Consider the following 72,089-nt stretch of genomic DNA (forward strand, 5'->3'; position numbering starts at 1 on the left):
GCAGAGGAAAAAATCGGCATTACCGCGAAAGCCCTGGTCCGTATACTTTTGCTCGCGGGTGTACGCCATTCGGTACGGCGCAAGTCGCTCAACTCTTCCGTTTCTCCCACATCTCCGGCGCCGGAGAGATTGTCAAGAAAAACCAGAGATCAGCAGTGTTCTTGCGGGTAAACATAGGTCAGGAGCATGAGATAAGGGAGCGATAGTCGCCGTGCCAACGAGTAGACAATACGGAACGCACAGCCGTCTGCCTACAGCATCGCTCAGAAGGCACGCAGCGGTGCTATAAGCTGCAGTTCGGGGCGTCGGCTTCGTCCGCCACCATGCCTTACGAGAGGGACTCGTACAAGCTGTTCGGGTTTTCAGAGGAACTGGACTGGAAGCCCCTGCACTTGGTTCAGCCCATAGATGACGCAAGAGTGTGTAGCGCGTGCGGATTCGTGCCCAAGAGAAGCGGCTTCCTGCCCTGTCGCCACGTCCTGTGCGAGCCGTGCTACGAGCAATGCAAGAACAGGGGCCACATCTGCGTCATGGATGGCGAGGCGTGCCCGGAGACCGGAATCCACTGGAGGGAATTCCCTGTCGATAAGCTCTTCAACAGAGAAGTATATAATTGCCGCCATTAGCGCTTATAAGATGAAAGCCACTTTATTCAGATAGAAATTATCTTCGCTTTGTGACCGAGCAGTTAGAACGATATACCTTGGTGTTTGTTGTCGTCTTCATCGTTCTAGTAGTAGCAGATGTAGTAACTGTTGTCGTCGTAGTAGCATTAGTAGTAATAGTCGTAGTAGTAGTAGTAGTAGTAGTAGTAGTAGTAGAAGTAGTAGTAGTACTAGTAGTAGTAGTAGTAGTTGTAGTAGTAGTAGTTGTAGTAGTAGTAGTTGTAGTAGTAGTAGTAGTAGTAGTAGAAGTAGTAGTAGTACTAGTAGTAGTAGTAGTAGTAGTAGTAGTTGTAGTAGTAGTAGTAGTAGTAGTAGTAGTAGTAGTAGTAGTAGTAGTAGTAGTAGTAGTAGTAGTAGTAGTGGTTGTGGTTGGTATCACTGTCGTCGTCATCGTAGTAGTAGTAGTATAGTAGTCATGGTGTGATTGTTGTATTACTAGTAGTTGTCGTCATCGTCGTCCCTGTTTGTTGTAGCACTTGTCGTTGTTCCTGTTATTGTTGTCATCGCAGTCATCGTTTTAGAAGTAGTAGTACTATTTTCGTTATTGTTGCAGCCGTATTGGTAACAGTTGTTGCAGTTGTTGCAGTTATCGCTGTCATCACTGTTTGTAGTAGTACTTGTCGTTGTTCCTGATATTGTTGTTGTTGTAGTCATTGTTTTAGAAGTTTTTTTTTTGCGCCGAAGAACTTCGTTGTGTTATAGCGTCGCTTTGAACAGCACTGTAATAACGTATTTATGCTGCACTGTATAAAGCTAGGCCACTGTACCCCCTTTTTTTTAATGTGCATTTCCGTGAATCTAAATGGTTTAGATACGTTATCTGCGATATGACATCTTTTCCAATGTTACTATAGCGTTTTGTTTATATAACTAAGTGGGATTAATGCTGCTCTCCGATCTATATTTGAAACACCTTATGTCATGCATTATTCGGAGTGAAGAGTGTCGGTTAGGCTTTGCCCCTTCACACCTATCCCCTATTTCTAACGTTAAAAACACACACAACACGGCCGTTATCCGCAGGAAAGCATTTACCCTATACCGCTAGAGAACTGGGACGTTGCAGATATTAGCGGAGGCGGTCAGCCAATAGGAAACAGCACTTACGAACGAGAGCCTTTATGAATTCGGCGCCAGATTCAAACCTAAGAATAGAATACTGCGGTACCATCTGACATTCTATCGTCCGAACAATGTCCATTTTGTTTCATCGATCGAAATTTATGTAGCCGCATTGACGTCCCTCTATTACCACGCCAGCTTTTTTTTTTTTTTTTTTAACAGTGGAGCTGTTTAAGCCGAGCGTTAGTCCGTAAGGTGCGAACAGAAAATGTGGGCCGATCCTGGCGGTTGTGCAGAAAGGGTCCACGCGCAATGGCACGTACCCCTGTGACTAGCGAAGCTGAGCCTCGATAAGTCTAGCTAAGCATGGTTGGGACTACTTAAGCATAGTCATCGATAGCCAATCAATAGCCAATCGATAGCTAATCGATAATCAATCAATGATCAATAGATTCCGGAAAAAATGCTGTGGATGACTTGGTAGAGCTTAGCCTGGCTAAAGCCAGGACTAGCTAGATGCCCATCGGCTCCGCTGTCTCTTTAGCATTGCGCCTCCAGTGCAAGCTAGGCTAATCTGTTTTTTTTTTTTTTTCGGTGGTGATAGGAAAATTTCTGGTGATAAAGGCTTGCGATAGTAATATTTGTCGCATTTTCAGTCATTCGGTGTAGTCTTCAACGACTGCTATTTTCGTTCGACTACAATGATTCAGACGCAGTCTTATCACCAACTTTTACTACATACATATTTCCTTTACCCTACAGGTCAGCTGCTGGAACAAGGCATACGGCTGCGAAACCATCACTACAGTTTCAAACTTGGTCAACCACTTTCACGAAAAGTGCGCCCACCATTCCACGCGCTGTCACAAGTGCTCAGCGACGGTTCTTCAGAGAGACATGATCGCACACCTGGAGTCGAGTTGCTCGGCCCACGTCTTGAGCAGGAAGTCCTCGACGTCAAGTTCAGAAGGCATAGGGAGAAATGAGATACAAAACGTCCAAACTGTACTCCACGACATAAAGCAGTGCTTACAGAACGCTACCACTGAACATGAACACTTAAGTTCGAGAATCGGTAAAGTTCTCGGACAGCGCCTCGATGCGCAGAGTGAACTCGGGGACGTCATCAGGGAAATGGCGGAGCGAATCAATCTGACACTGCGGGTTATCGAAGAAAACGTCAAAAGAGACGAAGAGGTTCAGCGGGAGTTCGATGCCCTGAAAGCGACCTTGGAAGAACGAGTAGCCGATACGAAATTGACGATGGAAGCTTTCGTGCGGGCTCAAAATTCGCAGGCTGAGCTCAGAAGCAAGGCGCAGAGCGACGTGACGCAAACTGTCAGTGATATGCACCGAGAAGTGCAGCGCATCAAATCGGAGCTGGAAAACATCCAGCACGAGTTGTGCTGAGATTCCGTTCTTTCGAAGAGTGTCATCTAGGGGTCTCTACAGCCAGCCTCTGAGTCTGGTTATACTCAAGCTTTCAATTTATCAAAGGGTAGTTTTTTTTTATTAAATAGTTACCCCCTCTATGAGAGCAATACGCGGTCGAGAATGCGCGATGTTTTACACAGAAATACAGATAAATCACTGTACTATACATTAAATTTGTTTCTTCTGTGTCTGGATGCTCGTTTCACACACATTTGCAATAACCTTGCTTGCCTATTTGTTCCGCTGTTATGCGTTCGGTCCCAGCGTTTCACAGAAAATACCCTTCCTTCCAAAACAATTTCTGCTGTTGATAGAACAGGTCCGCAACGCATTCTGGGAACATATCTGCTCCAACACTCACTAAATTCCCTAAGCATTCTCTATTAATTCTCTATAATTGCATTGAGAGCCTTTCAGAGAAACTAAATGCGTCCTAATACAGCACTCAAACAAAGGCAAAAGGTGCCAAACCAGGGTCACTTCCACACTAATATTCTCGCCTCAACAAAGCTTCAACAAAGCGTGCCTTTGACTACTAAATCCGCGATAACATTAAAGATGTATTGGCACTAATTTCGCTATCTGTCTCTGAAAGTTTGCAAGAATCAGTCACCAAGTGTTGGGTCGGGTTATCGGTAACTTGGTGAAACTTGCACTACCTCTGGTGTTTCGCATTCCCGCATCAGAAACAGTCCGTCTAAAGTGGTGCACCATGACACCGAAAGATATGCGGCACATATAGCAACAGCCCCTGCCACTTCCTTTGGGGACGTCGGCTTAAATGGTAACACCCGATGTGAGTGCGCTTTATGTACGCATGGTGGTCGGCGACTCCAGCATCGAGGTGCACGCAAAGCGCCGCGTAGTGAATCTCAGAAGCCATACAAATGGCCAGTACTCTTCTGCGGCCCCTGCTTGATAATGCTTGTAAATCCTAGTCGTAAATCTCAGAGGACATCGAATCAATGCTCTTCTGCATGCTTCACGCGCTAGCGCACGCAGAAAAAAAAACGTAATGCATCTCGTACATCTAAAAGTGATTTTCAAGTTTGATTTCAATCACTGAAGAATGTATTTGATATTTCCTAATGCTACCTGTAATGAACTCGTTGAAACAATTCTGTCGACTAGTATAGATTAAGGTTTCAGCGCAATATTTCTTTTTTCAGAATGCAACGCAACGTAATTGTGAAGTAGATTTTACAGTGTCCGTGTTACAGGCGTCTGGTTCTTGGTTCGAATTTAACTTTCGACAAGCGTTTTTTTTTTATTTTTTATTTCACGTTGCCTAGGTGTTTGAGGTTGACGTTACGTAATGCCTCAAAGATAGCTAGATTAGGAGCTCATAACTGTTTAGCATGATAAAAGCCCGGCCGCGCAGGTATTGCGTCCACAAGCCGCGATTAGCACACCATTTCATAGATGGCCAAAATCCATGTGCAAAAGGAAGTGCGCAAGGGCATCGGATTGTATAAGGACACTCACGAGAAATTTGAGTTGCTCTTTGAAAGTATATTACGCAATTTATTAATCAAGTAGTAAAATCTCCGGAATTTCACTCTGTGCACACGTACATAAAGATTGCATTCAGATTTGCGCAAGCTCTCTTGAGAATTGTGGTTGACTTGCAATCTTTTTTTTTTTTACAGCGAAGACATTAGCTTCTAGTTGGCCGGAATTTTCTGCGGCACGTCACCTTTCACGAAGAACACGACCGCCGCCTAACAATCAACAAACTCCAAGGACATCCACATTTGAGCCTCTACCACGCTATACACCCTGCGCTGTATTCCTATAAATGTCCGCACTGCGATCAATGCGCAACGCTTTACCACATGGTATGGGCTTGCGCAAACACACCACAGCTCACACCCATAACACACCCCATCACACGGCAATGGGAGGCAGCGCTGTCTATATAGCTCCAACTCGACGGACCAGCTCAACCTGGTCAACCGAGCGAGAAGGGTGGCTAAGGCCGCTGGAGTCCTGGAGTGAGGGGACCAACAACTGTGGAGCGGAGGAGCTACCTACGCTCGTGTGCTCTTTTGCATAAAGTTTATTATCTCTCTCTCCTCACGGATTTAAAGAACCTTCAGCGATTGAAGCGTAAATATGCAGGCATTCTTTGCTATCACATGTACCATATATAGCAGAGCATTCGTTTAAACAAAAACAAGCACAAAAGAAGCATCCTGACCACATAATTGATAAGGTGCTTCTGATAACAATGCGAAGCACGCAGCCTGCTCGCATACGTTTCCCGGTCAAGATTACTGTTGCGCAAGCTACAGCGGTGACAACAGCTTGCGACGTGCGGAGTAACGTCACTAGCCTTTCATATATGAAAGAACAAACCTAGCAACTGATTTCAATGTTGTTGAAGCACCGTTATTGCCGGCGACGTGCTGTCAAAATGACCACTACTGTCATTACTACTATTACTCTATATTACCACAACTACCATCAGTCTAAAGCAACAAAGCATTGCATGCCCCCCTCAACAGTTGTAGTGGTGGTTTCCAACAGCTTCCCCGGACATCCCCTTCCACACGGCCGGGATGGCGAATAAGTTTTTCGCTGCCCCTGTGTAACTACGAACCTTTAAATTTATGCCTCACACACACTTCTCAAATCCTCCCGATTATGGGCCAGTACCCCTGAGTGGGTAGGTGCCACTGTCTTCACCATCACCATCATCAACCTGGGGGACAAAGCCTACATTTCTCGCCGCCTTATACGCGAATGACTGCGCTAATTGTATTTCAGACTATAAACATTGACGAGGGACACATGTGTCAGTATAAATACCGCCACTCGCATCAGTAATTCTGCATCATAAGTGCTTATTGCACTGCAAATTATGTAATCCTGTATCATACGTGTAAGAGTAATAAAGGCTCAACCATAAAATTCAGGAGCCGAAAGCAGAAAAAAACTGGCAACGCTAATTAGAAACGTGACGAGTAAATAAATTGTCTGCCTACACATTGCGCAGTATTAGAAGAATAGAAGTAGTCACATTCGCGTCATTCCAACTGCGAGAAAGCCATTCGGATCGCGAATAAGCACTATAGCCTCGAGGAAGCCATATGTAGTTGGAGTTGTAGTTTATTAGCAAGGAACTTGCACTATCGTAGCAAGCAGTAGCCCGAATTGTTCGATTGGTGTCGAAATCTTCCCCGGAAATTGTGAGAAAGCCATTTTCAACATCATCATCATCACATGTCGTGCGCCTCGAACGGGTACCGTCTCTTGGGCGCCCTTGCGGTGGGCTCCAGCACTACGGGCGCTGCTCCGAGTGTACCGTGGCCGAGTGGCACGGCCTGCTGCGGCCACGCCAGGAGATACTGTCCCCACACCTCCGGTGGGCACCTCTGGAGGGCGCCTCAGTTTGCTTCCCGGTCCCAATTGCCGCCACACGAGAGCGGGCAGGGCTCCGACGGCGATGAAGGCGACCGCTCCGCCGCAAAGGAGCAGCACAGTCTCGTGCGGAGGAGGCTCTTCTTCAGAAAAGGACAACATGGCGGAACCGCCCTCCCTGAGCGAAAGTATAGCCAGTAGTTATGCCAGAGGGACGAAATCACGCTAGATTTGGCGTAGTTTAGGTCCTTTGAATACCAACTGCAACGAACGTTTACTTCGGGTAAATTAAGTTATAGATGACTGTTTAAGAGCTAGGCAATCTTAACAGACTTGCATGGCTGCCAATTTCCTTTCTCTCTCTATTTTCTCTCTTTCTCTCTTCATTTTTGAGATTTTTGAGAGGAGAGGGGCAAAGTTTATGTAGCGCTAAGCAGACGGTGCCCAAGCCCGGTGCAACTCGACTGGTCAGTGGTGCAAGGTGACGCAGGTGCCAGCCCATGGCCTCCAAAATTTTCAGCGGTACTCGTATTTCAAACGGAAACTTCTTCTAGGAGGCACCTTCATATCTACAAAACATTAAGCTTGTATTTTTAATGGACGAAGGACGAAGATGTCCGTAAAGTTCAACTTTGTTCCCATGAGATTGCGCTGTTACACAGAAAGAAGCATCAAAACCAACGACCTGCGACATTGTTAGCTTTATCTACGTTTTATCTAAGATTAAGGTTCCTTTACCCGAATCAGTTTGAGAGATGGTTATAGAAGATGGTTATCGGTTTGAGGAGCTTATAAGAGAAATTGACGGTGGCGATGATGAATACTTAGATGCCAGCGGCGTTTGGAACACCCACCTGCACGTGACAGATTCGTTGCCATCTACGCACGCACACGCGTAGTCCACGCAATGCGCTCCCTCACCCCGACACATAAGGCCGTGGTGGCACTCGATGGGCGAGCACGTCTCGTATCCTCCAATAGCGCGGTACACGTAGCCGGGACTGCAGACGCACCTGCATTACGTATCAGCGTTATAGACTTGGTTGAGTGGAGGATGGTATAGGTAAGGCGACCGCGGCCATACTTTTCTCGCATTTTCGTCAGACAAATACGGCTATGGTCATGTCAGTTCTTTAGTGTTTTCGTGCGGGCAATGCTGTCAAATGTTGCCAGACTAAATGCTTTCTTACTTCTGGGTACAAAGGAAGCAATTTCTTAAACCAACTAGGTACCTAGCCCACATCATCAAAATCCTTGACTTAACGAAGGGATGCTGCGAAAATTTCGATGTGGCGCTTGCGCCTGGGTCTCTTTCTCGCTTCACACCCAGGTTGCCCAATGTGCGCTTACTTAAGACTGGTATTTTTGGTACTGCGCAGATTAACTGTCCTAATAACGCCTAATATACACCTTCTGTCTGTCTTTTAAAGATGGTTTCGCCCGTGACCATTTAAGCATGATGTCGAGTGATACGTTTTCGGCATGGAAGCCATGCGTCCCGTCAGCATACCAGAAGCGAGGATGGGCGGTACGTCTCGGAGGAAAAAAAAAGCCTCACTCATTGATCCTCATCATATTTGTGTACGCTGCAGGACGAAAACAAGCATTCTCTTTGTGAGTCACTAATCCTTACGCGGTGATCACGCTCCACCGAACGCGCCCACGTACGTAATGAACACCGGCCCACAGTGGACCATCACTCCTTCCGGCCTGCTATCAGGACTGGCTGATTTGACTGCGACAAGTATAAGCTACTACAGGATTGCACGTAGTTGGTCAGCCGGAGTATGGCCATAGCCTCTGGCAGGTCAAGAATGGAGCGGCCAGTGCTCCTCAGTGGGAGCTCTATACACGCCCTAGCAAATTTCCTTGTCCTGGTCTCGGTTACCTTCCTTATCTACTGTATCCTTGATTCCTACAGCGACTTCCTCAGGTTCTTTCTAGGAGTCAAACTTCAGATCCTGCAGTGGGACCTTTGAGTTCGAGTGATAGCAATGTGAACGGGTCAAAGGGGCCAGCCTTTTATAACTAGTCTTCTCGGCGGTGGCCTTCAATGACACACTGGAGTAAGAGGTTCTTAGCGAAAACCTGCTTCGTACAGAAGTGATTAACAGTGCCTAAACCAGGAAAGACTGCCTAGAGCCAACGTTTCAACCAGGCGACTTGTCTCGTCAGGGTCTTGCATGCCAGGTTCCTTAAGGCGGCGGTCCCACTACGGCGGCACGAGCCCCCCGTTTTTCAGTACTTTTAGAGCAACCGTGGCGGATCTTCTACTTAGGATATGAAGTTGTCGTATAAACCATAAAAAGCTTAATTCTTGTAGATTCCAACTATATATAATATAAAGAAATTTATTGGTGTGATGTAGAAATAAATGTTCAAGAACAGGCATGAGATACATGGTTTTTGCGAACTGTGTCTCAGTTGTGACCATATTTAGAAGAAACTACCGCACTTACTGCATTTCGGCTTGCTCTGTAGCTTTAGGGCATATTTATCTAGTTCCTAGACGTAGCAAATTAATTTTTAGTTTTTACTTTTTGGATAATTTGCTTTTGAAAATTGCCAAATATTGCAATCTTCTGTTGTAAACAGCCCAGCAACTACATGCTCAAGAAAGCAAAATTTTAGATAAAGTAGAGATCAAGGTATTTCCATTTAGGAGGAAAAATTTCATTTGTGTAACTTTATTAGATTTCCTAATAATGCGGCCGAAAATAAGCAGTATATAGAATTCTGGTTTTATTTTTGCCCAGTTTTGCGGTAAGATAATAAAGCTGCGAAGCTGCGCTTTAAAACTAATAAAGTTACATGAATGAAATTTTGTGTCCTAAATGGAAATTCCTTGAACTCTACTTTATCCAAAATTTAGCTTCCTTGAGCATGTTGTTGCCGGGCTGTTTACAACAGAAGATTGCAATAATTGGCAATTTTCAAAAGCAAATTATCCAAAAAGTAAAAATTAAAAATTAATTTGCTACGTCTAGGAACTAGATAAATATGTCCTAAAGCTACAGAGCAAGCCGAAATGCATTAAGTGCGGTAGTTTCTTCTAAATATGGTCACAACTGAGACACAGTTCGCAAAAACCATGTATCTCATGCTTGTTCTTGAGCATTTATTTCTAAATCACATTAATCAATTTCCTTATATTATATATAGTTGGAATCTACAAGAATCAAGCTTTTTATGGTATATACCACAACTTTATATCCTAAGTAAAAGAGCCGCCACGGTTACTCCAAAAGTACTGAAAACGGGGGGCTCGTGCCGCCGGAGTGGGACCACCGCCTTAATAGAAAAATTGGCCACTGATTAAGACTTGTCTTGTTCGGCGAGTGTTTACGCCTTCGTCTCCATCTCCCTGCAAACCTCCGTCTTGTTTTTGTTTGTGCAGGAAGTTAGGCCGTTCCTCTCCAAATTCATTTTGAGGCGACTTACATGTGCTGCAAACTGCCTGATTCGTCATCCGCAATCGTCGATTTCAGCTGTTTGTGCTTGTGGTGTGCTACCAATTTTAGTTGGTTGTGCTCAATTACAAGGGCTGCTCTTGTTTGTGTCCTTAGTGACTTTTAAAAAAATGGGCCCGAAATCAAAAAAAAATTCTTGCGCTAGAATTGCTCATAATAGAACATTGCAGCCAATTCTGACGCTGGACATATTAATTAGCGAAGGTGGCTGACCAATGGCAAACAGCCCGTACGAACGGAAGGCGTTCTGAATATGACCCCTCTGTTTTCTGAAGCGCGGAGTGATACCACAGTAAGGGAATTATGTCCTGAAGCTCGAAGTGGTATAAACTTAAAGGAACGATTTCTAGAAGCGGGGAGAGATGAAGGAGAGATGCATGTGGCGTTTTGTTTTGTTTTGTTTTTGTGTGCTTTTCGGTTGTTGTTGTTTTGCGGGGATACAGCGCAAACCAGAGCACCTACATGGCCCCGCCACCACACTGGCTGTTGAGGACCGACGTGCAGCCCAGGCTGCAGCTGCCGAAGTACTCTCGATCGCAGTCTCCCTCGATGATTCGGTAGCCCGGGAGACACACGCATCGACCTGGAACAAATAAAGAAATGTGGATATAACGGCATTTCCAAGCAGTAGTCGCAAGCTTCACAAAGGCGTGGTCATTCTGTAGAAAGCTAGAAAAGCCGCCCACTTCACGACAGCCTTCATCGTATGGTTATCATTTGCACCAATAATTTCTTCGTGCTCTACTATCTTAGGACCTATTTGCCTGTGAAGTCCACTTTCTAGGTGGTGTCCAAAGCACGCCTCACTAAAAATTAAATTATGGGGTTTTACGTGCCAAAACCAGTTCTGATTATGAGGCACGCCGTAGTGGGGGACTCCGCAAATTTGGGCCACCTGGGGTTCTTTAACGTGCACCTAAATCTAAGTACACGGGTGTTTTCGCATTTCGCCCCCGTCGAAATGCGGCCGCCGCGGCCGGGATTCGATCCCGCGACCTCGTGCTCTGCAGCCCAACACCATAGCCACTGAGCAACCACGGCTTTTTTTTTTTTTTTTTTTTTTTTTTTTTTTTTGTCTGAGCAACCACGGCGGGTCAAAGCACGCCTCAATGACGGCTGCCTTTGAGTAACGGAAACAGATTTCAAAGGTTTTGCTTTCCTGGGCTACAAGCGCCGGAAGAGATAGCGGAGCCGGAAACACGTCATAGCCTGCATGTTTTAGACATCATTATTTTTCTATATGAAACACTAGTAGGCCTTCGGGGGCAAAATCCACTGAAGACTTGACAACGACGCTAGCAAAGAAGCAAAGGCGAAGCGGATCTTGAAGGCCGTGCTTGTCCTGAGTTGTTGAAACCGGAAACAATCGCTGACGTCATGAACACTATTTCTTTCGACGTCACTTACAGCCGGTGCTAGCGAGCATTATGGCGGCCTCATAAATCGTGTAGTGGTTTAATGAGGTTTTTAAGACGCGGTGATACAGCTTGCGAAGCGCTGCAGAAATGAAATCCCCCACATACGAGTATACTCGCTGCTTTGTAGTTTACAAACGGTGCTAAATATATGTGTTATGAATTACCGACTACACCGAAACATTTTTCTCAGCTGTATTCTTGAGAGCACAGTAGTCTCAATACTTTCGGTTACCATAATAGCAATTGGCTAGTGAGGCTATTGTATAGTCGCGAACATGCCACGTGTTTACCGGTATGTATATTTGCCGCAGTTCTGTACAACGCAGCTGATACTGCTCCTGCTTTGCTGCAAGGCGCTCCACCTTCCACAGCACTGCCGGTTTTAGCGAGGTAACCGAAAATAAAGCCAAATAACCACGAACGGAGACAAGTTTGAAGTGCTAAAGAATAAGGACAACAAGAAATTACTAAAGTATTATTGTGTAACAAAAAGACACGGACGGGAGAGAAAAACACACACACACACCTTGGTGTGTGTGTTTTTCTCTCCCGTCCATGTCTTTTTGTTGCGCAATAATACTTTAGCAATGGATTACCAACTTGCCCAGAATGCTGCTCTCATTAACAACAAGAAAAGTCTAGACACGCAGCTTTCACTGAGGTGGGCATGGCTTTTCTCCATACTACCCGAGACACATAGAGCCTGCTGTGAGTGCATTGGCGTGATAAGCAATCTTTGACACTGCTAATCGGAGCTTTAAAAAATGCCTTTTATTTCTGACAGAACAATGGCGGATCATTCAATGGCGCTCGGCGTTGTCAGTTATCATCGAGATAACCTGGGACACCGAAGCAGTCCCGCAGAGGCGTGTAGGAATAAAAAATAAGTTACCGATCCATCGCGCATGTTGGAATCTAAGCGAAGCAGGCTTTCGTGAAGTGGGTAATTAAAAGCTACAAAACGAAAGACGATGCACATAACTGCGTTTATCGTCATCCTACGCAACGTAAATCTTACGCAACGTTCACGCACCGAGCGGTCACAACTTTAACGTCGTGGCGCTCTTTGGCCATCATGAGCCCTTGCGCCAGAAAACAGCATATATCATCATCATGACAACTTTATTATGATGTAATTTTCGTATTTCTGGACTATATCTTTCACAAGCTATGCCGCAATACTAGACAGCAGTGTATGGGCTCTGTGAGACGGCGACGGAGTGACGTCACGAGGACGTAGGCAATGGTTGATGTTTATTGAGGGAATAATGGTAAGAGAAAGTTGTGTGCAGAAAGAAGCACGACGCGAAGGACGTTGGGAAGGCTGCCTGCAGTTCGCATATTTCATTCTAGCGTCTGTGGCCAATAGGAAAGTGGCGCGCGAGCCTGTGCTATTACGCGAAAGTGCTCTCTCGCATGCACGTTTGCGTTACGTGACGTGGCACGGTAATGTCACGTCACACGGTAATGTGACATGACACGGTAATGTCACGTCACAGAGGTTGGCCTGACACGGTAATGTCACGCCATACGGTAATGTGACGTGATAGGGTAATGTTCCGAAAGATGTACTCGACGATCGCACGAGAGTACTATACGTGTGGTAGTGGCCTACTACTTATAGCATAGGGTTCTTGTGGGGAAGACAGAAGTTCCATCCCACCTTCAGGCACGTGTTTGCTTATTTTCCTTGCGGGACAAGACAGCAGCCGCCATTGTCAGAAAAGTCCGGGTGGCTAGTCCAGCAAGCTCCGCCTTAATAAAATGGGTGACTAGGAGCGCGATGCCGGAGAAGACGACGTCGGTGCAGGCAATTACGTCAGCGTCACGGGATAGCGTGGCTCCATCGCTCTTCACTAGCTCTGTTGCGCGGGACCCTGGTATTACTCTCGAAAGGAGGCGATCATGTCCGAAGTGGAGGCAGCAGCTGGTGCGGTGCAGTAACGCAGTCGCCTGGCCGGGAGTTTCAAGAACATTCAACGCGACCGTACGGTGAAAGGTGAACCATTCGTAGATTTTGTATTACGTCTCTCTAAAATTATGACGTTAAAGGCCCGTGGTGCAGATGTCGCACTTGCGCGGAGCTCGCCGAAAACCGCTTGAAAGCTGGCTTTGCCTTTTAAATAAACGTTCTGTGGGGAAGCCAGCTTTGCTGCCATACCTGGTTTTGCAGGTCAAACACCGGAAGTATTTCGTGACTGAGTAACATGCAATGCAACCCTCACAAGTAGAAACACTAGCCGAAAGGTTTATTGAGAGCAATACAACACTTTAATGGATGAATATGTGCCAAGACATCAAAGCGGCACCTATGCGTAACACCGTTAATGGCGAGGATATTCGGCGATCATCTGCTTGAGTCCAGCTGGCATACGATATGTATACGTCTGCCATCGTCAGTTCAGAGCGCTTGGTGATACGCGCGTCAGTCCGAGAACGTACTACAGCGTTTGCAACGTGCTTGCAGTTTGACTAGAAGGAGCAAATATCGTTACCCAAGTGATCACAACTTTCACGATCATCCGGGTACAGCAAGCTTGTCCTTTGCGAGACGGATACGTAGCCTAACTTGACAATAGCGATATTGCGGTGAAAGTGGTCACCCGTCAAAAGTAAAACATCGCAGGTGTAGTAACATCAAATAAACAAAAATAAATATATGTGTAATTAGACATTCCCAAGGACAAAATCTAGATAGTTTCGATTACCATGAAAACGTTCAACTCCTTGCAATAAAAGGAAGTCATAAACCTTGGTGTTCCTGGCGCTCTGCAGCATAGTGTAGTGACGTGTCGCGTGAGGCGCAGTGGACATGGCGAAAGCCTGCAGAGAGGGTAATTTGAGAGCGAAAGAAGTTCAGAAATGGACCTGGGCGAGCTGCCTCTAGCCTTCTATTCTACGCAGTGGAGGGGGTTTTGGGAAATGATAGAAAGTGAGTAGAAAGATGAAAACGTGGTGTATTGCGAAAGTGGTAATGAGAGCTGCATGGTCTATTGTCTCCGCGCAACGTGTACTTAAACAATCCACAACGCATCCCCTTGGTGGAGAGAAGTCAAGGCTACTGGAATGTTTCAAAACTGGCTTTCTATACCGTGCATGATTTGCATAACTATTCTTGTGGAATGCTTATTTCGGCGCGTACGCTGACATGAAGCATACCTTCCCGTTTGTCTGCAACTATTAATGAACAATGAACAGTAGCTTGCAGGGCAGTTGCCAGTAATATGTATGTGCATTTCGATTACGACAAATGAGATAGGATTATTATTATTATTATTATTATTATTATTATTATTATTATTATTATTATTATTATATTATTATTATTATTATTTATTATTATTATTACTATTATTATTATTGTTGTTGTTGTTTTGTTGTTGTTGTTGTTGTTGTTGTTGTTGTTGTTGTTGTTGTTGGTGTTGTGTTGTTGTTGTTGTTGTTGTTGTTGTTGTTGTTTAACTTGAAAATCTGTCGCGTTATGACGGCGAACCAGAATTGCGTGCGCTACTCCACTTCTCTTCTCATTTGTGTCATGTGTTTCACCGCCTCGCACCGTGGATCATTTCAAGATACAACGTTTGGGCACAAAAAAATTATCCACGATGTTAATCTGTCGCGTAGGTGAACACTTCGGCGTTTGTCGCAATACTTTCCTTGAATTAGTGATTTGACACAGTGATCGGCAGCATCGACTGCTTATAAGTTTGTGTTACTGGGGCTATCAAGCAAAGATTAATAAAGAAAACTGCTGTATCAAACTTCCTTGGATAAAATACACTTGAATTGTGTTTATTATTACTAAATTATAGAAGATAGGAAGGTCTGCCTCTTTGTACAGTCCTGCAATCTCAATTGATCTACTCAGGAAATAAAAAGAAAGGAAAAGCAAGAGAAAAATGACAAACATTAGACACTATCACTACAAGTGACAAGGATGAACGTAGTGCCACCACAAGCACCAGAGCCAGCTAGCAAAGTGTAGTTATTGGGGTTAGTGACTGCATCCAGCAAAGCCTAGTTATTGGAGATAGTCACCACATCATCACATAGCGATAGTGTCCTATACCCCTCTACTTAAATACATAAAGCACCCAAACTAGCACGTAAACATACTTGCACAAAGCTCAACACGCAAGTGACACTTATCATCTATCGTATATTAAATCGTTGTCTAATAATGAATTGTTCAACAGCGTTGACGACAGATGTCATGCTTATGAGGCTTGACCACGTTCGAAGTACTTTGCTCACTGGCAAAGTGCGTCTAAAAATTAAATTCAGGCGCGTTACGGGCTGAAACAACGATCTCATTTAGAGGCACGCCGTAGGTGGTGGACTTAGGAGTAATTTGACCACCTGTGATTTTTTTTAACAGTGCACCCAATGCAAGGCACAAGAGCGTTTCTGGATTCCGCCCCCATCGGAATGCCGCCATCGAAGCTGAAAGCCCTCGACCTCGACACCATAGCCACTGCGCTACCGTGGCAGGTCGAGCGCATCTCAACTAGTACACCGTTAGAAAAATTTGTCATTGGCGGGACATTTGGTAACCAGTGGCTGAATTTACAAAGGCTCTCGCTCACCAGTGTTCATCGCCATTGGCCGGGCCGCCTTCGCAGTCATGATTGGCAGTTATTTGCTCTTACGAACAATTTTAGCAGAGCTTATTCTGCATACGCATGGGCCTTAATTTTGTTTTCTGTCGGTCGTTTTAGTTTACCTTCATTCGCTGCTAAAGCATGAAAAACATACTCAAAGTTTTCCCTTCAGGCCCGCAAGAGAGAGAGAGCGAAATTTATTTCCAGAAAAGCAGAGAAGTTGGCCTGAGCTATAGCTTGCTCTGGCCTGCTACTCTACACTGGTGACAAAGGGACAAGGAGGAAAAGTGCTGACGAATGATGATGATTATATGAGGATGAGGTGCTTACATACAGGCTCACAAAGTCTGCCATGTCTGAAGCCGTCCGTCAAGCTCAGTAGCTTATAGAAAGACTTTATCGGCACTTGGATTCAAGGCTGCCATTGTTTGCCTTAGGCCTGCAAGAAATGAAAATGTTATGTATCGGCCTACCTGAAAAACACTCCGTGTTCTTCCAGATGCAGTCGGCGTCCGTGAAGCACTCGGCCTGGACGCACCGTCCGTTCTCCACCATGTAACCCGGCCGGCAGAAGCAGCGCCCGGAGACGCACGTCTCGTTCACCGAGCAGTAGACGTGCCGGCCGCATCGGTTCGGCACGCAGCTCCTGGACGATGATAGTGCGTCAATCGAGAACGGCTCAGATCAAAACTGCGCAAACTGGTTCTCGTGCCTGATGCACCCATAGCGTCTTTGTTGCAAGTGAGTGATCCTATTGCCAATCAGTGAATCGATTGCCAATGAGTGAATCAATTGCCTAATGCTTTGCTAAACGACTGGCAAACGATTGAAAAATGATTACCAAAGTAGTTGGTAAACAACCATCTGCCAATGAATCCCCATACGATTGTCAAAATTACTGCGTTGCTGCCAATGAATGTAGATGCGTTCTCCAATTATAAATCAGATGATTTAACTAGATCTTGCTGGAGCTGAACCAGTGACAGAGGCATGGGGAATACAATAGGATCTGAAACCCTAAAGCGATACGTCACCGCTGCATTGTATTACACTTTTGCGGCGTCTTTGACATTGTACGCGGATCAATCCAGTAAAAGATAGCCTTTCGTGCAGTTCGACCATTGCGTGTTGTTAGAAATTTATTACAGCGAAGCTGTTTCTGCGGACCCTGTACCATCGTCCGTTCGCTAAAATCCACGTGACCTAGCGGGAGAGGAGAGGAAAAGATCAACCCTGTGAGAATGCTGTGAGAGGCTGCAGATGAAAAGGAGAATGGTGAGGGGGGTGACGTAAGTTGCGCCGTCCAATACTCGCGTTGGAGGGGTAGAGCGTGAGGCGCGCCAACCAATGGCGGTGTACGATTGGGTGTGACAGTAGTTCGCGTTAGCGTTGGTTATATATACGGCGCTTTGGTCAAGGACTCTTGTCTGTGAACGTCGTCGAAAAGCATGAGGTAATGAAGAGGAATAGCTCAAAAGGCAAATCCTTCGGAAACAATCAGGCCCTCACACAACCAAACGAAACTATGTTATATAATATATCTGTCCGCTCTAAAGCATATGAGAACCTAATTTTGAAATGCAACATACAATATAATGAAAATCTTGAGGAAACATATGCCAATCTTGATACAAACAAACGTAGAAGAACCATCAGCAAAACAACCTACAAAGGTTTCAGAGAAAGGTGGAGACGAAGTTATCAGTACAGGCCGGATCTTTAGGCATTAGAAAAGCACGTTTTAGGCGCCAAAAATAGGCAGGCAAAGCAACGTTTTAGGCATCCAACGTTGTACATATAGGCACAATAAATTTTTACATAAATGCAAATAATTTCAAACGAAGACGTGCGCGACCTCTATCTACAACAAGAAAACATGAAATGTTATTATTTATGATGGCACAAAGGCGCCAACAGTTAAACATAGCCGTGCGATTGTCCCATGAAACTTCTGGACTAGTGACGATCATTTGGCGTAATTCAACAAGCACACTGCTCATATTCATGTTCGATGGCCACTGTACTCGAGCGTTGCATGAAGTGAAACAAGCATGAAAAAGAATACTTGAAAGCTGGCAATACTGATTTAAAAAAAGCGCTACTTTATGTCTCCTAACGCAATTAAATTAAGACACAACAGAAACAGACAAATAATAAATGCAAGAGAGACTCCAATTTATTAAGAAATTAACATGTTTTTAGATGAGGACTGTTAGGTACAACTCTGGCAACTTTCTCATATGCAATGACATTATCGGAATTGTACAGGCAAAACGCCCCAACACTGCCAAATACACTTCCGCCCATTTGAAGTGCACGTGTTTGAAGAAATCTGTTTGGAGAGCACGCGGAAAGTAGTCTAAGAATCACTGTGAAGATTGTGGAAACAGTAGCAAACTACCACCATCTCCAGATTTCTGGATTCGAAATTGTTCCTCTTGTCACTGAGAATGATCTTGTACGCTGAGAAGGAACGCTCGACGGCAGTGAACACCTTAAAAAGTAAATTACAAACAAAACAAAAGCCGCGTGCACATCACATTTTTCTTTTTTCTTTTGCTCTTTACTCTCCTTTCCCCTGCCGGCTCTCCGCGGTTTCGCATTCGCCAACCGCGGCGCGTCCCATTTCACGGCTCCTAACGGTTGTTTACCGAACGTTGGTTGAACGAGATGACCAGGTTGTACCCCATAGAGTTCCGAACAGTCAATGTTGCCCGGTAACATGAATAACGGTGTCTTACTGCACTCGAAAGCGAAACTTGAGGCTAAATAGTGTTCATATAGGAGCCGATTTTGAAAATAGGCATTTATAGGCATTTATAGGCATTTATAGGCATTTAGGCACGAACGCCAAAATAGGCATTTATAGGCACTATGAAAACACTTTAAAAGCCCTTCTTAAACTCAAATTCATGCTCATATATCAAAGTGGGGCGATAGGAGCGCAAGGAACAAAAAAAGGCATTTGCCTAAAATCCGGTCTCTAGTTATCAGCATCAATATTCCGCACATTTCAAATTTGTCGCCAGTGCTCTCAGATGCTATCATTTCGACAGACGACAGATGAAATGAAGCTATGTACACAGGTAGGGTTTATGGGTCCAGCGCTTTTCTTTATATATTAGTTTTTTCCAGGCATTATTCACGGCAAATATGGAAAAATTTAAGGTGCTGTACAACGAATACTTGAGAATATTTCGGAAGCTAGCCAAATCAATGTATATATGAGGTGCAGGGTGCCCGTGGAAAAAGAAAAAAAAATCGCAGCATATCCACGAAGTGAATGATGATGAGTGGGCGAAGCACCGGGGGATCATTCGGGTAAACCACAGCTACGGACGAGAGATAAAGAGAGCGCGCGTCGGGAATGAGAGAGAAAATTACACCATCTTCCCGTAGGGGAACCCTGAGTAGTATGCGAAGCAGCCATGGGGTCGACTCAAGGTAGTTTTATCAGCTGTATAAACTTGGACATGCAGCAGCACCAGCAACGCGCAGAACTGTTGTCGACGCCGTCGGTGTTTTGCCCGCGTTCGCACCGAACGCGCGCAATGTGGAACCGGAACCGGAAGTGGAACCGGAAGTGGAACCGGAACCAGAACGCCATCTAGTGAGCACTTCATAAAACTACAGGTGGCTACATACTACATCGGAGGAAGGACAGACCCACGCCCTAAGGAGCTTCGCCCCTAAAAGGCCTCAGTGGTTTCCCTCACTCAAGCATCGATTACATATAGGTAATAAACGTTTGAAAAATTACTAGGTCTGCGTCAACGTTTAGCAAGCAACCACCGAAAGAGAACAGTCCCCTCTTTTCACCATTCTTATACATCGCGTTGGCTTGTTGTAGATCCCTGAAGTCTCAAAAAATGCAGTGGCGACGACAACCGGCAACTTCCCTTTATGCACAACTGTCCGCTTGATCAAACATATTGATTGATTGATTGATCGATCGATTGATTAATTCATTCATTAATTAATTCATTGACGTAACGTCCGTGGTGGCTTTGAGAGGTGCTGTTTCCAAGGGTCCCGGAATAATTTTGATTACCTGGTGCGCTTACGTGTGCGAACACGCGTGGTTTCTTCATTCGTCGTGCCGTTTTTTTTTTTTTTTTTTTTTTTTTCATTGAAATGTGGATGCTGCATTCGGGAAGTTGAAGGCGCGACCTCGTGTTCTTCGGAATGCCATATAGACGCATTGCCACAGTGTGGGTATGGGCGAAGTGTCTGAATAACTACGCCTGAACCATGGCCCAAAAGTCCGCGTATATGCAGACCTGTTGTACAGGTGGAGTCCGTCAAAGCACTGGCAGACGCCGCCGAAGCAGTGGCTGTGCTGCACGGAGTCGCAGTCCTTGGGCTGAGTGCACGATGCCACGCACTGGCCGTCGACGGGGCGTCCGTGGTCTTTTCCCGTGCTGTCGGTGCACGAACAACGGCCCTGCATTATGCAGGTATGCTCTGTCCCGTGTTCTAGGCTTGTGTGCTATGAGTTATTTGGCGCCTTAAGATAGTTATAATGAATAGATACCAACTTGCCCAACAAGAAGTTCTTTTGTGCTTTATCGGGATAATATTCCTGGCAAATGTTTGTTCTTATTGGTCTGACGTGCAGGAGGTCTCTTTTAGCGGTTTATATATATATATATATATATATATATATATATATATATCTTAAGAAGCCAACGAACATTGACACCAAGAACAACATAGGGGAAATTACTTGCGCACACTAATTAAATTAAAGAAATGATAAATTAATGGAAATGAAAACGGATGAAAAAACAACTGTCCGCAGGTGGGGAACGAACCCACGTCTTCGCATTACGCGTGCGATGCCCTCACCATTGAGCTACCGCGGAACCGTTTTCCCATCCGCTTTCTGGGGTATTTGTGTTTTACAACTAGAACTAACTCTGTGAGTGGTGGCGGTGGCTAACACTCCCAATATACTAAAATGCCTAATACTTCGTATATCTGACGGCAAAATTAGGTGTGAAATTTTGACTACCTGCAGTGTGAAAGTGCTGAAAATCTTCCAGATTCTTTTTATTTTTCTTCTTTTTTCATAACGTACTGTATCGTTTCCTCAGTGCTGCCGTGGACGGTTGTCTTTCAGTTGCCCGCAGAATTAAGCGCGTCATGAGCAAAACCGGCAACTGTCCAGGGCCTCTGTTTGTAAACAGCGAAATGATCTTGCGAGCCATATATGTGTAGTACCTTCATGCAAAACCCTTGGGCGTTACTGCAGTCCGCGTCCTCCTTACAGAGGTCGCCTATCTGGTACGTGCTCTTGGGCACGTCGATCTGCACCAACTTCGACGTCGGCGTGCCGGACAGCACCGCGGTCACGTTGACGGTGCCGCCGTGTGTGAACTCCCGCTGCCGCAGGTAGATGGCGCCACCGAACTGGCGTCGCGGAGAGTCCACCATGAACTTTGCCACGGAGCGGCCGCCGAGTACTCGGTCGCTGTACCACGTGACGACGGTGTCGCCGTATGTCACCAGGTAGTAGCTGATCTCGAGCAGATCGAACTGTGCGAACGCGCAGAAGCACGAAGCAATACCACTTCTTCAGTAACGCTTAGTTTCGCTGAAACCCATATGGGGGGAAAACCAGAGTGGTGACATGCCACGATCACAGGACAGTTGCAAGTTGGTGAACAAGTCACTGCTTGCGTGCGCTTAACGTGTAAAAACCCAAGGATTCACAAGGGCCTCCGAGATCATGTTGCCCGGTTGCTCACTCTTGAAGGCTATGCTCACGATCTCGCCTTGTTTCAAAAATAAACGGTAGATGGCGCCAGCACATCGACATTTGTTAATCTCTTTCAAGCACAAAATTTAAGCGGTAAAAATGAATCGGTGCCAGAAGGTTCTTTGAGTTGCAAGCCCAACAAAATCGTGACGGCAATCCGCCTCATCGTGAAATGGACGAAACGGAAATCTGAGCTACACAGGAACTGTGTCTGCTACGGAGTGTCTGCACAGGAGTGTCTGCTACGAGAAATTGGCAAGGATTTTTTTCTTTTTTAGTCCGCACCGTTATATAGTTTCATAAGCACGTGTTAATATATTTCCCTACTTTTCCGTTTCGATTCACATCGCATATCAGAAATTTTCTGCTTCAGAAAGTCCAATTTACTACCCGATAGCACTTTTTTTTTTTTCAGGAGAAGGTCCTAAGACCATAGTAACAAAAAAAAAAGTTCTACGAATGGATGCAACCATGCATCGTGCAGGAAATGCCTTAAATCTCTGCAATGAGAGTGAAGCACGCGAAAAAGTCAGCATGTCAATCACTGTGGAGGCCACGCTGTCTAAGCAAGGGCTCGTCCAGACTACACTTTCTCAGCTAAAACTTAAATATCGCTGCTTAACCACCCATCTCTGATTGCCAGAGCATTTCTACCAGCTAAAAAGTGTACGTAAGGCAACACGCATCAAAGGAAATCCGCCGTGGGCACAGAAGATGGTCGACACTGCGAATTTACCCCTTTCTTTTGTACCCCTGTGAGACGTCCACTTTCAATGACCGCTAAAGTCAAACTTATTTTTATTTATTTATTTATTTACCCTCAGGGACGAAGCATAATCAAATGCGGGTGCCCTAAAGGCTCATTTGCGGCATATCGTGGAAGGGAGCGAAAGGGGTTGGCGTATTTCATGGTATCTGGTTTAGGCGCGGTCTTTGAAATGTCACGTATTAAGTATGAGAGGAAGCATAAGTGACGGCAATGACAAGAAGCAATACCAGAATTTAAGGAACATGGCGGTTTGGGTCCGTTGCATTTTAACCCCAAACAAGGAGAGACAATAAATAGCTTTTGGTTATACCAGAGTCCTTCAGTACTTCGGTTAGTCTCAGTTGTCCCAAGTGACCGGGACTTCGGAAAGGTATTTTGATCGAGGAGCCAAGAGACAGGCGTCATTTCGCCCTCGCATACGTTATTTGGTATTGTGAAAGACTGGCTAAATTTACCGTAAATTAGAGGATGATGGGCCCTCAAAGCTGGGAAGACACAATTAACCTCGTCCTCTTACAATGAAACCAGTGGGAGCCGCATGTTCCCACTGCAAGCTCCCTTTTCAGGAACCTCTGTCAAGTTGTCAATCACGGTGGTAACAGCGTCTCAGCAATCACCGAGCTAATGATGAGGTGGCATAAAAGCAAAAAGGAATGGATCTAGCAAATCAGTACCGCGGAATTCCGCAAGGTGGATGAAGGTTCCCGAAAAGGAACGATTGTCATCCATTCGAGTGTACAGCACTAAGCTTAGAAGGAAAGCCATTCTGGTTTCCTTTGTCGCATCGTGCTACACGATTGGAGCGGATCGTTACGAGAGATGGGCCGTGGACCCTTGGTAGTCGACAACTAGGGCTCACCGCTGAACGCGGAAGAGCAGTGACCCTGGCGGTTAGGCTTAGCGCGCCGGTGAGGCGGCACCGCCGGTGTCCCCTCTTGGAGAAGAAGCTCATGTCCGAGGAGCGGCAGGTGCACAGGTCCCTCCAGCAGCTGTGACCCTGGGCCTCGTTGCATGACTCGTTGACGAGGCAAGCGGGCGGGCGCCGCTCTACGGCCAGGGTCCACGACACGTTCACGACCGGGGGTTCGCTGCCTCCAGGCACGGGCTCTCGGGCCTCGCACGTGTACACACCAGCGTCGCGGAACTTCAGGGAGCCGATGTTGATGGAGCGGTTCAGCCGCACCGTCTCCTCGCCGGGAACCTGTGGGGGTTTTCTTTATTTAATTTTAGTATTTAAAAATACAATACAAAATACATCGCCAACACATCTTGGCCTTAATAGTTATGGCTATTCCCGAGCCCTTGTAATCGTGCGAGTCTTGTATAGACAGACAAAACATAGCAATATAGTACGAAGCAAATGTAATTTCTAGTAACTCTACGATATCAACTATAGGCTGTACGTGCACAGTCCACAGTTAAGACAACACTTAAAAATTGTTAAACCAAACGTTGTAATGTGTGGCGCTTACTTTCATGGCGCTCAAGCTGCAAACGCCGACTTAAGCTGCGTCATTGTATTGTACAGGTATGTAGAAATTTGCCGGTGTCGCCAATCCCAATTCCTGCAAGGTCGCGCGATTGTGCACTTACCCTGAGGAAGAAATTCGCGCACCTACTACCCTCAAGTGTTCTCTGTAACAGTGTAACGCACGGTACATATGATTATAAAGACGAAGACAAAGGAAATCATAGGAACTACATTCAGCAATCTGCCAAGTATAACAAAATGGAAATATTAAAGAAACAGTTCATCGAGATAAAGCAGTGGCACAAAAAGTGAAAAAAAAAAAGTGGTCGCAGTTTCACCTGAAAGGCGAAGCATCAATTGCGATAGCAAACTTGTAGAGAGCTATACGGAGTAATGATATTAGCTTTATCAGCTGTATAAACTTGGACATGCAGCAGCATCGGCAACACGCAGAACTGTTGTCGACGCCATCGGCGTTTTGCCCGCGTTCGCTCAAAATGCGTGCGGCGTTGGTGACTGTTGCCGGAGCCTGTGATATAAATAGGCACTTGGTGCCGCAGCTAAACGTCGCCTCCCTTCCCTCCCCCTCCCCCACGGCTTCTCGCGCGTCGGAAGAAGGTGCGTTTGCTCTACATATATGGTGATTGTAAAGGAGAAAAGAGACGCCTACTTCTGCAGCCCTTAAGCGAGCACGGCGCGGAACGCGCGTTTGTTCTCCGCCGTGCGTTCACTCCCCGCGAAAGACGCGCCCCTCGCGCCCTTTCACTCGCACATACAGCGTTCGGCGCGCGGCGACGATTTCTTCTCCAAATGACGTCATACGGAACCTCACGGCGACGGCGACGCCGACGGCAGAAATCTGCTTTTAGAGAAAATAAATGACTTGACGCGAAGTCATTTGAAAGTAATCTCTTATAATGAACTGTTTCAATGCAAAACAAAGTTGTTCCTCATCATAAAGGTGTCGCAGCTTTGAGACCAGAACAGCTCATCTTGTCCACGCTGTTTCCTGCCTTTATCTATTGGCTAAGCGCCAGATAATCACCGGTCAACGCAACATTATCACGTAGAATAGAATATCATTCTATACCGGATGTGCAGCGACGAAATTGAAGTCCTCTTTATCATCAGACCAATTAGCTTGAATAAGCTACAGTTATCTGTATTCATTTCCTATAGAACTGTCGTTTACTGGAATAACCCTACTAATGATATTGTAAAAATGAATTGATTATCAAGTTCTGGAGTCCGGCGCCTTCTGAACTTTTAACTACATCTTAAACTAACATAGCCAAAGCTGAAAAATATCGCAAAGTTTCTGATCAATAGAATCCCCATTTTTACAGCTTGGTGACTCTGAAACAAAACCAGACATAGAAATCCACGAATGATGCCTGACATAACATTCAATTGCGTCGTATTTAACATAGGTTACTCGTTGCTTGAAGTTACGAAGGTAGTTCAAGAATTTATCATTTGCAAAACAAGGTAGGCGAGCTAGCAAATGCACCTAAACTGTGCCGCAAGTAGAACTTGCGGCGATATGGAGTTATAAACAAGCTGTTTATAGGTCTTGAACATTTGTGATCTTTATTAAGCATGAGTTAAAATTCACCAGTCATGCGTTCTGGAACATTGCCTTCTTAGAAACTGTACATGCAGCGATTTTTATACATCCATCTTCAGTCATTCGTAATGGGAGTCTGTGCGTTTTACCAGGGCACTGGCCGTTTCGGTTAACAGGACGATCTATCTCGTGTTCAACTCCCATTTCTCTATTCAAATGCATGATAAACGCAGAAACAATTTCATTTTACAACTGGAGGCTTAATTTTTAGTTATGCCATCACGTACTCTTCAAGAATTGCCGAAAACTGATTTTGAAAAAGCTAGGCCAGAACTTAGCACTATCTAAGTATGATGCAGTACGTAGCAACCTTAAATTGTGATGATTGTGACGATATCGACAGCTGCGCACGGGTTCGCCACGGGCAAACTCGCACTGTCATTCATGAAAGTGACGCCTCAATACCTCGTATCTCTTTTGCGATTTCGAGCACACTGTGACGCGATCACGTACGCTCAGCACACCTCGAGTTTTCTGTTACATACACCCAAAGAGAGTGAGCTCTGCCTATAGTGTTATAAGATATGCGCGACCGATGATGGGGTCGAACCTCAGCCTTCCAGCACAGCAGTCCAGTGCTCTTAAGTTGGGCCCTGATCGCACGCATGATTCTACCGTGCCAAAGTAGCTCCAAGGTAAATATACCTGGTAGCGAAGCTTCCGTAGAAGCCCACACGTTGAAAACATGGCGATTCATCCGCGGTTGATGGGGCTTAGCGCCATCTGTGTGACGAGGGAACACTTCCGGCGGAATAAAATAATGTGACGCCATATCCGTTAAAAACAAAGGTGACGTCACTTTGTTCTCAAAGGCGCGAATTTAGTTTTGGTGGTCCTGCCATTAGAGTTGTATAACCGAATGCTCCGACATTCGACTTGATGGGCGTTTCGAGCTTTCGGCGCGGAAAGCGATGCAGCAGAAGCAGAAGTACGGGTGTCAAAATCGTAATCCCTGCCCAGAAACCACTTTCTTTGGAGGCCGGCCAAATCTTTAGGTGTGGAGTGCTGGTCCCATCGTCGAACGCCAAGCCCATCGGCCAGGCACAGTCGCACGAAAACAGCTATCTGGCGGTCTTTGACTGAACTTTTGACAGAACAGGTCAAGAAACGATGAAACTGCCCGCCCTACCAAATTCAGACAAACGTCGACAAGCAAAACAACACGTGTGAGAGGAACGTATTGTAACCGGTCAATTTTACGAGCGTGCCTTGCTGCACACTTGAAGAGCTGCATTGCATTGCAAGTGATAGCTAACTCCCCTCTAGTGATACCGGGGCTTTGTCTTAAGGTGGGCGCTGAGTAAAGCTATTTATTGATGATAAAGTAAAATTGAGTTGTCTTTCCTTTCACATCACACATACATAAAATTGATTAGAAAGTTTATTTTCTTCGAATGAATCGAACTGTGTCTCGTTTTAAATAAAAAACGCTTCTTTTTTTTTTCTTTCCGACTGTTTGCTGTTTCTTTCCACCCTTGCTGATATCGCTGACAATTCATTCTGAACCGCTTTTCGCCCGAAGTTTCGCGACCTATTTGGATCGACCTTAGTAGCTCTTCGAAACGTATGGCGTGTGCGTCACGTGACAGTTTCTTGCAGTCTTCCCTCGTAACAGCTCACCCTTTGAGACGCCACGTTGGTCTGATCTGCCTCCGGAATCGGCCCAAATGTTTCGTCAAACCAACAAAAGTGTGCGAGGTCCGCTTATAATGCTGTCGAATTAAAACTGGAACTCAAAGCGTGCAGCTCCCCAACTCTGCACCAAAATCGGGTACCACAATCATGTATGGTGTATCTAGCTTTTAGGTCAGTCGAAACCGTTATTGCTACACTGTTGGCACCTTTGGCAAATGTCGTACTCACAAATCATTCTCATAATCTAATGCGGGAATGAATTTCGCACGTTTCATTCGCCTGAGACGCGCCTCACTGAATTGTGATTTCTTCTGATAATTTCTCAGTTACAGAGCTACAACCATGGTGATTCTCTTTTTTTCGGTGTTTCTCAAGTTTTGGCCAAATACGTTTTAAATATTCTCGTCTAACTAAGTATTACCTAACACTAGTCGGTGGTTTGAACTTTTAACGTTAAATGGTGCCACAAACACCGTTGTTTCTTCATTGGAGACTTACACAAAATGATTTAGCCGATACCATCCGATTGGGTGTGCAATACTTCGAAGATAAATAAGCTTCTTCTAAAAATCAGGCTTGTCTGAGCTCCGTAACTCTGATCAAGAAAACAGGTATATTGAATCTTACAAACAGTATGTGATAGATCGTCTCGAGGAAATATGCTGTATTAGTTCAAAACCTAGCTGAATTCGCCACATTGATTTACGCGAGTTCTTCAAAACTCCCACTCCCAAATTATTAACATACTATATGACAGCGGCGTACAGTGCAGTGGTATACGCAACAATCGTCCCAAGGATGCTGTTTACGGCATTCTGATGCAGCTTTTTAAGGCGAAAGCCTTAGGTGTCTAGGTGCCATTGGCCGTGACCTTGGCGTAACAAGGCCGTGACAAAAAAAAAAAATGACCAACGCCGCAAAAAGAAAAGATGGGAACAAATAGTCGCTTTGAAAAGACATTTGAAACATTTCGGTCTGGGTGAGAATCGAACCCGGACGTCCGGGGTGGGAGACGAGCACGCTTCCCTGTAGTCACGGCTACTGCGACGTCACGTCGCAGCCATATCGCTGACTAAAGGTGTGGCTAAGTGCGTGCACTAAGATGCATGCTCTACTTTAGGTACTACATCAAGTGTTCATACGTGGGGTTCAGGAGGTCGCCTTATTGCCTTACGTGTACTTCCCACTGCGGCTCGTTATGTCTTGTAAGAAGTCTAGCCCCAATTGTATAACCTAATACATTACCAATGTGTCTTATAAAAATGCATTACCAAATGTGCAGCATGGCTTTCGCCTTCTTGTTTTACAAGAGTGTAACACCTGCCGAACTTTGTCTTAATTTCTCAGTGAGAGTCAGGTTTCTTGTTCTCTTTTAGTTTGTTAATAATGCGACTATGGACAAAGTATGGCTTCAAAAATTTATGGCATCAATTAAAATATCTGCTCTCAAAGTGAGAAGATTTTGTGCATCAAACATCATCAATTCTTCTTGTTCAATGTCGGCCAAGAAACACTTTGTGTCCGTTTCCATGCATCAAGGTGGAACATGCTCAGTCGAACCGTTCTCGTAAGCGAACGATCGATCTCACGTAACTGCCTCGGGACAGTGCCCGCTGACATCCATACGCAATCATTTCCTCCAGCGTATAAAGCATCTCACACGGGCCACTTTGTAAGCTTTTCGTGACATATCCGTTCATTTCCACTTTTATCTCGCCCAACGCAATGCCCGCACTTTTATCGACCGCTGCCCAATATTTCTCCGATTTGCTCGAGCGCAACCCGTTGCGCAACTCACGGCAGAGCGCACGCCCCTTTTATTTGCTAGTTTCTTCACTGAAATCGCTCGCTGGCGTGCCCGCCAAGCTTAGGATGCAGCGCTTGATTACACTTCGAAATGTTCAGAAGCTACTGGCTCACGAAGACGGGGAGAATAATAAAAATCCCCCCTCATATTATCGGCGCGACTATTTTTCGTACTCCCTCTTGCTGTGGAGGTTCTCCACGATTCCACTCCACTGAGGAAATAATTCTCTATAAAAGGGCAGCCGACAACAAGTTCGACCAGCAGTTGGCTCAGCAGCAGCTCTGAAGTGACCATGGTAAGCCTACACGCCCTTTACTTCTCTCTACAGCGAAACAACGGGCGAATTACTCGGGGCAATTAGATGTGTGCGTCTTTTTCTGATAATTAAGCCATTAGGGCCCAGAGTACTTTTAAAAGTATAGTACCATTTTCATTTGTGAATAATTAAAGAAGAAATATGCTGTGTTCCTTAGTACGCCATTATGCTAAGAAGCGTCCTGCCAAGACTGACCGCATTGTAGGTTTTTTTTTTTTTTTTTTTGTCAGCTGCATGATGTAATTGATCTACTCATCGCCAAACTTGGAGAAGTGCTGAACATAGCAAGTACAGCTGTGCGTGCACCTTCTTTATTTTTTATCAAGCATAGCATATATGCTTCACGAAGCTGAGGTTTGTGTGGAAGTTTCAGAAAAGAACGGCGTAAACAATGAATGCGTGACATTTCATATAAAATACATATTTATGGCGTCGCAAGAAAATGGATGTAGCTGTACTTTGTAATGTACACGGGGCCAATGAGTATGCTATAGAGGGGTGTGCTTGTTCTCGATGCACACACGATGTTGTTGTTTTTTTTTACCTGTATTTCTTGCTGACTAGTTTTTGAATATTTTTTTGCTCACTACGAACACTTCAGAGACCGTTTGCAGGTAAAAAATATATTAGGGGTTGCATCAAGATTGCTAATATTCCTCCTGGTTCCTTTCTTGCTGCCGAGAAAGAGGACGACACTCTTATCTTCTCAGTCAAAAAATAGAGAGCTGTGTTACAGTAAATTTAGATAAATAAAAGTTATTTTAAATATAGTTGTCGTTGCGTCTAGTTCAGTCTAGTTTTCCGGCGAGAAGCGACAGCTAAAAGACGGTGAAGGAGAGCGGTGGCGAGTCAGTGGACGAGATGGACGGCGATGCGGTGGAGGCGACTGGAAGTAGCGGGTACCTTCCTTGGTGACATTGGGTGCAGAGGATTCGATGCGGGGCGGATATCGGCTTGGAGTACGGAAGGGACCAGTGTAAGTGGGAAATGGGCTAGTGGGATGAGAGGGCCACTGGCTGCGCCAATAGCGAGCAATGTATCCAGCTCGGCTGCAGCGGGCGCAGATTGGCTTGTCATCGGCTGTTCTTCATTCCGACAGGTTTCTCGGTCGAAAAATTCCTGGCGAACAACGGCCTGCATCAAGGAGACAGCTGGCGTGGAGGTTACCGATGCCGTAGGTTTATAAGAAGCCGAATATGCGGCCTCGAGTTCTCAGCGGATGATGCGCGTCACGTCGTCCGATGTGGATGGTTGACAAAGAGCTGCCTCGCAGGACGACGTTCCAGCGGTATTCGGTAGACGCTCGAAATGCGGCGAGATGCACCGACATTTCGCTTGCTCGAGACGACGACACTCTTTGATGACACTGTCAGCGGTGGTCACGCTGCTGGAGACGAACAGATTGAACGCGTCGTCTGCGATACCTTTCAAAAGGTGGACGGTCTTGTCAGCCTCGGGCATCTCCTGGTCAGCTTGTAGACACAAGGCCAGCACGTCCTGTATGTACGACAAGTACGGTTCAGTGGACGTCTGGGTACGTACCGCCAGTTGTTTGTTGGCGGCAAGTTGTCGACCAAACCGGTTGCCCAAAAGGTCGCGGAGCTGTTGCTTGAAGGTGTCCCAAATGGTGAGATCGTCCTCGTGGGTCCGAAACCAGACGCTGAGGGGTTCCTCCGAGGTAAAATATGACGTTCACCAGCATTATAGTTGGATCCCAACCATTCTATTTACTGACACGCTCGTACATACTGAGCCAATCATCCACGTCAGTGCTGTTTGCCCCGGCAAAAGTGCCGGGATCGCGGGGCTTTGAGAGGGTGCTAAACTCGGTAGTGGTCGCAGGTGTAGCTGGCGGCGACGTGTTATCATCTGGTGGCATGGCGGCAGATTCGAGGTGGCGTCCGCTTCGAAGCTCCGTCGTCAGAAGTACCCAGCACTTCCACCAAATAAATTGTTACGTGGAAGCACAGGATGTAAACTATTTACAAGGTGTTATTACAAGGGGGTAGCAAGAACAGGTCAACATGGAAGCCAGTAGACAAACAAGGTACGTCGTCTTCCTCAAACCAGCCAGAGGCCGCTTATGCGTCCATCCCATTACATCGAAGTGTCAACATCATCATCTTCGACTAGCATGTAGTAATATGAACGCTTTTTAAAAAGGCAGATAATTTATGCAGGATCTTATTACAAATTAAAAAATGTGTGGAAGGAAACAGAAAACAACAAGTCCGATCTATATTCCTCTGCCCATTGGGATGAGTTATGCAATGAAAGTAGCGCAACCCACATTGGGGAGCCAGACGTAGACCCCATGTCTTGAAAGAACAGAAACTTTTAACGAAAATGTTGCCGAGCAAATCATACAGCAGGACTGTAATGCAAGAACTGACTGTTGTTATAGAAGATGCCACCACTCTGTTGAATGTTTGAACTACCACTGAACCAAATGCTCAATGCGGTAGTCTTGAATGTCAGCATTCATCGCAAAATACCATGTCTAGACCTGTATCAATAATAGATTGCCACGACCTTGACACGACTGAAAGCCACTCGGTGCCATCCCCAGACGAATGGGCTCACAGAAAGGCTAAACAAAACGATCGCTGATATGATTTCCATGTATGTTGACATCGACCACAAAAACTGGGACGACGTTCTCCCATATGTTACGTTTGCGTATAATACTGCCGTTCAAGAAACTACCGGCTTCACCCCTTTTCGCTTGGTGCATGGCCGGGAAGCTGTAACAACGTTGGACGCAATGCTTTTACCCACCCACTGTTCTAATGTTGTCACTGATGCTGCCGAATTCGCTCGATGTGCCGAAGAGGCGCGCCAGCTCGCACGAATGCGTATCCGCTACCAACAACACAACGACGCCAACCTGATACAATCTTCGTCACCGAGACGTCACTTATCAACCTGGTGACAAAGTATGGGTGTGGACACCGATACGCCAGCGTGGTCGGTCGGAGAAACTTTTGCGCCGCTACTTTGGACCCTATAGGATCGTTCAACGACTCGGCGACAGTGACATACGAAGTGATTCCTGAAGTAGAAGGCACCACTCGCCGTCCCCGACGCCCACGCCTGTCCGATGTCGTTCACATCTCTCGGTTGAAGCTTTACTACTCCCACTGACCGCAAAGCTCTACACCTCTCTCACCATCTACGTATACCTTAACAGTATCACTGTGGCACCCCCCAGTGCATAAATGTTCCGCATCAAGACGATGCTTCTAGGGAGGGGGGGTAATGCCACGACCTTGACACGACTGAAAGCCACTCGGTGCAATTCCATGCTAGGCATGTCGGGTTGATCATCGAAGAAGACAACGACGAAGGTGCCAGAGTAGTTCTATAATATATCTATAGCGTCGACGGAAGTCTTTTGTTGTTTTGTATGCGACAATATTTTCATCGTGCGTGCCTCTGAAAGCAACAGCAATGTCCTTCCCCGTTACTTGATGAAATCACGCTATACAATTGAATAGTAAAAACACCTTCCAGCAAAAAAATATTTACCACTAAAACGCTCATTTTGCTACCTCAAGGTTATGTGGGCTTGCGCAAAGTTTCGTTTGACTCTTCGCTGCAAGCATTTTTGTTTTTGGAAGCTCCAATATATAGCATGTAAATTTGGTGACCAACATCAGGGTTTGCTCCCACAAAGGCCAAGCGTACTTTTAAAGTACACCATCGTAGCATTTCAAAGAATTAAGCGGCACTCATGAAACTTCCACAATATAATTACAGTCTGAAAATATCATCCCACACAAAAATAAACAAAATTTAAGTTGTAGATTTTTCTTGGGCCTTAATGGGTTAATTTCAGTTCGAAGCCGCAATAGTGCCGAACCCGCTGACTCATCAATTGAACTATGCATGCACACAATTATTAAAGCGAAGCTTTTTATGTCTCACTGGTTCGTCCGTGAGCACCGAAAACGCACTACAGGAAAGCTAACTTGCACAATGCAACTATCTGCGCATCTGCGCACACAATAGAACAACAGCGCACGACAAACGTATCGTAGTTTACAGTTTACATTCGCAGTTGTACCGATAACAACAATGGTAACTGCAACACCACGCTACCCAGACGTAGTGTATATATCTGCATTGTATTACGCGCATCATGCAATGCATTCCCGGCGGTCACCATGAGTAGGCCGTGGGTGCAGCGCACGGCAGAAGAGGCTGCCGTACGCGAACGTAAGCGCGAGCGCAATCGTGCCCGTAAGGCCGTTCCCGTGTATCGGCAACGGCATGCGGTTTGTGAAAGTGTGAGTGTGTGCGTGTAATCAACGGCTACATGATATAAAATAAAGGCTATGCAACTTAACGAAATGTGTCTTCATTCATTCGACGATCAAAAATTACAATTCTAAACAAGCAATCAAATCACACATACATCGCATCGGTCGCTCAGCATTTTTTGGGTTCGTTGCGTCATCGTTGGCTTTGGACTTTGATTCAGTTTGCATGGGAGAAAGCTTCGCCTTCAACCATCTTTCTTTAAGAGAGAGGCTTTGATCTTTTTTCTATAAAGAACGAAGACGATTTCATTTACCTTTGTTTTACAGGTAGTCAACTCAATTGCTATGGAACACAATATAGCGTAGCGAATTTCTCGGGTTGGTGCTAACAGTCAGCTAAGAAGCGCACTTCTGTTGGTTGAAATTGAAAACGTGAATAGGGGCAGGTTATGTATAGCTTCGCACATCAGGCGACCATTACTTTAGTGGAGCATTACAATGAGTGTCAATGGACTAGAAGTGCAGCATATGGATGCAGAGCATTAAAAGAGAGGGATCACATTGCTAGATTCAGCGGCTGCAGTAGCGTGACACAATAAAGGGCTATAGGAGACCTCTAGGGGAGGCCCTCAGTCCGTAGTTCACACAATAGGGTTATTGTGACGATGCTGTTGAGGATAATAATAATAACAATAAGTTTATTTGCCATCGTACATATTAGATGGGAGGACGGAGGGAAAAAAAGCTGCTCACATGCAGCTTGACCAGCCCACAGCCCCTGATGATGATGACATTATCCAAGCAATTCGTCGTAGAATTCAAAGATATTGTAACTATGCCATTAACCCAGCTACCAGACTCAAAGTACTTACAAAAATAAGATTAGGCGGGAATTGCAGAGTTCTAAAGAGAACAGCCAATAATGAAGGCCATCACATGCTGTTTCATGTGATCACAAGTGCCAGACTACCACCGTCATGCGCAGCTAAGTTCGGCCATTTACGAACTTTTCTGCCACCAGTGCGAGCGATTTAAACGAAGAAGTTAGTCGTTAGGCCCATTCGGCGCTACAAAGGCCCTTTAACTTGATCTCGACGCAGGGGAAGCTGAGAAAATGTTCACATTAGAGCAAAAGATGGCGGATCTCTTGAACCGGAGATAAATTGGTCTATGGTTCGAGCGTCGTTACATTTGCTAACTAGACTTGTTCTTGATTCAGGAATGCATAGCAGTGCGAGCTCGGAGAACCACGAAGAAAGTAAAAACAGGACTAGAGTAGTGCCCATTCCGAGTTCGTTAGAGTTGGAGCTGCAGTAGATTCTCCATGCTCCATATTGTTCGCCGTGATCCGTAGCTATAGGGGTGTTTCGTGAAAAGAGCAACATCAAAAAAGTACGCTTGGCTGGGCTACGCAGATCCGCGCTTGCGTCCTGTTGGCTGTCGCCACCAGCGCTTTCGCTGTCGACACCGGCTACGGCCTCAGCAACGGCGATGGCCTCGCCTATGGCTACGTCCTTGGCTACGCTGGATACTCTGGCTACACCCCGGCCATTGCCAACGTTGCCCACGTCATTCCACCCGTCGCCAGCTACCACGATACTCCTGTTGCCACTGCTGTCACTGCTCCAGTCGCTACCTACGCTGCTGCCCCCGCCGTAACCACCACCGTCCACCACGCCCCAGCTGTGGCCACCGTTGCCCACGCTGCCCCGGCCTATGGAGTCAGCCACTACGGTTTCGGCTACGGTCTTCTCGGCTACGGCCTGAACTACGGCTACGGTCTCGGCTCCCCCTACCACTACTACGTTCTTCTTCGCAAGAAGAAGTGTGAGTGTATATCTTTTCAGCCTCTCTCGAACCTATAGACCGATTAGAGCTGCGTACATTTATCGTTCTCTGCCGTCGAGCATGGTATAGAATTAGGCGGTGTTACGAAATTAGGAAATTCGCAGGCATAATTTGGAATCAGCAAGCGCAAGGCCGGGGTAATTGGAGGTCGCTGGGATAGGCCTTCGTCTTGCAGTGGACATAATACGCTGATGAAGATGATATTGATGATGATAATGACGATGACGACGACTTCGGTGAAGACATTCACCGTTAATGCAATTGCATCAAAAATGTCAGCGCAAGGAAATATAAATTTCTCGAATGACAGCATAAAACTTCTTGACTGCTTTTGTCTATGCCCAATTAGCATGACGAAGCAACTAATAAGAAAAGCATCCCTGTATCCTAGGCTTAAAACCGCAATTTTCGCAGCTGAGCAAAAGTCCCTAAAGCTGACCGTAAGTAGCCTAAATGTTAATAGCCGCAAGAAAACTTCAGTATGAAAGCGTAACAGTGCTAGGAGGCTAACACCCTAAAGGATTGGCTTCGCGCACACATGTAGTAACCACTAAATGTTTCGAAGTCAACCGAAAACTATGAACCTCTTGCAGAACTGTTGCAAGTAGGCGTGTCCGAAAAGTAATTTTTGGGACCGAATCGAATACGAACCGAGATAGCGCCCGAAGCGAATCGAATATGTAATATTCTTCGAATAAACACAGCCATTGTCGCAATATGAAACGATGTTCCCATCCTAGTATTATTAATGTTAACAAGAATCTGTAATTACAAAGTACCTACGAAGCTTTGTTGATTAAAAGCACACAGAGAATTAGGAGCAAACAAGTTTGTTCGAACGCACAGGACTCTTCAGGGAGTGCGTATGATCGATGTGCAGCCTGTAAAGTATGGCTACCTAAGCGACGCCGCCTGTTCCACTACGCAAGTCCTCGTGTTAACGCGATAGCGTTAAGCGCCCCGCGTCGCAGAAAATCCGGCGTCGGCAACCGGCGTCGGCGTGCGATGTCGGGGGGTGGCGGAGAAAAATCATCCAACCACATCGACCGCGCAGATCCTCCACGTGATGCAAGGTTTTGGTGAACAAAAATTGAATTTCTCACAGTGAAATCCGTCAGAAAAAAATGGTAAAGTACGACTTTACTATTCGGCGTCGGATGCGCCGTCGGATTGTAATTTGAATGTACGAGAAAACCTCATTCTGCTACGAGGAAACTCAAACACAATTAAACCCTTTTCCTGCATTTCTACCAGACCTACAGCCACGCGTTTGGGTACTTTACTTCCGAAAATGATATCCAGATGGCGCTCGCATCCTAGGCAAGTTAGGGAGCCTACATGCAAGCACAGCGCTTGCATGTAGGCTCCCTAAGGCAGGTCAAATTAGGACTTCGCCTGCTGATTCGTTTTGATCAGGCCCCATGTCGCAGAAAATACGGTGTCGGTGTCAACGGCGTTCAATAATGCTATCGCGTTCCACTCTTAAGGGCGAAGCTTAAGCGTACACCAAGGTTTTTGTGTCTGCAGCATGCCCGCGGGGGTGAACATTTACCGTACTCTTACTCCAATTTTGCGTTTAATTGGGTGCAGTTGACGTTTTCAAATATTCGAAAAGTACTTGAAAAATATTCGCATTTACGAGTACTGACTCAGACCGAATCGAACACTATTCGATTCTTTATTCGAGAGTTTCGAATATTCGCACTCCTCTAGTTGTCAGGAATGGTGTAGCCGGAAATGTTTTTCTGGGAGGGAGGGGGGCCCCCAATTTACTGGGGACGGAAAGGAGGAAGAGAAAGGGAAGAGAAGGGCTGGGAATGATGCATACGACACTGAAATTTCGTGAGAGGCGGTTGGGAGAATGGGGGGAGGGGGGGCTTTGGCTATGCCACTGGTTGTCACGCTCTTGTATAGCGCCCGCTGCCCCGTGGCACAGCACCACTGCGTTTCTCTACGTTCGGGATTTTCAACAACGAATGCTTCGCAGTTCGATGATTAGTTCGCTGGATCTTCTAGTCATTTTGAAACTTCTCGTAACGGTTTTACATGATAAATCAGGAAAGTGGAGCGAGAGACAGTCAATGACATGGCTCTGGTGACAAAGCACCGAGTGCGTCGTGCGTAGGTTCTGTGTTTGGATCCCATTCCATGTCAGTCTTCCTATTGTCTGGTATTTTGCTTTCACTTCCTTTCCCAATTGATACGAATGTCAACGAATGCGTAAAATGAATGCCTTCCTATAAATTGAGTGAATGTTCGCTACCTAAATATTAAAAGACTTCGTCCATTGTTTGGTGCCTAACGAATTGTTCTCTTTTCTTGTCTTTTCAGAAATAACACTACCGTAACTTATTTCAAGACGAAGAGAAGTTGCAAGCATTTTTTTCTGGTGTGCGCCAGCATCAAGGTCAAATAGTTTAAATGGGCCAATAAACTTCATCTGCAGAACGTTACGTTCTCAGATTAAATTGTGTTCAGTGGCACAAGAAGTCGCAGTTCCGCCCGAAAGGTGAAGCATCGATTGCTATAGCAAATTAGTCGACCGCTATACAAAGCAAGCATAGTAGTTTTATCGGTCGCATAAACTTGTAAACATATAGGCACACTAACTAAATTAATAAGCATGGTGTCACGCGCGCACAAGCTAACATGAACGCATCTCACTCGATGACTGCGGAAACTCGCTGTCAAAACGCTGGACTAAGCGCAGAAGCAGCAGCGAGCCAAATTGAGCCTCTTGCCGGCGCTGGCATCAACGCTATCTTAGCCGCGAAAACACAGGGAAGGGAGGACTCTGCCCCCACCGCAGAGGGGTTTCAAACCATCTGCGGCCGCAGCAAAGCGCGGCCCCTCCACCTCCCTACCCTCATCCGGAGCGTTGTGCGCGACTGGAAGACTATGCGCTTCATTCCCGCTTCCCGCCCTTGTGTGTGCGAGCCTTGATTGCCGGCTCAACGTCGCATGCTTTCACTCGCACATACAGTGCAAGGCGCGCGGCGACAATTTTGTAGCCCGTGGACTTTATACGGAACCTCACGGCGACGACGACGACGGTTACGACGACAACGGCGATGACGACGCAAGAAGTTCGCCTAGAGTACCCATATAATTGATCGCAATAAAATGAATATGTCAAAGCACTATTACGAGGGCCTCGGTTTGTTCCTGTGGATCGCCAAGGATTTTCATGGTGCACGTAGTACGGCAGCGCACGTAAAGATGGCGCCAAATATGCTGGATTTTCACCACAGCTAAGAAGCTGGGCCCTTATTCATAAAACTTATTTCACGCGAGAGATCAACTTGAAGTATTCATCTTTCTGTGACCTCTAGCTTTCCTTACACTTCTTGGCTAAGAGTTTTTTATTCGACCAAAACTTGACCAATGGCCGCTCATGCACGGTTGGCTGGTGGTCAAGCTTCAGCGAATAAGGAAACGCTCTTACGTATAATATGCAAGAAAGATAACGTTAAAAATGTTATACTAAGTGGCCGGTGGTTGAACTCTGGCCAATAACTTTTAGCCAATCACTTTTGGACAATGACTTCCTGCCAATGGCGTTGTTATATCACGCTGATCACCGTGATCTTCGTGATGTTATACGAGACGATCACTGCCACAAAGAAACAATTGCAGTTGGCGAGAACAGTACAGGACGTTTCGTGAATAAGGGCCGTATTCTTCGCAAGCTGCTTGGCATTTCTTGCAAGAGTTGTTTAGAGTTGGTTTAAACCAGAAAAATAAACTCGTTCAGCAACCTGTACTTGTATTCTTGGACAAAGCAGCAGTCATGTACTGGAACACAACATCGGTTAATTAAAGTTGATTACAAAATGACACCTCTGTGCAGAATGTATGCGCAACCCGGCCGTCCAACAGTTTACCTCGAAAAGCCATTCATGGCGGATTTCTTTAACGACAGAACACTGCAGTTTGCTTTGGCGGCCCCTTAACAGAACAAAAAAAAATATCCGTGCAGTTGCAGGATGTAGCTCAAATGCAGTTCCAATCCAGCTCAAATCCTGCTCAAGTCCAGCGCCTAATGTAGCTCCAATTCTGCTCAAATCGTGCGCTTGTGTAGTTTAAATCCAGCGCTAATGCAGCTCCACTAACGTGGAACCTGGGGAAGTGCGAAGCAGTGATGCGCCGTTGCTGGAGTAGCGCTGGAGGGAGGAGCAATCGAGCACTTGGGAGGTGGTGGCGCCCTCTCTTGCGCTGCGCTGGTACCAGTGGGTGTTTCGGAATCGGTTTTAACGAATTTCTGCTAATTAATGCTCCTAATGCTTGATTATTCCTACCTTAAATTATTCTGAATCATGTTATTTATTTTGAACCGCTTTTGATCAATTCTGCACTCGTTTTGACCCTGTTTTGAGCACTCGTTTTCGAGCGTGATCACGAATAGGTCACACACGACGGATGCCTGACGCCGACCGCCCGGGCCCCTAAAGTGCTTCGCACATAATACAATAAACATTTCAACATTCCAGGAGATGATTAGACCATGCACGTCACGAAGGTTCACTTATATACCAGCAGTGATTTTTGGTTGTCCATTGCTGTTGTTTGTAAACGAATCACCACAGAGTTAGAGGATGGGCTAAACACTATTTAACGGCAAATAGGAGGAAACTCAAATACGACAAAAAACGAAATGAAAGAATCGAAATAAAATATTCATTCAACGCTTATTTCAAAATGAAGTAACCTGCTATAGTCGAGAATCATACTAAATTTCTTTATGTTCAAAAATATGGTGCCGGCATAAGAATGAGCACCTTTATTTAAAAGCTAGCTCTTACTAGCCTGATATTTTTACGTCGCATATTCTCCACTTTGTGAGAGCTATGTGTGCACTTCACCACTGTGATTTGTATATACCCATCATCATCATTATCATTGACCCTCGTTGCCTTCCTTGAGGCTCTCTCGAGCGTTATTTAATTATATTCGTATATCCGTCACTTTGTGAGAGATATGGGAATACTTCATGAATCTCATATGCATATACTCACCACCACCCCCATCATCATCGTCGCCATCATCATAATCATCATTCTCTATCAACGTCTTGGTTCGAGTCTGTCTCGGGCGATTGGTCCGAATTAAATGTTGAGTCAACCATATCCTTACAGGTGGTGCACTTCGATTCCCATGTCCAGCCTTGTTTGGTCCTGAATTTTGCGTTGCTCGCAAACCACTAAAGCCACTGGCACCTATCCACAAGACTCATCTTATTCTGTACTTGCTAATTAAGTAATAATACTTGCTCAATTATCAACAGATAGATAATGTGTAGGTAAGGAACGTAAGACGGAAACCAGGGCACGAAATGGTGGGCGCTCTACTCGAGTTGGGCATCGATTGGGATTGAGATGTAGTAACATAGATAGTCTGCAAAGTTCCAGTATCAAGGCAGACTCGCTATAAAACATGAAAAGCTTTTTTTGTTTCGGTCTTTGTCACACAATTTGTGATCAGACATTCGATCATAGTTGAGCGCGCGCTCCCATTTTCATTCGTAATGCGCATTAAACATGACTGCTCTTTGCTTTGTCCTTTAGAAGTCTGAACGGGTGTTGCCGTGGCTACCATTCACTCGGCTAATCGTAGGTTCCGGGCAATATTGAGGGGGGGGGGGGGGGGGTAAACGAGTATTTAGTGACGTGGTTGTACGCACCAGGACGTAGTACGAGGTCACGTGGTCAGCGTTCCTGGTGCACTGGACGATGATGCCAACTCGGGTGCTGATGTTGTAGGTGAGTTGCATGGGTTCCCCCACCCAGCCGACCAGGACTGGTCGAGTTGGTCGTGGCGCTCATGTTGACCTCCCGTGAAACTTCCGAGGAGGCCCCCAGGACGACTAGGAGCAGTGCGACGATCAGCATCTCCTTCCAGTATTCTTCTTCTTCTTCTCCTTCAACTTGTGCCAGGAACGATTCTCACCACGCGGTTGATGATGATGGTGATCCTCTGTAAAAATAACACATACCGACCGTGGGGAATAGGCCAAGAATTGGGCGTTTTGGAGAAAATGGAATAAAAAAAAGAAGTTTAGAAAAAAAGAAAAGGATAAAAGGACGATGAATTCCGCTCTGTGTTCTAATTACTTACTATAATTGATTGTTACAGGAAGGCAGCCGATTGGAATCAAGGATAAAGTTTTGCATTACAGCGCAAGCATTCTGGTGACTGCACCATATTGTGGAAGCTCCAAACTAAAGGAAGACGGGGATCTTCATGCCGAGGCCAAGCTTATTTAAAGGGTCCTCGAGTACCCTTTTTCTTACTGAGGAGAATCGTCGGCAAACAAGTAGAAAGTGATCAATAGTTTCTGGTTGGCCGCACTGTATACACAAAGTTGTAAGCAAACCGGCCCTGTGTGTGTAGAAATGTAGTGTCGGGATGCGGCAGCGTAGCCTCGTTAGTATAATCTCTAATTCGTGCGTTGGACAGAATTTTACGACTCAAAGGGAACAGTAGATGGTGGTAGACACAATGCGAAGCCATACTAGAGTTATATATCCCGTTCATCATTATTAATCTCCCAAACCTAGCGCACTGACATAGGCGGTTGGGGGAACGCGCGTCATGGATAACTTCAGCATAGCTCCAGCATAACGTCAGAACTCAGCATGAAACTAGGACTAGTGTCATATAAAATGGAAATTTGAACATGGTCAGTAGAGTCAATAGCAGCATCTATGACAAGATAAAAACGTACAGAAAACACATAGGCGGTGTGTCTTTATTACGTTTCTTGTTCTTACACGCTATTTTTATCTGTGTAGTTTCATTTTTGACATTCAAGCATAACACATAAACGCACACTTTCAATGAAGCTGTAAGTGGAGTTGTCGAACTTGCTTCATGAAAACGTCAATTATTTACAGTAAATTGTTAAAACCAAACTTCTCATTTTTCACTCAAGTACGATGTTCGAAATGCAATTCAGACGAAGTGAAAATACGAATAAAACGAAACATTTCACTGGAACGCAACTTGTTGCTTTTATATATCCTGAGCGGACATTTGAACATTAGCAGCGCTATAGTCTGCATATATAAAGAATAATTAAATAGAACTCATAAAGCTCTAACGGAAAGATATATATTGTTGCTTCAACACAGCCCACAAAGGTTGACCGCAACTCGGTGGCACTTAAAATGCGACTTCATTGTAGCAATTGAAGCTGCTTTAGCAGAAACTTTAGTCATGTGCAGTACAACCAGTAGTGATATTATCAGACTGCAAGGTTGCATTCCAGTCATTCCAGTGAGGATTTCAGCAGGACATTTGTCTGCAGTGGTGTGTAAGCAACATCAAGCATCTACACAGTTTAGGATTTCGCAATGACTTTCAGCGGTTTCAATAGCACATCGGCGTGCCCACAATCACACAATCGTGTCACAATCTTGCGCAAGCATCTACGCAGTTTAGGTTTTCGCAATGACTTAATTTCAGCGGTTTAAATCGCACATCGGCTTGCCCGGAAATGGAGATGCTCACAATCTTGCCCACCAAGGTCGAAGCTCAACAATGTGAGTACCACAATACATCCACCGAGTATGTAAGACGACTACTGTGAAACACTTTCATTTCTTCGGTTCTCTGTCATATGAGTCCAACGTGACCAACAGACTTGGCCGAACGGAAGCGTCATTAATATCCCGTGTTCTCATCATGTCAGCGAGAAGGCCGGGGTGACAACGCAAAATGGGTCTGTCGCCCTCACCAACCGGTTCGTTCTGCCTCGTCCATTGTGACATAGAACATTACTTGCTAAAATGCCCAGAGTTTGCGGAAGAGCGCCAGTGTTTGCTCGAGGGACTGAAACATAAAGAATCACCATGCACTACCGTGGATGAATCGATCCGCTCTCAAGGACACTGGATTTTCACGAAAAGAGCGTTTAGCCTTCTCCTAAAGTATATTTAATAAAACTGCCATATTCATCCAGTGGTGAAGTTTAGCTAGTAATGCTAAACGTCACCAATCACGTGATACAGTTAATAGCATCATCGGATACGGAGTGAACTGTATGCTGTGATGAACTGCTTATCCGTAATGCATGTTTATCTCCGCACGGTAAAAGACGTTTGGCAGGAGCTATCGCCGGCATGCCTCCGCAAGGCTGTATAGGTCCGCCCATAGCTTGCATCCTCCTCGTCGATCCTTCTCCTCCTCTTCACTGTAGCACTGATTAGCAGGTCCGAACTTTGATTGAGGCCGACTTCTGAGCTTTTCTTTCATGAATCAATGTATCTCTTTCCCTTTCCAGTTGTAGCACTCGAAGTCGAGTTGGCAGCAGTTGAAACAAACTTCTAGGCGTTTGAATGTAGCTTACTCTGCGTTGAAATACCTTGTAGCACTTAAAATCAACTTACGGCAGACTAATACAACTGAACAGATGTATAGCAGCAGCAGAATTCTGAATCGTGCGCATTAAAACAAGTATTTCGGTTTTCCCGGAAAAAAAATATTAAAATATCGCGTACACCGGATGGGACATCCGATTTGGGCGTGCAAGATGAGCGTAAATCTGGATTCTATTTTGAAATGGTGCATGAGACGTATGTAGAACGAACATCCAGCGGATGTGCCTGTTGGCACGTTCCTTTTAAAACATTTATTGAAGATCTGGCGGATGTGCACGTTCAGTCATGGATGGACGTACGGAATTGATCGGACTACAGTCAAACACAGCGTGCTGCCTAAGTAACAGAGCCTTCACCCTCGCAAGGTGACCTACTTCACCATCTTTTACTGTCATTGCCATAAAAAAACAGAAAAGCATCGGGTTCTGCACGTGAAATGATTTATCCGTTGGCTGCGACATTTAAAAACATTGTTCAAATGCGAATGCACGGAGTGCCACCACGTATCAGAGCAAAGTATCAAAAATTGTGATTCGTTCCCGAAAACAATTACCTGTTGTATGCTCACAATTGCTTTCAGAGTAACAGGTAGCACGATTGTATATATTTGTAAGGCTGAATGAACATGGAGATATGAGAATAGGCACGAGATGCGTGCGTGCATAATTTTCAGAATAAAGCTGCTGTACGCAAAAGGTTGTTCCTGCCTCCGCCTTTGCACCAACAGATATATAGATAGAATACGGTTCATTACAATTGTACCTCTGTGCACTTCACCAGTGGAAAAGGTGACGGCCCAATGCCATAAAACAAAAAGATGCTTTTTCGGTATTTGCACAACGAAAAGTTTACAGACCAAAAATAATAATGTTTTGAGACCTCTACAGGTCCCGAAACACGATTACTTGGGAAATGCGCTTATCCTGAAACTTGAATTCTTGCTTATTGACATTGGTAAGTGACCTGTTCTAAATAATGGTTTCCCCCTTGCCAAACGCTGTGTCGTTGAACTATCGAAAAGCTATGCGTGCTCTAGTTTATGCCAGAGTCACATCACTGCGCCACCAGTGCTGGTAGCGCTTCCGGGGCTTCCGCGTGTTGTAACATTCCGTGAATTAAAATCAAGGCTTCGATGGACACCCGTCTGGTCGGGAAGAATCATTGACTAAAAGGCGACGATGCCGACCACAAAAGAGAAAAATAATGGATTAACGTTTCGGCACCCAGAACGGATGTCTTGTTCACAATAAAATCGAAGGGAGGCAAGCTAACAATTTAAATAGGCTGAAGCACGTGACCTAAACATCTAGCGTATGCGAGGGGCAAATTCCCGTCCGTGCGGTTGAGCGTGCTTTTTGTTGTTAGCGATTTATTATCAATTCATTAGCGATTCATTAGCGATTCAAGATACAATCTTGAGGTAAGGTCCTTCTCGGACCTTACCTCAACACGTGCCCTGCCGCAGTCTACCTCATGATTTGAGGCCTGCGCATGTTCGGCGAGGGCGTTCGAGACACTTTCTCATTCTTCACATCGTTACAGTGTTGTTTCAGCCGTCGCTCGAAATTCCTTGATTCACCAATGTACACACAATCGCAGTTCGCGCATGGAACTTCGTAAACCACGCCAGGAAAACGTTCTTTTTGTAACCTGTCTTTCACATTCCCCAGAGCGTGTTTCAGCTTGCGCGTGGGTACCTGGGCCACGTGGACGTCCTACTTGCGCAGAAAACGTGCTAGTCTCACTCACTCACTCCAGGTACATACGGTATACTCTGTGAATTGTAACACGTTCACGGGCGCCGGCAAAAACTGTCTAATTGTTCACGGAGAGGCGAATCCTCATTGTTATGCTGAAACCCGGGATACCTGGCTGCTGTCGGAGAGACCAAAGCCGTTTTGTTTCAGTAAAGGCGGCCACCACAAGGAGTCGCTCACGCTTAGCTGAGCGCGCCAGAACGTTCTCGGAGGCACGAGTGGCCGCTGGTCTTTGACGACCCCGAGACCTGTTATTGTCGCGAGGGCACCGCGTCGTGTAATGCTCGACGTTGGAAAAAAAAACAAAAAAAAACACGCGAAGCGAGAGGGACTCTTGTTCGCGGAATGGGAGGGTTCTGATCGGGACCAACGGCACGAACACGCATTCCTGGGAAGCCCACGGTGTTGGGTGCCCACGGGTTCAAAACCTTCGGCGACGACCTCCCGCTCGCCCTGCTCAGCCCTTTTCATTTCCTCCTCACTGCTTCCTCCCTCTGTTTCTGTTCTCAAAGCTTTTTCGGTCCCACATGTTGGGTATAAGAGAGGAGGGGGGGGGGGGGGGGGTGCATCGATTATGTTCCTCCGGCAGGTGACGGATTACAGCAAGTGTTGCGGCGCTCGTAGACACGTCGTCACGTGGTGGTGGACCGAGCGCTGCGGCATTCTGCGTGCACGTTCATTTACATACCCGTGGTTCGTTGTACATGGTAAAGTTGCCCTCGATAGCTTCGAAGGTCCTTGTAGCTTTCCCAAGTTTAGCTTTGCTACCCGCCCATGTGACTGTTGGCCACGAGGTCGCGGATTCGATTAAAGCGCAAATAAACATTTTTTTTAGTGCTCGGGCACTGTACCTTGGTTGGAAGTTAACGAAGGCCAGGTAATCAAAATTAATCTAGAGTTCTTTTTCTGCTCTAATCTGCCCTATAATAGTCCGGCAGTCGCGTTGGGGCATTAAGCTGTATAAATTATCATTTTCTTCTGTAATGCGCCGGCATGTGGATATTACGTCCAACAAACTTGCTCTACGCATTCTACGTGCACAAGTGTATAAGAGTATGTGTGCGTACAAAACTACTTGTTAGGCCTCGGCGGCCGCATTTCGATGGGGCCGGAATGCAGAAACGTTCGTGCACTTAGATTCAGCGGCACGTTCAGGAACCCAAAGCTGATCCAAACATTCTGAATTCCCATACTATAGCGTACCTCATAATCAGACCATAGTTTTGGCAGCCTAAAGCCCCATAATGTAACTCCTTTTTTTTTAATATACTAAGTGGTAGTGAGTAAAGAGGCGAGTAACCGGCTCTGTTCTTCGCACGAACAACTTCTATTCTTTTTCGTCAAAGAAAAAGCCTACTTTTGTACCTCAATTCACAAGGAAGGAAAGAAGGCGACATTCTAAAGCGACAAAATAACTTTTATTTTCCATAATTAACGTTGTTTCACCACCAGCTTAAGATGCTACACTGTTACATGCTTCTTCTTCATTGCGCCAGTAGTAAAAAGAAAGAAATAGAAAAGTGTCGCTTTCCCGTCACGTCATCTTCCCTGCAAAGCCTTAGCTTGCGGGAAGACACCGGAAGTGGGAAGGCGCCATGAAAGGTAATCGCTTCCGTTTTACTTGCAAAGCGACACGGGCCTTCCGACGAAAGCAACGGTCCCGCCGCCATCCCGTTGTCAATTGGCGTTGCGGACGTTCGTACTAGCGAGAGGTCACCGGGGCAATTTTCTCGGTGCCGCAGGTGCGTTCGAATCCCGCGAGCTCGCAACCACCGAGGGGCGTTTTACCCTGCGGGCTGCAAGAAGCGCACGCATTGATTCGGTGGCATGCGACAAGATAACTCAGCAGCGCACGCGAGCGCGTGCACGCACACACACGCATGCATTGACACGGCTGACTTCACGTGACGGGCGCTTTGTGGAGATGCGCCTAATCTTCATAGCGAGGCCCGTTCCACGAGACAAGCGAGCGGCGTTTGTTGAGCCCCGTAAAGCCAGCTGCAGTGCATGGCGACGGCCGGCTTCGGCCGGAAATGGATTCGTTTGCAAGGCGAGCTCGCCACCGCGCGAGAGTGAATTAGGAGTAAACAGTGACGAAAAAGACGCGGCAGCGGAAGGAGACAGTGTTCCCAAGTGGCTACGTTCTATTTCCGGCCAGACACAAAAGCGATTACAACGTTGACTATTTTGCGTCTAGCTTCTATCACAATGATCTCGCTTGCGAATACTTCGCGCTCCGAATCTGTCAGTCCTTCTCCATTTTTTTTTATACATGACTGGGCATGTCCCTGCTTTCAAAGTTCACTTCGCTGTATTTATTTTCATGACTACTGTTTAAATACTTGTCTTTCTTCTTGTAATACGAGCGCATATTGCTGAAGTTATTCTTACTATATGATTATAACCAATCCTGTGGATGGTGTGTGCCTATAATTTAACAGGAACAGCGACAACAGTTCTCCATGTAGCGACCTCTCCCCGTCCACTTTCTTATTCGCAGATTTTCATTTCGAACCTTGAATAACGTAAATAGTTTGATCTCATTATTGGTCGCTCATTTTACTTTTTGGCATGCACAACTAATAACTAAACGTCACGTCAAAACCGAAAACTTACGAATCCTTTTGTGCTTGCACCTGACCGTACGCGGGCACCTCACGTTTCAGAAACGGTGAGGCAACCAATAAAGCGTGACGCGAACTCCTCAGCTTGAAATTACCGCTCGACCGCATCCACCATGGACGAAACAATCAGCCGGCTTAATATGCTTTTATCAACGCATAGAGTCGTGACGTCATATCCTTACCGGTGCAGCTGGACATGAATGAATAAACTTCCGTTTTGACAAGCTCACTAAGACTTCTTCCGTTCGAAGTCTGTGAAAGAAACTGCGGCTTTTTATTGCCTCTTTGGAGACATCACCATGCCATCGACTGCTTTCAACCTTGCCTTTAGGTTACGTTCAGCATATATTTGCACCAACGCGGCAAATAATTGCGTCCTGCAGCGTCTGCCTGACTTTTTGAACACATCCGACTATGTCGTCTGCTCGCCAAGCTGCTTGTGTGCGGCAATTCTGCTTCATGTGGTCTGTTTTGCACGTGCACTCATCAGACCTTGTCGCCTGCTGTATCGAGCCATAACGTTTTCAAAGGCAAAAACTACGTAGTCTCATTCACCAACCGATAGCGCTTAGAGACGACGCGTTTGCATCGCACGTCAACCATTTGGAGGAGCTAAACTTCCGTCGTGGAGCGGTTGGACCAAACGCGTTAAAGGCAAAAAGACAACAGGCCGTGAAGAGCAGCCAATGAGTGTGAAGTAATTTCCGGTTTCGTAGCGGAAGTCGCGTCTGCCATCTTGTACATATAGAGACGGAATGCTTTCATTGACGAAAACCGACCAGGTGTGATTGTTTGCTCGTTAGAAGTGTGAGAAGCCGGTTCAACAAGACAAAAGGGCAACTGTGAAGGAGAAACGGATGAACAGTTCCCGGTGAAGATGGAACAGGTAGCAGCAGTGGGCGGGGCAGTCGGGCGGATCCTCTTCACTGAGCGTGGAGAGATGGTATCTTCGCCTGTGCACGCTAGGGGGCGCAGCGTGCGAACCAGCCGGAAAGAGCCCTCTTTGACCGCGTCGGAGAAGGACAGACGTCATTTTTCTTTTTCGGTGCTGAGGGGCTAAACGAGGGGTTGTAAACGGCAGTATGCTATTGCACTGCGCATGCGCATCATCTCTCTAGTTTGCGTAAAACATGCATCGCTATTGCTGCAACCGAAACTACACGGGCAGGATGTAACAGTCGTACTATCGGAGGCCGTGGAAGTGAACATACACTCAATCAAACCTTCGTATGCTTAAATAGCGTACTGTGTGGAGGCACACTAAGCTAGTCTTTCACAACAACAATAAAATTACAACGGTGTGCTTTTTTGCGTGTAGGAAGGTGGTACAACTTTTTGCTCGTGAAGGACACACGTTCGACATTGCCTTTTCTGGTTTTGGGGGTCTTAGCCTAGCCTCACACATCTGGCATAATGGATCATTAATTAGAACAAAATATGAAGTTGAAAAAAAAAGCAAGAATAAAAAATCAGAGCCCCTCTCATAAAGAAAGATGATTGAACGCGAAGCTTTCACCCATGCAGACTGAATCAAAGTCAAACTCCAAAGCCAACGACCGCGCAACGAACCCAAGAAATGCTGAGCAACCCGATGTGATGCGTATGAGATTTGACTGCTTGTTCAGGATTGTGTATTTTGAACGTTGAAGTTGTATGAATATAGATTTCGTTCAGTTGCATAGCCTTAATTTTATATCATGTAGCCGTTGATTACACGCACACACTCACACTTTCACGGACGACTTGACACTTGCACAGCATTGCCTTGTGATCGCTGTGGTAGACGGTCAGAGGGTCGATCTGCCGTTGCCGATACGCGGGATCGGCCTTACGGGCACGATCGCGCTGACGTTCGCGTACGGCAGTCTCTTCTGCCGTGCGCTGCACCCGCGGCCTACCCATGGTGACGGCCGGGAATGCATTGCGTGACGCGCGTAATGCAACGCATATATATATATATATATATATACATATATATATATATACAGTTCGTCTGGGTAGCGTGGCGTTGCAGTTGCCATTGTTTTTATCGGTACAACTGCGAATGCAAACTGTAATGTTCTACGATACGTATGTCGTGCGCCGCTGTTCTATTGTGTTCGCAGATGCGCAGATAGTGCCATTGTGTAACTTGGCTTTCCTGCAGTGCGTCTTCGGCGCTCACAGGCAAATCAGTGAGAAATAGGAAGCTTCGCTTTAATAAATATGGATAATAAGTAAAGATGTTTCGAAGATTCCAACTCACAAAACCTCAGTTATTGAAAAGACAGCTCCAAAAGCATGATCGATGAGGTCTTGTTACAGCTGCGGTCACGCAGTATAATAGAAAGCGCATAATAGTCCCATGCATCGGACTAATAAAACAGCTTTCATTACAGCCGCGAATTACGGTCTCGTTACAGCCGCGGTCCATTCACGCCTCCGTGTGCGAGTGACTGGTCGACATTCAGCAACATTATTCAGCTACACAGTATAATGCGCGTAAAAACCACACGTTTCAACTGAGCAGTTCAACTACAGTACATTACACAGTTCAACTGCTCACTTAGACTATACACATTACATTCACCCGCGGCGCCCTTTGGAAGCGCAATCGGCCCGACTCAGAAAGGCGCTCCGCAGAGGTCAACACACCTCTCCACTCGGTATTGAGGAGGTGACGTCAGCGACATATGGCGACCATTCACAAGAGGTCTCCCCTCCCGTGGCCAATTCGCCGAACCGGCAAGTGGCGCGGGGTCGCATGCAGTCTGTGACGAAGCTGGCTACAAACAAACAAACAACCAAGCGATCGGAGAGCTTCGACTCACTGTCTCTCGTGAGCCTTCTTTGGCTCCCGATAATCAAAGGGGGTCGACGCAGAGCAAGCTCCGTGAATGGGCGGTTGCGACAAAGAAAAGACGACGCTGGAAAAAAAGATGAATTCCTTGTATACGCCCTTCTGACGGGGCGGTAACCCCTTTGGTCCCCATCTGTGCCGCTATCGGAACGTCGCGGTGGATTTGGGGCTATGCCGTTCTGCAGCCGAGCAGGAGGAGGTCGCAAGTTCGACCCCCGGTCCCGGCAGCCGCTTTGTAACGAAAGTAAAAAAAAAATGCAGACTAGCTTCATTTCGCAGCAAGCACTGCAACGTTGGCTTAGACTTTATCGTGATCGCCATGATCGTCAGCCAATGTTTATCTCTACTGCATGCAAGATGAAGGGCCCAGCCAGCGACCTACAGTAGATCCCGTCCGACATCAGGAACTTCCTCCTGCGCCTTAAAGGTTTCTAATCTCATCACGTCACTTTAATCATCTGCCATCCTCTCTGTGTTTGCCTTCCCTCGGCCACCCATCTCCCTATGCGAAAAGACAACTCCTATCTACTATACGCATTCAATTCCCAACTGCACTCTCTTGCTATTAATAACAAATGAGATGTACGCTACATCTGTTTGCTCTCTAAGTGGTATTACCATCTTCTTGCTCCTTAATCACGTTACACCTGTTTCTTTCCGTTCCATCGTTCGTAGCATGGCCTTGAGCCTCCTCGCTAAATTTCATTATCTAGTAAGTTTCAACTCCATAAGTTAGTGCTGCTAAGAGTACTCCATTGACGAATAGTGCCAAGATTTAGTCGTACTTCTAAGAATACCATATGGCCATTATCAGGTGCTCACCGCTATGGCATGATCTGTTTTTATTTTTTCGGAAGTTAAACCCTTCGGTTATCCAATCCATCGATCTTCCCAATTTCAAAGTTCCACTTGAAGCAAGCGCATGAAGTGTACGTAAAATTGATGCTTATTTGGTTTGGCTTCTAACCAAAGAGCTTAAAGATTTAGATGTATACATTTGCTTGTTTAGCGACGAAAATTAAACTAACCTGTTCCGTAAGACCTTGTTGGGCGAGTTGGTTTGCCATCATTATAGAAGGGACAACACTCCTGCATAAGAAAGATTAGCTAGAGTTGTAATTGTGGCTTATTTTCTCGCCTCCTAACGCGTTTGCACAACTGAGAAATAAAGACGTGTTAAGGGGAAGCTTAGTTTGGGACCACAGGAACGGATAAGTACCCTGAGTCCGCTGAGTAAAATGAATTCAATAAATGAAGTATAAGAGATGCTATTGGTGGAACAAAATGGTAGCAGGAAAGAAAGGGGTCTGTGCGGCTGTCCTGCGCTCAGCAAACTGATCGAAAAATACCCGCATCAAGCGTTGGCGATCCTGCCTGCTTGCGCAGCCAACTTTCCTTTGTTATAGAAGAAAATAATTTCGTGGAACTTCAAAGAAAGAAAAATGTTCTAGTTGCTTTTGCGACCATCTTTCTTGAAGCCGTGTATATTTCGGGCAATATAACACGAAGAACATTGGTCACCATATACAGAAAGTGTAATGTTTACAACTCTTACTCTGATGAAGAGATATATTGCAATTATGTAAAGTGCATATACTTGTTAAAGTGCACAAAACGAACAGATCTAATTATTTTGCAGTTCCATTTCTAAATTACTTCGTATTCGTAGATTGGTTTAGTGGTTTAAATGCCCTTTTGTCAGTTAGTGTAAAAGAAAGGGTTCTAACAGAAGGGAACCGCTGCGGATGGCAGAGAATTAGCTGTGATGAAATCAGGAATTTAGCAAATACGAAACCGGTAGGCGCGCGGCAGGGGTCATTGGATATCGCTAGAAGAGACGTTCCTGCTGCACTCGACAATCATGATCATGATGATAATCCTAATGATGATCATGCATTTTATTACGAGACCCACTCACGGCTGAAGGCATTCCTTCACATACGATGTATAAAGAAAAGTGAAAGAAATGACGTGACATTTCAGCGGTTCTCTGCGGACCTATCTACTCTCCTTTCCCACTTCCTAACCTCACCTCTATGACAATGACTTCCCTCTCCGAATCCCTTCTGTTCCTGTATACCTGCGCCTGTCCTCTCTTCGGCGGCCTTTGTTTGACGCCTCTTTGTAAATAACCGCGGACAACGCGTGGCTCCCCCTATCGGAAGAGAGAGAGACAGACGAACAATGCCACCATTCGAGTCTGCCTCGAGGGCCAGATACGTTGCACATGCTTCACATCGATGCACGGGGGACCCCCGGCGACCCCTAGCGGCCACCGCTCGCGTCATTGATGGAATCTGCGTTCGCCCCCAAAGCCTCCGTAAGTTCTCTCGTAGCCACCTATTTCCCTCCTCTACCCTACACGCAAGGCCCGCCATTCGCAAGCCACCTTTCAAGCCTTCCACCGCAGGCTACATGGAGTTTCTTTCAACAGGACAAAACTGAAGAACGCTGCGCTTGGCACGAATAAAAAGAAAGAAAAGAAAAAGCGTACGCCGGCATTTTGTCTCTCGGCGACCCACACACGAGGCCTAGCTTCGGCACGTCAACGTCACGACAGCAGGAGTACAACAAGCATTTGCATACATTATACCCGTACCTCCCGCCGGGACGCCACGGCTGGCGCCACTCGAGGCGTAAGGTTGAACCATTTTTTTTTTTTCATTTCTATTCTTCTCTTTCTTTGGCTCCGCAAGTTCAATGTCTCGCATTGTTGGAGGGGCGCGCTTTCATTCGAAAGCCGTGCGAGATGGCGGCCACCGCGCGCTCCGATGAGAAACAACCGCGACCTGGTCCGTTCGTCGTCATCGTCAACGCGGCGAGATGCAAAGGCCAACAGCGTCGTGCCTGCTCACCGCCGCGGCCAACCATTCACTCCGCACTTCGTCTAAAGCACGCGCTCGAATAGTTCAGTGGGAAAAAAAGATGCGACGCCATCCCACCCTCCACCTTTCTCGCTACTCTCGCTGGCATTACGTCCAACGTCCCGCTGCGATAGCACCTATCGACGACGACTGGGGGCACTACATCACGCCGGGATGCCTCTCACAAATGGCGCCCAACGTGTGGAAGCGTGAAGCCGTTAATGACGATGGCGATTGGGGCGCGCAAAAGGAACGCGCCTTCCCGAGATGGCCTCGTTCAATTTATCGCCGCGTCAACACATTCGGGCTTTTCTAAGGGAAGAGAGGTCATGATCCTGGTTTATGAGTACGCAAAGAGCACCCTAAATCACGATCGACTGCCCCGACTAGAGGTGCCGATATGGCCTAGGCGTGAAGCCCTTAGTGATGCTTGCGATTATGAACGGCACGTAGAGGCGATTACACTGAAGTATATAGGCCTTCTGGGATTCGCGAGCGAGAAACTCAATGGTATACTTCGTTGGGCGTGAATGACTGCTCGTCGCAAAAAGAGCAAATCTCTGCGAACGCTCAGTTTGTATGTATGTATGTATGTATGTATGTATGTATGTATGTATGTATGTATGTATGTATGTATGTATGTATGTATGTATGTATGTATGTATGTATGTATGTATGTATGTATGTATGTACGTATGTTTGTATGTATGTGTGTGTATGTATGTATGTATGCGTGTATGTATGTATGTATGTACGTATGTATGTATGTATGTATGTATGTATGTATGTATGTATGCAGACGTACGTTAGGGCGTATTGACGGGGAGATATGTGTGCGTGCGTGTAGTTGTCACGTGGCAAACCCTGAAATTGCTGTTAATTTTAGTGACATGCACAATATCAACCAGCAGGAAGACACTGTCTGGACCTCATATCTTGCATACCTGACATGTATACTGTTGCAGTTACTGGAGAAAAATGCATAGGTAACGAGGGGGTAACTTCGTTTCTCAATTTCGTAAGCGACAAAGAATTAGGAGCCTAATTGTGTAAGTTGTAGATGGGTGAGCGGTTCAGAGGTTCCCTAGGAGGTGGTGGTGCCCGTGCTACAGCGTGTAGTGTAGGAAGGGAATATATATATATATATATATATATATATATATATATATATATATATACATTTAGTGTAACTCACGGTCGGTATGCTATGCTCTGGCTGGACCACTGTCAGTTGCACTTCGCTGCTTGAGAGGCAGCGTGTGTGTCGAGAGCACTTCAACATTACTTTGTAGTGTGGTGAACGCGGTTTAAATAACGGATCCGGGACCTCAAAGAGGTGCGACTTAATGCTGACGCATATCTCTCGCATTTACTGCTAAATCACCACTGATATGTTTTCCGCGATGTGTAAAAATGTGGCGAGCAGGAATGTTTACTGGAATAGTATTGCATCTTCCAGCATATATATTCGGCAAAACTTCTCTTTTCTTTAGATACTTACACTTGACAGGGAATTTCTAGTGAACAAAGCTTCCAGCTTGGCTTCAATTTTGCAAATACAACATGCGCTTTATGCTTCATTATCAAGTATATAAATAGTGAATTTTCATATCATAATTCTTAATTGATCCTTCATATTCGTTATCCACAGATTCTGAAGTCCTCCTTTGCGCAACCTAAAAAAATTACCTATTTATTCTTGCTTTGCTGTGCTCGGTAATTATTTGAAATATTCCTTGAAACACACCGTTTAAACAATAAGGCCAGTTGGACCAACTATCCGAACGATCAGTGGACTATACCATATCAATATTGTATTCATTGGAATCGATCAATGCAATATGAGACATATGAAGGCAATAATAAATAAAATAGAATGGAAATTGAAAAAAATTTCATTGAGAGATTTAAAAAAAAACAGTAGAGTCTTCTACGAAAATCTGGCGGTATGTCTACGGGCGCTGTAAGGATTGTGCTTCAGCCAGCATGATAATGCTGGACAGTGCATGGATTTACCCAAATGTTGTCCTTATGGCTTGAACCCGGTTTTCACCTTGCAAGTTCATAATCTTCAACAAATCTTTCCGTTATAAGCGCAGCAATTCGAAATGAATATGCATGTGCGCGGAGACATTGGCTATAGCCGCGTTTGAAAAACCGTGATTTCTTCACAATTTAGAAAGATAAAGCTTGAACAAATTTAACGCCACAAGAACGGCTGAAGCCCACAAGCTCGAAGATTAAACAAATCCACGTACTTGTGGTACTTGAATATCGCAGCGACAGAGGTCGCTCTAGTAGTTTTGTAAAGAAACTCTATGAAATAGAGTTTCTTACACCGAGATAGTGCTTTCGCCCCCGAGATAGTGCTGCACGCGCCGATCTCCGACGCCATGACTGCACAAATGAGCAAAAGAGCTGCCGGCAAGAGCTGCAGGGCAGCTCTTGTGGCACGCGACTTCATTTTGTCTCCTTTTTATGTTTCTCTTTTTTTTCTGCTTTTTTTTTCTTGTACGTGCGTGCATGCACTAAAACACGATCTCCATGGAACAGAGAGGCCCCACTCTTTAAACATATCGCCTGCTATAGCGACCCCTGCCAGGCATAATAGTCGCTGGCCACTACACGGCGATCACCTGCCCTCCAATTAGGCCCTCAGCCGGTCGCACAATCCGGTGCACTGGAAAGCTACGGCAGGGACCGTTGACACTGCGAAGGTGTTGCGCTGCCACGCGAAGCGTGTGAGAAGCCAGGAAGCCAAAAAAAAAAAAAAAGAGAGAGAAGGGGGACCATCTCAGGGACAAAGAGAAGTGTTACTTCCTTCTTTCCACCATTTCCAGCATCTGCGGCGGCCTTGCCGCTCACAGCGGTGCCTCGATGCAGCCGCGTACCCTCTGACCCCGCGAAGAGGACGTTGTCAAACGCAGCGAACTTCAGCGGCCAAATCCAGCAACAGCAATATTTTAACGCGATAGCGTTAAGGGACCCGTCTCGCAGAAAATCTGCTGTCGGACTCAGCGTTCGGCGTCCCATGAGCGCATATATTTAGGTATATGTATATGTAACGCCTTGCTGTATGACATGCGGTATGTTCGTGTTATATTGCCACACCATTCTTATCATTAAAGTTGCTCATAGCATGTCCTACATTCATGACAAAGTTATTACTCGGAATTTTGAGAACGACCGCCCGCAAACAAATGTCACGAGACAAAACACCGACAGCGCATGCATTTTATGCTAAGTATTCTCAGACTGAAATATTGAAAGTGTGAAACAATAACGGAAACCTGAAAATGAGGTAATCTTTTTTGGCGCGGCTGTGCACTAGCTCCGGGATCGGCCCCCGCATGAGAGGCCGCGTTTCTACCAGAAAGCTCGCCTTCGTGCATAACACTAGCCGCCAGCGTTTTCCGGTAAACATTACGGTTACATAAACTGCAGTTGCCGGGAAGCGTGAGAAGCAGTCAGGGATCTTTGAATGCTACCGCGCGTTCCACTCTTAAAGGCGAAGCTTAAGCGTCCTCCAAATTTTTCGTCCTTATAATCTAAGGTTCGACGAAAGTTCGTCTGGTCAGGCATGGGTTGAAGTGAATCGTGCTCATTGACCAAGTCTGAAGAAAGGTCGACGTTTCGGAACAGCGCACGGATTCCTTGTAAAGCTTGGACAGCTTAGGAGCTGTTCCGCAATTGCCGGGACTGAAAACAGCTTCGCTGCCCCGACTGGCCGGCGCTTCCTTTTTTTTTTTTTTTTACGATCTTCCCTAGCATACAAACTGACTTTTAGTACGTGCCTCGGTCTGCTACTTTCATTTCTAATTCATTCACCGATTTCGATCACACTCTGCAACGTTAGGCTACACTTTCGAATTGCTGTTCCACCGTATATTCTACACAGGCAAATAGGTAAACGCTCTAAAGGTTTTGAAACAACGCGTACCAAAGAAAGACGACAGCATGGCGCTGATTTGGTCCCCGATGTTGCTCGTGTGCTGTTTTGTTTTCGTAATGTTGTGCCAACAGGCCCAGATCTCCAGTATTCTGAAACGAGATTTTTTCGTAGGAACAAACTTGAGACACTACTTAGAGGAGCATCTCATCCTATGGTTCTGAGTGACACATATATAGAGTACTAGGGGCCGGGAGTCTGAGTGTCTGTGAGTCGAAGTGAATCTCAGTAGATGAGAAACTCAGTGAGTGAAGGTGATTCTGAGCGGGTTTGAGTGCGTCTACGTGGCAAAGGCGTTGGTGCGTACTACCAATGTTCTCTGCGTCGGAAAACGCAGAGACAACCGATGAGTAGCGGGGAAATACACGAATTGTTTCTTATAGGGCCTAAATTTCACACGTGCGCTGAAAAATCCCACTGCCTAAGAAAGCTTTCTTTAGTGAGCTCGAGCACCGTCCCGTTATCCCTCAGCTCCCGCAAAAAAAAATTGCGCTATATATAACCGCATAGCAATTTCGCGGCATGGCCATATATAATGCCCCCATACACGTTTCGTACTCTGGTCCGCGAGAAAAGCTCAAAGAAAGTTGAAGGCGAAAGGCCAGCAGGTGGATCACTTTTTCCCCCCTTTAGATAAGTTCGGCTCTTCCACCAAATTAAGTGTCTGCGTATGCTACGTGTGACAGTGAAACCATTTGATAGCAGCACACATGCCAAGCTCTGAAACTCAGGCAGCCTGCCAAGCAACGCCTCAGAACTAGCAGAGCGAATAAATAACCGGACAAAAAGAAAGGCCCTCGCCGAGAAATCTGGCGGTGGCTGACGGCGGAATACCAACGACTCCGTGCGTGCAACGCCGATTAAACCCATCTGCTCGGCGGCATTTAAAACACTCACGAAGATGCCCGCATGGCCGTATACTCTGATCGAGTAGCACCGGTCGACTTAAACTGCATCGAGATGCGAGTAGCGTCCTCTGCGGAGGACGTTGGCCCGCTGACACAGAGGGCATCCGCATTAGCACGAGGGGAAGGAGGTTAGGACTAAATCTCGCAGCCGGCGCAGCGGTTATCGCTTTCTCTCCGGGACAGTCCCCTCCTTCTGCCATTCTTCCGTCGCTTCGCGAACACCTGCTCGGCGTCGGGCGAACGCGAACAGTTGTGGTGGTCATTGTCTCGGATCGATCTGCTGTGCATTGTTTGTTTGTTGCCTTTTTATTCGATGAGGCCCTCGTTTGCCCGTTTTGTTGTTTGAAACCAAAGTGCTTGTTGATGTACTTTTATCTGCTCATGAACAAACCAACTCGAAATGAATGAATGAATGAATGAATGAATGAATGAATGAATGAATGAATGAACATGGCCTCCAAGATTTGCGCGCACCCGGCGCCCTGCAAATCTCGGAGGTCATACAATGATTGTGTGTTGGTAGTGTCATTGGCATTGTCCACAGTCTTGCTGAGCGGTCAGCTGGTTCCAGGTAATCACAGCTGGAGACGCTATCGTGGAGGAGGGTTCGCGCGGTAGGCAGGGTAGGGTAACCAAGCGCCAGCGGGAAATAAATAAAAGAAAACAAAGGGCTAGTCGTCTCTGTTTTCTCGCTGGCTTCTGTCGTCGTGTCTTAGAGCTCCACAAATAAATTATTAAGTTCTACATGCAAGATTATGACGCCATGTGCGTAGAAATACCTCGAGCTTCTCGAATACCCGCTCGAGTGATGCGAAAGAGAACAGCCAAATTGCCTTTAAGAGGACACCATACTCCGATTAAGAGGGTTCAATGACACTGAATGCTCGACGGGAAGGCGATTTTGTCACATATTAAGTAGTCAGATTCGAATTTAACGCGTGGCAAGTAACTGTTGTATGAAAAGGAATTCGGTGTTCCCTCGGTAATGTTCGACACCTTACCTCCGCTGTCTGTTATAAGATCCACTGCTATCCCACTACCCCACCGTCTCTTACCGTTTTCCCCTAGAGATATCTCGCGATTATAACCTCGTGCTCATTTGGCATTTGCATAGCTTCTGACGTCAAACAAACATATTTGCATTGTCGTGTTCCTTCTCCTTCTTATAAAAACGTACTCTGTTTATTTTGCTTTCACCTCATCGTTGTGAGTTTTGTTTCCTTTGTGCCACTATAACACTCACACTGCTACTTTAAATTTACCTTTCATCACTCTGTGATAGACCCGCTTTCTCATGCCTCATAATGACGCCCTCGACGTATTACAATTATATATGTCATAAATATATAAATATATAAGAAAAATAAGGTAATGACGACAACGGCCGCAACAAGAACTCCGGCAACAGTGGCTACAACCACACTGTGAAAGAGAAAAAGGAAACGTCGATGACTTATTCAGTACAGTTTATCTCATAAATGTGTACGCCCCGTGCAACAAATTAGGCCCTCTTGGGGGCTGCATTTTTGTCGTGCGGAAACGTTCGCCACGTGTCCGGACATGTTCATACACTTCTACAATCGAACGACACCTAGAAGAGGAGTAAGCTATTATGCGGTTGCGTGCAACAACCTTTCGCTCTCTTTCTTTCCTCCTTTCTTTCTTTCTGTCTTTCTTCCTTCCTCATCCACGACTGTTGTTTCTACTTCCCCAAGGCAACGACAAGCTGCGGGCGAACACCTTGACTGTCGTGCGCCAGGTGATCTGCGTCGACGGAGGACTTAGAACGAGAAAGCTGGAGAGAGAGAGAGAGAGAGAGAGAAGAAGGCCGGTGTCATTCACGGATCGCCGATCGGCGCAGGTGTTTAAAGGGAACAAACCGAGAGCGATGTCGACGTCACACCGGTGCGTCTGTAAGTGCGGGAGCGCGTGCCAACGGTCGAAAACAGCCGGGACCTGACAAGCCTCCTCCCCCCGCCTGTATAGCTTTCTCTCGAACTCCTCGGGGCAGTATTCCACTTTCTCTGCGGTGCACAAGCCCCGCAGCCTCAAGACCCCCCCCCCCCCTTTCCTCTTTCCCACTTCATACCCTTGTAGCCATTCTTGCACTTCCCTTTCCCGCCATTACCGCATCTTCCGAACTATAGTCCCTGGGGTTATACATGACAATTATACATGACTGTAATTGCAATTCCCGTGGTACACCGTATATAAAGGTGTGGAGGATAGATTGTTTATATTTCTCAAGATCGCCTATATATATATATATATATATATATAGGCGCTCTTAAAAAAAAGAAAAAGAAGACACGGCCCGACGCCGCCTGGAACTTTTTTGCCGTGCTATGTCACATAGTGAACTCAGCTGATAGTCTAAAATTACGCTGTTTGAAAAGGAAACCGCAGCCTTACTGCCTGGAAATAACTTTTTTTTCTGTCTTTCTTTCTTTCTTTCAAATTTCTTTCTTTGTTTGCTTATTCAATGTTTATGGGTTTCACGTGCCAAAACCACGGTCTGATTATGAGGCACGCCGTGGCGGCGGACTTCGGACTAATTTGGACCACCTGGGGTTCTTTAACGTGCACCAGTACCTAAGTACGCGGGTGTTTTCTGTATACTGGCTGCGGACAAAGTCGTATCTCATCTTGAGCCGAAATTCGCCACAGCGGGCTGTGAAGTAGCTGCTGACTCTAGTCTGGAAAATTCGGCACTTTCCCGGCACTTCTATTCTGTACGACTTCTTTATATTCATTGCTTCTTTCGTTGCTGAGTGCCGCGGGAAGAGAAACCAAAAATTTCAGAAACGCAGAGAATAAACGCTTTCACCGACGCCCGCTGACGAAGTGCATTGTACTCGCATAGGAAAGGGCGAATGGAAAGGGTGAGCAGTTTGGCGAATAGGTCGTTGCATTGGATGAATAAGGCAGGTGACAGCCGATGTTCGGTGCGGAAGCACAGAATGTTTTGTGTTAGCAGTGGTTGTTTTGATTAAGCACGTCGAGATGCAGCTTGTTGGCCTCTAGAGCCTGGTTACTTCTAAGTCGGCTGAAGAGAGATGACCATGTGAAAGAACGCAGTGTTGGAGCCAGTAACTTGCACGAATTCATCCGGTTGAACGAGTCATTAGGGAGCATCAACTTTTCCGCTAGCCTATTACCCTTCGTGGAAGGCCGAGATACGGAGACGTGCACGTGATCGTCCGCATTGGTGGCGCGATCTGCTGTTCCTAAGAAGGAACACTTATCTATTAGCGCAGTAACCCATCACATTCTACTTAACAGTTGGTGTAAAGTATCTCTAGCTACGTAATCCTTAACATGGAGCCCTCTGTCTTTTTACAATACGCGTTGTAGTCACACAAAACATTGCAAGATCTTCGCTATCAAAGTCATTGATGCAGAGCAGCAGGAGGCACCTGCTTCCAACCTCTGCAACCGATGCCCCCGCTAAATATATCTATCTAACATATCGCAAACGGCCTAAACGGCGTTTCAAGTGCTCATGCAATCATAGTTATCAGAATAACTATGAATTCCCGTCTGTTATCGCGTTTATATCTCGTTCGCTCTCGAAAGCGAAGACCCTTGCTCTTGTACTATTTTGCATATATGGTAAACGTTTACGTTGAACGTACTTTAAAGCTTATTTTAAATCTTTTCCCCCACTTTGATGGTGAATGTTAGTTTCTGACCGTTTATGTGACCGTGAGGGGGACCTTCTGAGGCGGAATAAAACACCTTAACGAGTTTCCATCGTGCAAGCCAGCGCTTTGAAACACTCTGGTTTGTGCGAGTGCCTTTGACTCTGTAGTACAGTCCATGCACGTCTCCATTACCCCCTACCTTCTCTCTCTCTCCCTTCTTTCTCTTCCCCCTCTCCCTTCCCCCAGCATAGGGTAGCCAACCGAACTCGTGACTGGTTAACATTCCGGCCTTCCTTATAACCCTCTCTCTCTGTCTCCTAAAGTTTTACGCACATCGCCTAGCAACAATTTCTTTATAAAAAAATGACTCGCCATCCCAGCCCGGCGAAAGCACCCAAACCAACGTAACCAAGTTGTGACGTCACGTTTTACATCACGATGAAACGTGATTACGTCATCACTCCAAACCTCGCGTAATGACGTCGTCTCATCAAAGGTCGCGGGATGATATCATCACGTCGGACGTTACGTTTGACGTCATCGCATGAACGCATCGTCACGTCACGATATCGCCTTATGACGTCATCCGTCAAACGTGGTGTCACGCGATGATGTCACCAGATGACGCCGTGTGATGCCTCTTGGAGAAGCAGCTCACTGTGCGCTTTCCGCTGTATTTGCACGGTCACCGAGGTCGGCCCACATTTTTTTTTTTTTTTTTTGTGAGCAAATGTCGCGCACGCGTACATGAAAAATCCCGACCAACTAAAAGCTAACAGCTTCGCTGCAAAACGAGGGCGCGCACCTTCTATAGCTGACGATAAAGAGTTACGGGACGCGTTCGTCATCGAAATTTGTTGCGCGCTTCTCACCGTATTGTGGCTCTGTGGTGCGGTTCTATACAAGGTCAGACACGTCGTGTCTTGCGATTCAACACGTTTTAACGCGGAATATAAGTTCCGCTTCCACTACAAGGTTCACAACGGTGGCTGAGTGACGCCTTCGTCACTGTAATCTACAACGTGTCTCTTGTCAGAATGCGCCATTTTGCCTTGCTGGCTCACGAAACCTTTCTTTTTTTTCTAAAACCGATTATTCCACATTACATGGGATCTGCATATTTTTTCTGTCGTATGCTTTTACTCCGCGTAAATAATTCCGGTAATCATCGCACATTGTTGTGTACTTGCAATTTATATATTCATTATTTATACGACATCGTTGCATAGAGTACTAAACACTTTGTAGCATCGGCACCCCTTCCAGAACTTCCTTGGAGTTCTGGTTCCCACAGTTATAATGCTTATGTACATTGCAGACAAAAGTAATTGAAACACGGGAGCTTTGGCCTAATTAAAGCCAGAATAGAGGGTCTTTAGACGGGCGTTTAGGCTTAATATCTCAACGCCCTCTAGCAGTGTCAATGCTGTTGAGGCCCTCACTGATAGAGGGCATTGGGATTTAACTTCTATGATCGCCGGCCTGCGCGCATGCGCAGTACAATTTCTTGCTTCCTCTTGAGGCTGCTAGAGGGCATTGGAATACGGTGCGACCACAGCTCACGTGTTCTAACTACTTTTGTCCCCACCACTACTTCATTTTGTTTGATTACAAAAAAAAAGCGTGCCAAAAAAGTACGCCTTCTTCATCATTCGTCTTAGCGGGTATTGTTTTAAGAACAATCAGATGACTGAAATTAGATACTAGATTAGGCAAATCAATGCCATACAAAGAATTTTTCATAAGACTTATTTTGAGAAGGTTGTTCAAATAGGACAATGACGAAGCTTGTAGAAATCAGCGTACTTTTCCCCATTATCACATTGTGGCTTGGACGCAAAAGTTGCTGGCGAAGCCAGACACTGTAGCCGTATTATTGTGAGAACATATTCTAAAAAGCAGCTTTTCCTCCCCGCACATTATTTGCCGCCAGATACGCAGACAAAGGCGGGAAAAAAACACCTTGCGCGGCGTTCTCTCCTCACAGAACCCTTCATCGACGTTGCGAGAGCGGGGTCTAGAGAGTGCTCCATTATGACGAGCCTAGAATTTCACTTTCATTGACTCACGCCTCAAAGAAGCCCGCGTACGCTTTTATTCGGAACCGTCACTCCTCATATACCGCCTCCCTAAACATCAACAACGCTGCGGCTTCGAAAAGACCACGCTTTTTCGCGCGGTTTCCCCATCGAATCAGCGATGCAACAATGAATTGCTCCTGGTCCTTCAAAAGTGGGAAAAGGCAATAAAAAAGACTGTGCGCCTTCGATGCATCGCGACGCGTGCAACGTGACGCGAGGTCTTCCGCATTGTTTACTCCCTTTTTAGGGAAGAAATCGTAGCGCTCTTCGAGGAGCGCCATCTAGGGTCCCGCTTACGCAACGCGACGGCAGCGCCTCATTTGGCCAGGCCACAATACAAACGTCCGCTCGTCACGGAGGCCTGCCATCTATTTGCTCTCCACCTGCCCGTTTTTCACTGCGTGTAAATAAAGGCGAAAAAAAAAGTGGCGGACTAAAGAATGCAAAGTGCAGATACGCTAGGATGTGGGGAAGGGACAGTGCATCGAGGCCTGATGAAATGGGGAAAGGTACGGGTGAAAATCGAGTGGGAAGAATGTGGCGGGAACGTAGGGAAAGGTTCAGAGAATGCTGGGGAGACCGAAAGGGGTGAAGCGAGGGTGGGGGGGGGGGGAGGCTTTGACGAAAGGAGAATAGGCAACAGGGAACGAGCATGAAGGGAGGTACGCCGACGAGCTTTTTAAAAATGAGGAAATGAGGAAAGAAATGAAGTTTAGAGCGTAGTGAAACTAGGCTCACGCGCGATCAAAGACGCACAAGCATCTCGAAGGGCTGGAATTCGAGGAAAATGACAATTCCGATGGATAGACAAGGGGAAAAAGGGTCACATTGCGATGCTGGCTGTGGAGGAAGGCAGCAAAGAGGGAAAGAAGGACGCGAGAGAGTGAGTCAAACAGTTCGGGAAGGCGCAGTGAAGCTTCGAAGTGCTTCAAAGTTATGGTAATCAGTTGGAGGGTCGGTGAATTCACTCCCGTTTTGCGGTTATTTTTCAATCCCAGCGTATCTGAATAGCGCATGCCTCTGCGTTCAGCGAGGCACCGAATAACGTTCTTCAATGCCCGAATATGGCGAAGTCTTTCTTCTATTCCTTTTTCTCCAGTTTCCTTTAATCATTTTGCCATCGTTGGTCCTTCATTTTTACCGTCCATTGTTAGGCACCTTTTTATCTTGATCAGCGCTCTCGGGGCACAGCGTTTCCCAGCAACGTCATTGTGATTACCCGCCGCTGGAGGACTTCGACGCGCCGCTGCTTTTTTGGGGGGGAGAATGCCCTTCCTGCGGTAGGGAACACACCGCACTTGCGATGGAAGCGCTGTACGCGGGGTGCTTGAGAGCCCTCGGGAGGCGCGATCGAAGGGCTCTTGAACGCTGAATCTCTCTCTCTCTCTCTTTCCACAGTGTGAGCTAACAAGTGGGTCCTCGGCAATGAATGAGGCGGCATTTTGTTTGGCCGGTCACATCGATGCGTGCCCGCGAGGAATTTCGACGCAGTTGCACTATGCGAGGTATCTGCGCGTTGTGCGAGACCTGTGCAATCAAAACTCGGTAACTTCTATGTATTTCATTTTCCTAAAGAAAAGTGGTGTCGTAGCATGGTAGAGCGCAGTTATACATGGCGTGTTTAGGGAGGAAATCGAGGGTGGCAATAACTCCCCCCCCCCCCCCCCCCCGGCTTCTCTCGCAATGTCGCCGACGTAGATGTTACCGCTCGCCCAGTAAACGATGAAGTATAGGAGCCACGTATGATGGGGTGTGACAATTCTTCAAACGTTCCTTATGCAGGAGGACATGGAGACATCGAACACTTTCTTTGGTCGCATTCAAGCTATAATGCTTAAGTGGACGCTTTTCATGGAAACCTACCAAAGTGGGGCCTTCTGCATGTGTTCCCATAACAAATTGTGTTGCCAGAAGGTTTCGGTATAGTCCAAGCAAGTTTCACACCTTCTACACGGCACTTTGTGATCATTGGTGATCACAAAGAACAGGAAACTTTGTGAACCGGTGTTCATTACTTAAGTTAACGATCCCCAGTTACCTATGAAAAGTGAGAACCTCGACTTTTGTAAATGCTGACGGTTGTGCACTACTATAGGCAGCGTGTTTCTTCTTCTTTTTTTTTTTTTTTTTTTGTGTGCAAAATTAGATTACTCCAACTCAACCAGTTAAACGGTTCCCAATTTCCTCTAAAAAAAGTTGTCGCAGTTTCACCTGAAAGGCGAAGCATCAATTGCGATAGCAAATTTGTAGAGAGCTATACGGAGTAATGATATTAGCTTTATCAGCTGTATAAACTTGGACATGCAGCAGCGCCGGCAACACGCAGAACTGTTGTCGACGCCGTCGGCGTTTTGCCCGCGTTCGCTCAAAATGCGTGCGGCGTTGGTGACTGTTGCCGGAGCCTCTGGTGGTAAGTGGTTCTTGAGGGAAAGGGAAAGGTTGGCGCTATCTGGAGCCTCTGATATAAATAGGCACTTGGTGCCGTTGCTAAGCGTCGCCTCCCTTCCCTCCCTTCCCTCCCCTCCCCCCCCCTCCCCCACGGCCTCTCGCGCGTCGGAAGAAGGTGCGTTTGCTCTACATATATGACGATTGTAAAGGAGGAAAGAGACGCCTACTTCTGCAGCCCTTAAGCGAGCACGGAGCAGAACGCGCGTTTGTTCTCCGCCGTGCGTTCACTCCCCGTGAAAGCGCGCGCCCCTCGCGCCCTTTCACTCGCACATACAGCGTTCGGCGCGCGGCGACGATTTCATCTCCATTGACGTCATACGGAACTTCACGGCGACGGCGACGGCGACGCCGACGGCAGAAATCTGCTTTTGAGTGTCCATATAATTGCTATCGCAATAAAAGAAATATATGCGACGAATCTGCGTACTTAGAACCCTCCCTACCGTGCAATAACGAATGACAATTAGTCTTTATTTCTGCTGCTTTACTCCGAAAGAATGTGTAGAAATTACGCTAAGATTCAATTATACACATTTCGTCGAGCTGTGACGCTCGACTGTTGAGAAGATTCACACATGTTACACTAAGATTCTATCAGAAATATCGCAAGCCAGGACGGCAAATTCACTCCAATTTACTATATATATGTCTTTTTTTGAACGACTGCTAAACAGAAAAGGGAAGTCTAAATGACCGTAACAAAACAGAAGCTCTTCCTTTCTACGCATCCACGCCTGCGCATAGCCGTGACTTTCACACGGTGGCGCACTCGCAAGAAAAAGAACAAACAAAAGAGGCATTCGCGTACGCGAGCGTAATCAGCAAGAGCGCACGACTTTCCCGTCCACTCTCCGTCCCGTACTACGCACTTAGGCGAAGGGCACCACGACCTCCTGGCTTCGTGGCCGCTCCGTCGCACTCCACCCTTCGGTGCGTACGCGGCATCCGCGCCCGTAGTAACAACAACCGCGAGGATGAGTAAAGGAAGACAATAGGTGGTTGGTTCGCAGCCGAGGGGGCATCTCCATTCATTGTTCTTACGCACGAGTGTTGTTGTGGAGCGTCGTAGGAGCCCTCCCGTCTTACGCACGCTGGCCAACTTCCATTCACGTAGAAGAAGTAGAAGCGTGGGACAGTTCGTCCTGGAGGGACGCCGGAGTATTCATACCGTGGACCGAGGTCACGTCACCGGGCAGGCATCGTGCGTAGGGTTCATCAGAGCAGGCATTTCCGTTCACCCGGACGGAAAAAAAAAAGAGGAACACGCAAAGAAGCTGGTAGCGAGGGAGGTTAGTGACACGGAGGTCCCGCGTGGGCAGGCAAGACGCAGAGAAGGCAAAGGAGAAGTCGGAAGAGGGCGGGGGTGAGAGGTGGAGGAAGGGAGGAGGCTTTCCCGCATTGCTCCTTGACCTTGCGTACGCGCTGCCTCCTCGACCGCTTTCGCTTTCGTGATGCTCCTTCGAGACGCCGAGACGGGACGACCTGCGGCGATCTTGTCTCCTTGCGTCCTTACCTTGACACAAACTATGCGGCTGGGAAGAACGTTTTCTTTGGAGGGGCGAGACGGGGGGCAACAGCGGGGGTCTTGGGCACAACTAGCGTGTCGTTCTTTTGTTTCTTAGTGTCTAACTGACACACCTCCGCGCGTTTTTTGTTTTAGCGGTACGCTTTTTCTTTTTCGGCGTGTTCTCGTTGCCTCCTGTGTTTCTGACCTCTCGTATACAATGAGTGGAAGTGTTTGCTTGCGTTTTGGCTGCCGCCCTTTATGAATGAACGTCGTAGCCCGGGGACTTGGTACGTGGGAACCGTTTTTAGCCCCCCCCCCCCCCCCTCCCCCCGGGTTTGCGTTGCTCGTGCCGGCGTTATTTCTGCACGGCGACAATGAAGGCGCCCTGACGATCGTTGTCTCGGAGGGACGGCGGAAGTGCTAGAGGCAGAAGTGCAGTGACATTTTAACTAATCGAAGGGCATGTTGGCTCGGGGGAGTGGATGCAACACTGTGGGCATGTTGGAGCCCGTAAGCATAGAAGCTCGCTTCGGATAACGGTAGAAGCCAGAGATTTGGAGCAGCGGCAAGAGCGAATCCCCATAACCACCTTTAAAATGAGAACAAGTAGCCTTGACGCTAAAGGCAGAGTTACGCGCTACAGAAAGAATTCACTGGGGAAGATATTTTTAATGTGTGATCTAAAGAAAGAATTGGAGGAGGCTTAAGCTTCGCCTTTAAGAGTAGAACGCGATAGCGTTATGGGGACCCGCATCGTTCGCATACGGCAAGTAGGCTTCATTCACTGCAACACTGAACGTGGGAAAGACAGCTTACAAAGACCAAGCTTCACACCAATTCCCTTAAATTCGGCTTCAATTTCAAACTGAAATGCATTGCTGGAAAGACGTTTTTCTAGGGGCAATATAAGTGGTCTTATATTAAAATGTGAAGACCCTCGCACCTTTTTTTATTATTTTATTAATTGTTTGCTATTGCCCCGACGCGCGCAGGTCTGGTAGAAATGATGGAAAAGGGGTGTGTGTTTGAGTTTCCTCGTAGCAGAATTAGGCTCTCTCGTACATTCTACGACGGCGAATCCGATGGCGAATCCGACGCTGAATGATAAAGTCGTACTCTAACATTTTTCTGATGGATTTCACTGTGAGAAATTTATTTTTTGTTCACCAAAACCTTGCACCACGTGGAGGGCCTGCGCGTTCGATGTGGTTGGATGATTTTCTCCGTCACCCGCGATCACACGCCCGTTGCCGACGCCGGATTTTCTGCGACACAGGGCCCTAAACGCTATCGCGTTAAAAAAATTAAGAATTACTTTAATAAAGGGTGCTTTCTAAGTCAGATACTTGTTCTTCCATTCATTCATTCATTTCGCCACCTCAGCTGTATTAGCCGGAGACATTACAGGAGGGGTTATGTGTTCCTAAATGAACGCATTTATAGCCTGCGTCAATACCTTGTTTAATTTTTTCTTATTTATTTTTGTGATTTCTCTGGTGATTTGTTGAAGGCGTTCCAAGGAACACAAGATGTGTTGCAACGCTACTGCTAGAATCCCTCACCAGCGCCACGTGACGTAACTCATTTCGTCCAGGTTTTTTTTTTTTTTTTTTTGAGGGGGGGGGGGGGAGGGAGGGGGGATGCTACTGTCCGAATTAAGCAATTAGATTACAATTATTTCAAGAGTAAACCGACTGAACTTATCAATCGTCGGCATCATCTGGTGCACTTTAAAAAAACAAGTTTCCAATACGCGAAACGTTCAGTGAAATCTGTGACGTCACTCTATCGTCTGCACTACCATGGTTGAAAGGGGACATTTAAAACTAGAATGGTTTGGCTTTCGTTACCTCCGCGTACAAATAACTGTCTTCTGGCGAAGGAACGAACTACTACGCCGACCAAAAAAAAAAAAACGCCTCTAAGCTCTTCAACTTCGTGCTTCTTTAAGTTGTGCTTTTGGACAAGGCTCCATCGTCATTTAGAGCCGCAATCTCCTCGGAAGTGTACTGCTCGTTTCCAGACAATGGGCCGGAGCTCACTGCATCACGAGGTTCGCTCATTCTCGCATCGCGTGACGTAGTCAGACGAGTTCCTTCGCCAACCCCGTCGTTTTCAGGTACAAGACGAGGTGGCTTCAATGTGCCTTCACTCTTATATGCTTCCCTGACTATACGAGTACGCATAGTACTGGCATAAAGCGGGTCACTGCGGTGTCGGAATCCGCGTTTCCTGCCACCGTCATGAGCGGTTGGTCACGCTATACCGCCAGCGGCGTCTTCTGTGTGTGTATACCAAGGTCTAGGACGCGCCCTCCTTACCCGAATTGTCGGTCGCTCAACAAGGCGAGGAGAGGAGGAGCGTCGTCTTAGGGGGTCATGCTGGAAAGCCGCCTTTCCGAGCCCAGCTCCTGCCGAGATGGACCGGCGCTATAAGCGGTGCAACGGAGTGGAGCTGCGTTTCATTACACATTCGCTCCGCCATTTCACTTCTTTCTAGTTCCATTACCATGCGGCAACACAAGAGGCCGGGACAGGAAGTGAAGGCTATAGTTCACTTGAGAGGTGCCCAGGCCTTTTCAAAAAGCCAAAAATAAAGAAAAAGAAGTATCCAAGTGCCAGGTAGCTGGACAGGAGCAAGGTAATATTGTTGCCGTCGGTTCGAGCAAGTTGTGACAATATATATATTTTCTTGCATTTCGCCTGAATACTTTATTAATTATTCTTTATTATTCAACTTCTCCAATATTCAGAGCAAAAGTGTCAGCGAGAAAATTGTAGGCCATCCTGAAAAACTTCCCGATGCAGTTTTGTGTTGCTGAATAGCTGAAGTTTTATTGCGATAGCAATTATATGGACACTCCAGGCGCATTTCTACCGTCGTTGTCGGCACCACCGTGAGGTTCCGTATAAAGCCCAAGGGCAATAAAATCGTCGCCGCTCGCCGTCTGCTGTACTGTGCGAGTGAAAGCGTGCGAGGGTGAGCCGGCAACAATCTCGCGCACGCAAGGGAAGAAAGCGGGGAGGAGGCGCGCCGTCTTCCATCGCGCGCACGGCTCCGGAGGGAGGTGAGGGAGGGGGTGCGCGTTCTACTCCGGCTGCTGCATAAGGAGCAGCCGCCGTGCGTGCGTGCGTGCGTGCGTGTGTGCGTGTGTGCGTGTGTGTGTGCGTGTGTGTGTGTGTGTGTGTGTGTGTGTGTGTGTGTGTGTGTGTGTGTGTGTGTGTGTGTGTGTGTGTGTGTGTGTGTGTGCGTGCGTGTGTGTGTGTGTGTGTGTGTGTGGTGTGTGTGGTGTGGTGTGTGTGTGTGTGTGTGTGTGTGTGTGTGTGTGTGTGTGTGTGTGTGTGTGTGTGTGTGTGTGTGTGTGTGCGTGCGTGTGCGTGTGCGTGTGTGTGTGTGTGTGTGTGTGTGTGTGTGTGTGTGTGTGTGTGTGTGTGTGTGTGTGTGTGTGTGTGTGTGTGTGTGTTGCAACAGCTCCACTCCAGTTGCTGCTAACCTGCATATCTCGTTCCGAGGCGCTGCGTTCTCTTGCTTCCGAAGCCAACTCGGGAGAAAATAGCCGGAAACGAACACATTTCTGCTTG

The 72,089-nt window shown here is 46.5% G+C and overlaps 2 protein-coding genes across 2 annotated transcripts; one reads left to right on the forward strand and one right to left on the reverse strand.

Moving 5' to 3' along the window:
• Nucleotides 1–249: 249 nt before the first annotated feature.
• Nucleotides 250–4,659, forward strand: LOC119463933 (uncharacterized). The gene is made up of 2 exons (XM_037724754.2): nucleotides 250–605; nucleotides 2,490–4,659. Exons 1-2 carry the CDS (start codon nucleotides 324–326, stop codon nucleotides 3,135–3,137), a joined length of 930 nt encoding a protein of 309 aa, XP_037580682.1. The 5' UTR covers nucleotides 250–323; the 3' UTR covers nucleotides 3,138–4,659.
• Nucleotides 4,660–6,275: 1,616 nt separating this feature from the next.
• On the reverse strand, nucleotides 6,276–41,419 carry LOC119463796 (uncharacterized). Its single transcript, XM_049655385.1, has 8 exons — nucleotides 41,190–41,419; nucleotides 23,403–23,744; nucleotides 21,237–21,551; nucleotides 20,294–20,457; nucleotides 16,487–16,659; nucleotides 10,457–10,577; nucleotides 7,379–7,537; nucleotides 6,276–6,702 (listed from the first exon to the last, which is right to left on the reverse strand). Exons 1-8 carry the CDS (start codon nucleotides 41,277–41,279, stop codon nucleotides 6,276–6,278), a joined length of 1,791 nt encoding a protein of 596 aa, XP_049511342.1. The 5' UTR covers nucleotides 41,280–41,419.
• Nucleotides 41,420–72,089: the final 30,670 nt, after the last annotated feature.

The sequence above is a fragment of the Dermacentor silvarum genome, chromosome 9, assembly GCF_013339745.2.
Source record: "Dermacentor silvarum isolate Dsil-2018 chromosome 9, BIME_Dsil_1.4, whole genome shotgun sequence".
NCBI classification, from domain to species: Eukaryota; Metazoa; Arthropoda; class Arachnida; order Ixodida; family Ixodidae; genus Dermacentor; species Dermacentor silvarum.

What these genes read in the sequence shown, in the direction of transcription:
- LOC119463933 (XM_037724754.2), top strand. Translation starts at nt 324, where the DNA reads ATGCCTTACGAGAGGGACTCGTACAAGCTGTTCGGGTTTTCAGAGGAA. An exon ending in ATAAGCTCTTCAACAGAGAA is followed by an intron (nt 606 to 2,489) that starts GTATATAATTGC and finishes TTTACCCTACAG; the next exon opens with GTCAGCTGCTGGAACAAGGC.
- LOC119463796 (XM_049655385.1), bottom strand. Translation starts at nt 41,279, where the DNA reads ATGCAACTCACCTACAACATCAGCACCCGAGTTGGCATCATCGTCCAG. An exon ending in CTGCTCTTCCGCGTTCAGCG is followed by an intron (nt 21,552 to 23,402) that starts GTGAGCCCTAGT and finishes GCGTTCGCACAG; the next exon opens with TTCGATCTGCTCGAGATCAG. An exon ending in GAACACGGAGTGTTTTTCAG is followed by an intron (nt 10,578 to 16,486) that starts GTAGGCCGATAC and finishes TATTTGTTCCAG; the next exon opens with GTCGATGCGTGTGTCTCCCG.